The sequence below is a fragment of the Amblyomma americanum genome, chromosome 3 (assembly GCF_052857255.1).
Source record: "Amblyomma americanum isolate KBUSLIRL-KWMA chromosome 3, ASM5285725v1, whole genome shotgun sequence".
In the NCBI taxonomy this organism is placed as follows: Eukaryota; Metazoa; Arthropoda; class Arachnida; order Ixodida; family Ixodidae; genus Amblyomma; species Amblyomma americanum.
In genome coordinates, this window is record NC_135499.1 from 77,802,678 (window position 1) to 77,853,637 (window position 50,960).

Here is a 50,960-nt window from a genome sequence, read left to right on the forward strand (position 1 = left end):
ATTTCAGTTTCGCGAACATGCGCAGTGAGCCAAGTTTCTGTTAACGGGGTGATTTTTAACAACAAATATATAACCACAAATGCCCATCAAGGGAAATCTTTTTCCTTAGAGTGTAGCCCAGCTTGTCTGCAGCTCTCTCCGCAGGAATCAGGCAGTGAACCATACCTGTTTTAGCAATTAACCGATGAGAATTTGCTGTGGTGCCATGACTCTAACAGCGGGCGTTCTGTGCAGACTTTTGTTGAAGTCCGTAAAAGGATTAAAAACTAAAGTAAGAGGCCCGGCACTAACAGAAATACCAGACAGCCGTTGAAGAATTTGGCTCAATGGCTGCCAATTACTTCAGTTTCATCACATGCATTGGTTGACAAGTGTAAGCACCTTGTACAATGAATCCACTGTTCGCAATATATGAAATTCATTGACTTTATTGACGACACCAAGGACTCGGTGTACCTCAATGCTGTTCTATCCGTTCCAGGGAGCCGGCTTGCATGGAAGCGGATATTCGCCATTATTAGGCAGCAGGCGCGGCATGCACCGGCACGTTCCAGGAGAGCATGGTGTTCCAACTGGCTGTCCTAGACGACACTAAATAGAAAAATATTGAGACGCGTTATACAAAGTAGAAAGAGTGACCACGTGATCACCTTATATGGACCTCTTCGCTGAGTTAGAACCCTGTTATGTGTTGTTGAGAATTGAATATTTTGATCGGTAAATTAAACTCACTTCCTGACAATTTAGTAGGTGACCTTTTGGTTCATGAAATGATCGCAGAAAGGCTTTTCACATAGTCTCCACCGATGCACTCTCTTACGAAACTGCTACTCCAGAGCAGGATGTGCTCGTCGATGGCACTGATAATAATGGCAGCCGTAATAAAAGAGGAAACTTCGAAAATGATTTCTTGGAGTCTATTCGTTATTTATAGCTATGCAAATAATTTATTCCGCGCCTTACATCTGTGGTGCAACCGGCTTCGCTGCCATCGAGCTGTGAGCTAGTGCAAGCGCGGCATTATGTTTCCTGAAGACGCGATGGTTTTTCGTGAGTTGTACAGCGCAGGCATCTAATCATAGGCAGCCGTAGTCAATACAAAATTGGGCTCGTAAGAGACGAGACCCCATCTCGCTTTCCCGGACGTCTAGCAGACGTATCCTTCGGACTGTATGTTCGGAAAGAGTATCCGCTGAATTATATGCAGGCGCGACATGTGTATCTGTTTTTTGAAGTGGAGCCCTTGGGCACCCGTTCCCGTGCTGAGCAGCGTGCCTTGCCGTCGTTGGCGCAATCGAGCGCGGAACGCGCGGGATGATGAAAGACGGCGATAGCGAAGAGAGCGCGAGGAGGAACACGGAGGGCCGCCTCCTATGAGTCCTATCAGCTCTACGTGTTCCGTCTGCGGTGGCCTGCGGTTGAAACACCACAGCAGCTACGCTCAAAAATCGCCTTCACGAGAAGCATCGATCAATTTTTAAAGCAAAAGCAGTACTTAACACGGTCTCAACTAAGAATGTTGTGTGAAGCCTCGGATTAGTTCGGATTAGTTCAGTAAGCTCGAGTTAGTTCGGAGTAGCGTCGCGCAAGCTGCAGGCGATGGGTGGAAGCTCTGGTAAGTTCGGAGGAGTTTTGTGCCAGCTGTAGCAAACTGGATGTCGTGTTGTGTTAGGTTTATTGGCGCATAAGCAACTAAGGGTACCACGCGCCAAGCTCAAGGTACAAGAAATTGTTTTCTGTAGATTTGAACAAAGGTATAAAAATATGGCAGTGTAGAAAGCCGAAGTCGTGTTGAAATCTGGGTCAGTTGGTACATGTTCAGGAGTAAAACTAGTCATAAGACGGGACACAGCGAAGAGACGAGGCACACACACGACGACTGGACTAGCAACTGTGCTTGTTAGAAGAAAACAGACTCCCAGGAAAAGTGGCAAAGTTTTCCAGCTCAGTTAACAACAATCTACATCAAAAGATAAGCTGTAATCTAACGCTGTTGCGAAAGGAAGCTAAGTTCCTTCTGCAAGAAGTAGATAGAAGGACTGCTGATACAATCATCCCCTTGAATACTATTGAGGAGCGCTTCGAGGATTTCGCGCTCAACTTTTCCCTTGCCTCTGCCGACAATACTAACGTTGAAAAATAGCGGGTAGCAACCGCATTCCCGGCAATGTCGAGGCAAGTCAGCGCCGTCAATAGGGGACAGAGAGTTGTGGTGTTCTCTTAGTCTGTCATTAATACATTGGCCTGTTTGTCCAGTGTACACTTTCTCGCAGGTCAACGGAAGTTTGTAAACAACACCTGTGGCGCAGTTGACGTAGCGGTTTTCATGTTGCGTCGAACAAACCGGCCGATAAGTCCTGCCACGTGCAACACGTGAGCACAGGCGTGAAAGCTTGCAGGGAGCTGAAAACACAACATTGACTCCCTGCTTTCCGGCGACCTTTGTGATGGTGTGCGCGACTTTATGCACATAAGGCATGACTTCAAAATTTCTCTTTTTTACTATCTTTGGGTAAACCCTTTTGACGTCTCGAACCTTTATCTTTTGCAGGAGCGTTTCGGCCACTGCCCTCAAAAGTTCGTTTGGAAAACCGGCCGCCTCCAAACGTTCATACTGGTTATCGAAGCTAGTCTTCATGCTGCGGTGGCAACTCTTTTGCAGTGCATTACGGAACCAGTTAGTAGCAATCCCCCTCTTGACAATCTTGGAATCAGCTGACGAGTACGGTGATAAGGACTTCTTAGTTCTAGGCATGAAGCACCAGCAAACATGGCCATCGTCACGAAATGTTAATTGAAGTTCTAAAAATATAATCGAGTGGTTAGCGGGTAGTTCATATGTAAAACTGAGGGCACTCGAGTAAGCTTTAAAAGCTGTCAAAATCTGGTTCACAACCACATGCAATGAGTCACTGGGTGAAAAATTGAAAAGAATCAGGAAATCATCAACATATCTAAAAATTCTGCACACATGTTTGTCAAAAAAACGCCTCAAAACGTGTTGTCAAACTTTGCTAAAAATATATGGCACAGTACTGGTGCTACGCTTGCCCCAAAACAGATTCCTTTTTTCTGGACGTACATGCCATCCTTAAAAACAACAACTGTGGAAGAAAGATAAATCGTTAATAGCTCAAGGAACGTATCCACAGAAACGCCACAAGCATTTTGAAAGGCGACTTGACCCTGCTGTTCAATCAGCTCACGCACCGCAACAAATAGATCACCATGGGGGATGCTGTAAAACAAGTCCTCAATGTCAATGAAAAACGCACTGTTGGCTCCAGGGATGCCTTTGTCCAGAACTTCAATCACTGCAGCCGCGCTCGCAACACAGTAAGGGTCCTGAACAGTGATGTACTGTAGATGTCTCTGCAAATACTGGCCCACTAACTTCTGCCACGTGCCTGCCTCTGTCACAATGGCTCTCAAAGGGCAGTCAGCCTTGTGCGTTTTTGCAGAGAAAAACACGCGGAGGCGATTGCCTTTGCAATTCTTCACCCTTTGAGACAGGCTGTCCAGGTTGTTGGTCAACAGAAGTCTCACAGCTGCGGACTTCAATTTCGAGAAGTTGCGCTTCGCAGGCTGGAAGTTCCTGTCAATGGCCGCCAAGGCCTTCTCACCAAACGCGCCCGTGGGAAGCACCACAAAACCGCCTTCTTTATCCGCCTGAAGAAGTGTCAACTCGTTTTCTGTGAAGTAGTCCACAACTCTTAAAACGTTATTTTGTTCTGCCTAGTATTGAGAGCAAAACATGATTCACAAATGGGTAATATTAATAGTTTCAAAAGAGGCTGGGTAACCTCATCAGCTGTCCTTGGCTGGGCAAGAACTGGAGTCCCCCAACTAATCAAAATAAGAAAAAACCTCAGCCCTTTCCTCAGGAATGAGAAAGTGGCTGAGGTGCATCAGTATAAGCATTGGATCATGTTTTACATCAATTTAAGAACAGCAAGTTTTGTTAAAAATTTAACAACGCAGGACATGTCCACAATTGCATTTTCACCTAAGATCAGTGATGGGTGAAAAGGAACGCATTGGTTATAAAACGGAGAAAAGAACTTTTACACAAGCTTCTCCAGTTTAGAACATGAAATTAAAATGTGACTCACTGTAACTTCATCTCCACACGTAAAAACTGGTTTATCTTCTTTTGCTAGCAGAAAGTTTTGTGTAATGGTGCGTGTGGCCAATACGAAGAGGGCAGATAATGACTTCCTTGAAACAATCTGGTGCACACATGATTTACATTCATCTAGAACTGCTTTTATTAAGTGTAGCTCGTTATTTACTTCAATTTTTCCTTGCATTACAATTTAGTGATTTCGTGCAATCTTTATGGGGCATATTTACATTCATTATTTGCTTGCCACAATCTTGAGCAGCGCACAAATCTGCTCTTTCGTTCCCTTTAATGCCGACATGACTTGATACCCATCAGAGTCTTATGTTTTTTCCTTCAGATATGGCTGTTGTAATGTTGTCTATGAGGTCGCCAAGCAGCAGAATTATTGCATTTCTAGAATGAAGGGCTTTGAGCACACTTAGCGAGTCTGCGTAAATAAAACTGTTGGCGAGATTCTCATTCACTATTTTTTCTATGGGTACACAGACAGCGTAACATTCCGCAGTGAAGATTTCGGAAGCATACTGTAGAAGACTTACTGTTTGATTCCAGTTCCCCTGTACTACTGCGCTTGCAACGTAAGCAACTGTTTTTAACCCATCTATATACCAGCTGTGAAATTACTCTACATTTACTCAAATGTGAGGTCTTGTTCTATTATATGTTCTTACGGAAATTGTTTTTTACGGAAGGGTGTAAGAGTGAAATCACAGATTTCGGGAAAATTGTACCATGGCGGAAGTGGACCTCTCCTTCGAGCAAAGCATGACACTGTGTATAGTGTTCCAAATTTATGTCACACCTCTTAAAATCGCAAGAGCAGTGGACGGGCAGCTTGCGGCTAATTGTTCAACAGTACTCTATATAGAAACTCTGCAGCGATGGGGTAACAAATATGTTTGTGCAGTGAACGCATTTTTAGAATGTGCGAGAATGTGAGCACGGCTCTTCTGTCTTTAAGTGACGGTTCGTTGGTATCAACATAAAGGCTGTTTATAGGTGACGTTCTGTAACCACTAGCTGAAAGGCATAAACCTAAATTGTGCACTGGATCGAGTCGTTTCAAGTACGATGGCCTTGTTGAACCATACACTATTGTGCCATAGTCTAAGCAGGATTGTAACACAGAGCGGTTAATTTTTAGAAGGCTTGCCCTGTCAGAACCTCATTGTTTTTGTGACAGGACTTTGAGTATGCTCAGTGATGGGAAGTGCTCTTTTTTTAGTCATTAATATGAGTCAGGAAAGTGAGATTTTTGTCAAATGTTATACATAAAAATTTGTGTTTATTTAATACGGGTAACTCGGTTTCTTTCAGATGTAAGGTCGGATCTGCCTGTAATCCTCGTTTGAATGAGAAAATAATGGCTACTGTTTTTTGTACAGAAAATCGGCAGCTATTTCTGTCTGTCCATGATGCCAGTTTGTTTATTGTTAATTGTGTTTGTCTTTCGCATGTTGATATGTTGGAGAATGTGCAAGCTATCTGGACATCGTCAACATAAAGTGAATGCATAATTGACATCGGTATTATTTTGCTAAGAGAATTCATTTTTACAATAAAGACAATTGTGCTTAAAATACTCCCTTGAGGTACTCCATTTTCTTGAACAAATTTCCTTTAAAGGGTTGAGCCTAGGCACACATTAAATGAACGGTTAGACAAAAAGTCTTTAAGGGAGTTAAGCATTCTGCCACGGATGCCGAGCTTAGCTAAATCCCGAAGAATCCGGAACCTCCAGGTTGCATCATTTGCTTTTTCTAAATCGAACAAAACTGCGAACTATAACTGCTAGGAGAAGTTGGGGGTTTACTAGGTGTAAGAAAAGGTATAATAATCGCTTTTTTGCAGGGCTCAGGTATTTTCCCTGATATCCAAACTGTGTTAAAGAATCTCAAAAGTGCTTCTACGGCAGGCTTAAAAATGTGTGCGAGCATTTTATAGTGTATTTGGTCGGGTCCAGGGGCAATTTTTTTCGTCAGACACTACTCTACTTATTTCTTGAAGAGTAATTAAATTGTTGTATTGTTCATTTCCACCCCCGTTATCGAAGTCTGTTTTCGGTTATATTTTTGTGTTTTATAACTGATCGCGTATATTGTGATGAACTGGAAACCGCAGCGAAGTATTCATCAAAAATGTCTGTCTGTTCTCTTATGCTTGTTTCTGTGCCAGGTGTTGTCAGAAGAGGAATTGTGAACGGTGAGAAGTTGCCGTTAATTTTTCGAACCTGCTCCCACATTTTTTCAGATGTGATTGTACTCTTTATAGAAGAAACATAACTCTACCAGGAAGCTTTCTCAGCAATACGAGGGACATACGGAGCTCTAAATTAGCTCTTGCCTTTTTTAAAACTTACGAGATTCTCCTGTGTCGGATACCTGCGAAATTTGCCCCAAGCTCCATTTTGTACTTTCTTTGCTGCCTTACAGTCTTCTGTCCACGACACTTCGTGGTTTTGTCTGACCACTCCAGAAGACTGCGGTATAGCTAACTCTGCTGCAGTTAAGATACAATTGAACTTTTCGTTTATCCCGTAGATGCTGAAATTTTATAAAACCTATATGTTGTATAGCGGCTTTTGCTCTAAAAAGTTGCCAGTCTGCTAGATGCAGCTTGCAGCGTTGCGGTTTTGTTGATACTATTTTCGGTGGAGTTGCTAAAGTGATCAATATATGGAGGTGATCGGTACCATATGGGTTGTCAATGACATCCCATTTAAAATCATTAAAAACAGATGGTGAAGTAAACGACAAATCTAAACAGGTCAATTTCTCCGAAGTAGGTGAGCAGTATGTGGCCTTTTTTTCGTATTTAAAAGGCAGGCATTATTTGTGAGGATAAAATCTTCAATTATTTGGCCCCTAGAGTCACAGCGCTCGCTTCCCCGAAAAGGGGAGTGAGCGTCCAAATCCCCAACTACTAGACATGGTTTTAGCAGTTCATCGATGAGTTCTTTTAGATCATGGACTGTTAATGTAAAATGTGGAGGAATTTATACAGAAAAAACTGGAATTGTTTTATAGCTTACGAAGCTGACCACAACGGCTTCAAGTCTTGCTTTGATTTTGATTTCTCGAACATGGACGCCGCTTTGAATGACAATCGCGACACCTCCACAGAGTCTGTTTGCCTGCTTGCGATCGCGTCTAAAAATTTTATAATGTTTCAGGATATTAAGGTGTTGTGGACCAAGATTGGTTTCCTGGAGATATAAAGCTACGGGCAACACTGACCATTAGATACCTCTTATGTCAGAGTAATTCCTCAACAGTCCTCTACAGTTCCACTGAACTAAAAAAGCCATGTTTATGTTTTGGGGGTGAGAACGCTGAGGCGTTTACTTATGTTCTGGGCCCGTTATGAGGGCTGTCTTTTTCGCTCAACAGAGCTGTTCCACCCCTGCAAAGCGGACGGACTTGGAGTTATGTCCATCACCTCGCCAGAGGTGCCGGTGGACAGCGAAGCCGCGGTTGTGATAGTTTCAGGCCTCCACCGACTGGGGCAAGTCCAGCGGGATGCCGACCCATGGACCGGAGCTCCCTGCTTTGGCAATGGCAGGGCAGATTTGGCTGACCCTGCCTGGGGCGTGGATGGCCCTGCCATAGGCTTGGTGGTAGCGGCTTCTGCAGGTGCCGGGGTGCTGTGTGGAGCGACGCCCTTGCGCACCCCATCAGCGAAGTTGGGTTTTACTGTGAAATAGAATGTGTTGGTAAGGGCAAAGCGCTTCCTCGCTTCTATGAATGAAATGTTCTCCTTGGCGTTCTCGGTGATTATCTCTTTTTCTTTTTGCCAGGACGGACACGCCCTAAAGAACGCAGCATCGTCTCTTTCGCCGTTTGCGCAGTGTAGTGCTGCGTCACATTCTTCAAGTAGATGGCCCTTGGAAGCGCATTTCGCACAGGTTTTGCGGCCTTGGAAAATCTGTGAGCCGTGCCCTAATTTCTGACAATTCAAGGATTTCGACGGTTCGGAATGTTTTGCCTGAGATTTAGTTTAAGTTATCCGAATTCGATGGTTTCAGGTAGTGTACTTGTGTTGATTGTGAGGACAAGGTGTTTAAATCTATTTCCTTGTTGTCCTTGCGGATTTTAATTCTGTACACATCTCTGACATTTTGGTCGCTGAGACCTTCTGGCATTTCTTTTTCGGTCATATGTATAAAATCGTTTTCTGAGATGACACCACGGACGGTGTTGAGGGTTCTGTGTGCTGTTATGGAGACTGGGACGTATCCAATTGATAGAATGTCTGAGATTTCGATGTTTTGGATGTGGTCATGGATTTCTAGCAATAAGTCGCCACTGGCCATTTTCTATAGTTATATCCGGGGCCTAAGGCATCTGTTAGGCACTTTGATAGCAGAAAAAGGAATAGGATCCTTGCCTGCTTTCCTTCTACTGCACTATGTATGACAACAAACTTTGGGAAGCTTGTTTTCTTTTTTTGGGGAAAAAGTCTCTTGCTTCGTTTTGCCCTCTTTTAAGAGAGCGATCAGGTTTGTAATAGACGGGAGCCATAAAAAATTAAGTTTTTCGGTCATGATGCCAGCCACCCACGACGGAGCCCAACAAGAGGACGTGACAGGAACTTTCAAGCAAGTCTTGCCCACGCCAGCTGTACATCTGAACTATTACGAAATATGACGAAACCCAGGGCAGTTTGCCACACAAAGTTAACCTTAGCCGCCACGATAAAAGGAAAACCTGACCTGAGAACAGAATAGAATTTAGGAGAGTTGCGAGAAAGAAAATAGGAAAGTTAAATATGAAGGGGAGGACAGGAAACGGTGACTGGCTATTTCCTCCGGTCGGGTCAGGCCGGAGGTGCCGCCTACAGGAAGCTGGGGCAAAAGTGGTGTGTTGCCACCGCCGAGGGACCTTAAAGGTCCAAACGCTTGGCATAGGCTCGACCACCACGATCCCCTTTTCCCCGGACACGGCGATGCCACGCACGGCTAGGCGAGGGTGCTCGGGTCCCTGGTGATGCACTGCTCACCATCATCCTCGGGAATTCGTGGTGTCGCCACTCACCATCGTCTGCAAGCTGCAGACGCCCCTCTGCGGGGAGTATCAAATTTTGGAAGGTCACGTAAATTCGGAGTAGCGTTGCGCCAGCTGGAACCAGTGAAGGAGGACGTCGCGACACCTGCCGCCGAGTGCAGAGGAAGCGAGAAGATGAACAGCGACAAACGCCGCAGCGTGCAGATGCAGATGACAGAAAAAAAAGAAGAGGCGCAGTTTGAACGCATGCTTTATCGCGTGTACTTGGTTTACTGCGTTAAAATCCTGCCATTTTTCTCTGTCTCGTTCGAATGCTACAGGGCATCGTCTTGTTTTCCTACGTCGTCAGATTAAACTCGACAATAATTCCTCGACAGACGCGCATCTTTGCAATGCTTTTGACAAGAAGTGCAAGGCGCTGCAGAGCAAAGACTTCCATGCTGCGACAAATATCTGCGAAAATGTCCTTCAAATATTGCCAAATATCTGCAGAATTCCGTGTTTTTAAGTGCTTTGGAGTCTAAAGGAGGTAGGTAAGTCATAAAGCTTAAGGCCATGAAGCGTAACACAACTCTGCCTGCGCGTAAATAACAAAGACGCCTTTAAAGCTTCGCTAAATATTAGGCATGGGTACACTGAAGGATCGCAGAGAATGACAGAACACAAATCATTGCCAAATACGACTGCGTTCGGCGTTGCAAATAGATGGAGTTATGAAGGCGAGGCGTTAAAATTATGAAGTAGAATTACGATTAGTTAAGAGAGGTTATGAGAGCGATATTGAGACAAGCTCATAAGGCGAAAAATAAATGGAGCACAAATTATGTCCGGCAGCTGCTCAGCAAAAATGAAAATAAATATACTCCATATGTTTAGAGGAAGCATGCAAGACTTTCAGAGGAAGAAAACTCTCTCACAGAAAGTAACTGCGTGTTTAATAACATTCGTATGTTTTGACAAGCTTGCAAAAATGAGGAGATAGGTAATATGGTTAGACTGTTTAAGTCCTCTTGAGGTGTAGAACAGTGCTGGCGTATAGAGCACAACAACAAAACTGAAATCGCTCCTCAAACTAAGTCCTCAAGGCAGTGCTGGTGCCAATTATCATGATGTTGTGATTAATTGTTTAATTCGTGATTGATCCCGTTGCTCCTGGTAGCCTCCTGCAATGTCACACTAGCAGACATGAATGGATTAACAGCGACGTTGTGACCATCGGTCGACGCCTTTCGCCTCAGGGCCTGCTTCTGAAGAACATTTGGCACGGCGTTTCTCAGTTGTATCTCACAAATATTGCTTCCGGGCTAATATTTCGGACGGCGCAACGACATATAGCCTAAATTCAAGTTCCGCAAAGTAGCGTGTAGTTCTGAAATTTTTTCACAAGGTGGAGCTCTCTTCCAGCCTGCCGTAGTAATTGCATTGCACACCGCGCACATTTTTCACGCAACGCCGCAGTGGTCCTGGGAGGAAATAATCCACCTATCCGTACGAAATGAGGCGCCAGCAGAAGGTAGACAAACATTTTTGTCCTGAAATTTCACTTGATTTTAGTTCTAGTGCATGAAAATCCTCTTCTCCGCACAACAGCTCCACTGCCATATGGCAAGAATTTTTTCACGTTGTAGTCTTCACTAGCTTGTTCGTCTGCATTCGCGCACGCACATGTTCTGGTATAAGTTCCGCGTCTAAATGGAGCATTGCTTTTATCTACGAACGCACCACATTCACCGTCTATTATTTGCTGCACTCAAGACGCTTGCCACTGCGCGACGAATTCTCTGGGTATAACATTTCTTGTGTAATTTCGTTATTTTCGCCAATGATTTCAGGCATCGGAAAAAAGCAAGGCGTTTAGAATTCCTTCTCCACCGCTCGGGATGGTATCGGTTCTGTTCGCGAAGCATGCATCTATTTTTTTGCGGTCTTCATAGTTTACAAAGTGCGATATTTCAGCTAGGGTTTGCAAAGTCCTGGAGGCGGTACCGGCTTCTACACAGAAGGAAGCTAATTTGTCCTGGTTTTGCACATCTTACAGCCCTGTACTCCGACGTCCAATCAACATATTTCTCGCCATTTAACCAACAGCAATTTCTATTCGTTTCCTGGAATGGATTGAAAGATTGGTTATGAATAGCATCTATTTTGATTTGATTTGATTTATGAATATTTAACGCCCCAAAGCCACTAAGGCTATGAGAGACGGCGTAGTGAAGGGCTCCGGAAATTTCAACCACCTGGGGTTCTTTAACGTGCACTGACACCGCACAGTACACGGGCCTCTAGAATTTCGCCTCCATCGAAATTCGGCCGCCGAGGCCGGGATTGAACCCGCTTCTTTCGGGCCAGTAGCCGAGCGCCATAACCACTCAGCCACCGCGGCGGCTAGCATCTGTTTTGTTTGGGTTAATTTACATTTAAATACAAGAACTTTTCCCGCATAAGTTGTGGGCACACACTTACCAGTCTTGGGCAAGTTAATCTTTCGCCGAGATCAACTCGTGGCACTGAACTGAAAATGCAGAAATTGTAATTCAAGTGTTCCAAAGGGTATTTTTAGCAAGAAAACTTGCATACATATGCTCAGACTTCAACTTTTGAATCGAAATGTACTTTTAACTGACACTTTTTTGTTGCCCATTACACGAACTTGTATATCACAATAATTTGATGTTTGTTTGTTTTTTCAAAACGTTCGAGAGAAATAGTTGCACGCAGACATCGCTCCACAGTTTGTGAGCCTTCCCAGACGAAAGATGACATTGGCATATCAGCAATTATCGCACAAATACACACCGCAAAGGAAGCCTCCAAAGCGACACGAATTTTGCACTCTTCTTTTATCATAGCCACCGTTTCTTTGCTGTTTACCAAAAAACCGCGATCGTGATGCGACGAAGATACAAGTCTACTGAAAAATGATTCTCGCTCATCTCAAACGAAAGAAGCGCAGTAGCATGGCGTTCTTACCAGGGGCTAGAAGCTTCGTAAAGGTAACCCACCGTGTGAATCATCATTATCAGCAGTGACTACGCCTACTGCAGGGCATAGGCCTCTTCCTTGTCTCTCCGATTAACCCTATCTTTTGCCAGCTGCGTCTACTATATCCGCGCCAACGTCTTAATCTCACCCGCTCACCTAACTTTCTGTCGCCCCCTGCTACGCTTGCTTTCTCTTAGAACTTTGTACATTACCTATGGCAATCTCCTTCTCTAAAATTCTACCGGTATGCTGAGGCTCTTGCGCTTCACTTTGTTATCTCTCTTGTGGTTTTTGAACGGGTGACGTATATTGTGCTTGGGCTCGTTAAATTCAACTGTGGGGTAGCAAACATGGGCGACGTACTGCTGTTCTCGAGAAACCTAGAGGAGCTCTTGATTCACCCCAGCACTCTGCAACAGTGAATGCCGGTCGCGGCTATGACAGCCAATCATCGCTAATTACAATTGGGTGAAATAGAGATAAATCTCCGCAGTTCCAATATCGAGCATGGCATAGTTCGGCCAAACGAACCGAGACACCGGGCCATCCTGCAGACAACACGGCCAACGGGTTTCTGGAGCCTGCAGCGCTTATCGATCTTGGCTAGCTTTTAACGCGATTTCATCCCGAACTACCACGACAAGTAGAGGGCCTGCAAAAATTGAGAAAATGATGTTCCGTTTGCACAGTTAAGCCTAATCCGTATTAGGTGCTATAGCAATTCGGCTTTCCATTCAGTTAAGGTATTCAGACCCATTGTTCACGGATGACAGTTATTCGGGTAGCGATAATGGGTTAATGTAAAATTATGGGACAGCTTTTTCCTATCGCTTCCCGTGTTATGTGATACGATGCAAATAAACTTCAATTCAATCAATTTATGTCCAATTAATCTTTTTCTTCTTTACGTTCATAGGCCCCTGGACGTCCTTATACCGCATCATGTGCAGTGGCGAAGCTGTTCAGCGATGCGCCACCGCTCTGCTATGGCAAGCGCTGCCATCGCTTTGACTTGGGTTTCTTGTGTTGGGCTGTGACCCAGTCTGGGTTTGCAGAGCAGCCTCTCCTGATTAATTGAGCTGTCACCTGTCACGGTCACAAGGTTTTTATACATACATAAATATACCGGGGCAGGTAGCCCTCAGGCTAGTGGGCAGGTGATAAGCCTGCCACAAAGCATGCCTCAGAGAGAGACGTAGACAGACAAACGAACACACAACAGCTAAAGGCGGGAAAAGGCGACAATGGCTGGCGAGAGGCACCCTGTCGACATGAGCAGACATGGTGCAAGAAGCGCTTCTACCGCTGTCAAGGGCCGTCAGCAAGCGCGCAGGTATTGCGGCTCCCCACCTCCACCGGCCTTTCACCTCGCAAACAAACGTAGGTGAGTACGGTGTCGGTGCCGTTTTCTTGAGCAGCACTAATGAAAACTTTCTTTTTAGCATTTGCTAGCCAAACCCTCATGTGCAAGAAAGAAATTATTTTGTGACAACTAAAGAGCGCCACGCAATTGCATTTACATTTTAATGTTTTACATGTACCTCGATGGCGCACAGTTTACTATTCAGGCAGATAAAAAGACCTGTCATGGTTGGCATGGTTTCAAAACCCAGCTGGCGCGGTGCTCCACGAGGAAAAACATCCTACAGAAATATAAATACTTGGTAGAATACAAGAAAAGCACCTAGCATACAGTAGCGAATGCCCTATCTCGAGCCGTACTACCCAAAGGCGGATAGCCAACACCGTAGTTTCTGGCACTGACAACGCAAGAGGATTCATGGCCCAATTTGCTGTTACACTGACTTCTATTGGTTGCTTAACTCAGCGGCTACCAGTATAATCGCATTAGCATGTCTCAGTGGTTATGGCGCTCGGCTGCTGACCCGAAAGTCGCGCGTTCGATCCCGGCCGCGGCAGTCGTATTTCGATGGAGGCAAAACTCTAGAGGTCCGTGTATTATGCGATATAAGTGCACGTTAAAGAACCCTCTTCACTGCGGCGTCACTCATAGCCTGAGTAACTCTGGGATGTTAAACCTCCTAAATCATAAATAAAATCATGTGTCTCGGTAGTGCCAGCACTACCAAGATCATGGAGTCTATCGATAGAAGCCTGCTACCAACATAGATGGCTGTGCGCCATATTCGGTACTTTCAAGCGAAAGAGGCTCAGAAAGTTCTACCTGGTGTCACGACACGCGCCTTGTGAGCCATAGAAACCGAACAAAAACAAATTCTGTCTTGACGTGGCCGAAGATGACGAAAGATGTCCTAAGCTACGTCCTCACTAGCCGGACTCCCGCAGCCAGGCTGGTGAAACCACCGGGCCTCATGGAAACCGTGGAGAGCCGATTTCCGCGGAAGATCGCAGCCGGCGACTCGAGTGCACTCTACCACTTACATGCACTATGATAGCCAATGGTAATCGCTACCTGCTCGTCGTCACCCACTGCTTCTCAAAACCGGTAAACATATATACTTTGTAAACTGGCCTATTCTGGCATCAGATGCTATAAACGCTCACCCACTTCGGTCTCCAGCTCAGTCAATCCACTCAATCAAAAATTATTTCCGGGCACGCTATTTGTTGCACGGGAAAGAACTGGCCTTTTCATGACAAAGCAGTAGCTCTCGCTCGGCGCACTGTCAATTTATGCACTCGATCGTTGGCTCATTCATTTGTCGCCGCCATTTTTGTACATCAATGCGAGCACGGCCAAGTTCCCGGGCTCCAAAATAAATCGTATTTTCCGCAAGTGTATGGCATGCTTGCGGCGAACAGGGGACAGCTGGCTAAATAACAAGAAACAAGGTGCGCATGACATCCCGCTTCTAGTGGAAGTAGATATCTTCCGCATGTTTTAATGCGGGAGGGTTAATACACCCCTGTCGGAAAAAACTGTCCGGTGTCACTGGCGTTGGTGACCGTTAGAAGTCGGAGCAACCGGCCGCTCCGGCCTTCTTGGTGGGCCACCTAGGTCACTTGACCTTGTGAGTAATCACAACTTGCCCACTGATACGTGAGCGAAGTCATGACCATGACCTGTGGCTGTTAGATTAGTGATTGGTCGCGAGAGGTTGCTCCGCAAGAGCAACGTGGGTCTCGCACGCTTCAACAGTGTCAGCTCCTGCCATCACAAGGCAGTGGCGTATCGCTTAACTGTTGCACCACTGCGCCAGGAGGCGTGTGAGGACTCCGACCAATCAATGAATGTAAACTCGAGAATTCCGATTTACATATCCATGGGCAATAATCCAGTCAGACTATGGCGTCATCGCCTTCAAGAGGAGCTTCAGTGTTCCCTCCGGAGTTTTTTCTTTCTGCCGGGAAGCTTTCACCGCTCGGCTGGTAGAAGACGCCACGATCATAGGACTGATCTCTTGATCTTCGCCTGTCGTCTGGCTCCCAGTCGATTTTGCTGTGTTGTGTCCTCAGCTCCGTATCTTGCACCGTGCTCTACGCTTTATAGCTTTCAGGCGCTCATCGCAATACATTTATGGCCGACGATCCTCAAGTTTCCATAACAGACCGCGCCAACAGCAATCCCAAGACGAGGCTCATCGTGTTAACGGCGCCACAAGGACGGGCACGCTCTTCTCGAGAAAATAGCTTTTGTAACAAGGACGATGGTAAATCCGTAAACTCGCTTTGTAGCAGAAATTATCCATCGTTTTTTGCGATCTGCGATTCCCGATTGAGCGTCGTTTCCTCAACAATCTGGATTACCGGCAAAAATTATACCAGGCCAGAGATCTCTAACTTGAACATCTACCCCTCGTAGCACTGCGGCCAGTAAAACAAGAGCGGGCGAGCCCTTGTGTTCCCAGTCTGCGACAAAACGCTGTGCTGCGCATATCCAGTGAGTAATACAAGGAAAGCATTTCAAGTCTGCCTCGAGCAGTCATGGAGCAGCACTTATTTACCTGCGATGCGTAATTGCCGGTTGTATGATCTCCTTCGTAACAAGCACGATGATCGAAAACTGGGCCGGTCAACGTGGACCGCTTAAAACATACCAAGAGCGCTCACCAACCACATAGCCGCACGTGGCCCATCCGTTTCTTTCTTGGTTTTTAAATATTTTTCCAGCGCGAAAAGACGCACTTATATAATGCTGAGAAAAACTGCTTTTATATAGGATCACGGATCACGAACAGTGGATGTGCAAATTTATTCGCAATGAATCGAATGCGCTGTTATAGTTTTCAATAGTTCTCGAAAAACAGGCACAAAGAGCAGCGCGCAACGTAGTTGTTTTCGACGGCTGTTTCAAAAAAATTGGAAAGGGCACCTAAGATCTGCAGTAAGGGTATGGTGGGGCAGCTTAAATAGACTAATGCCCATATATTAGGAAATGGTCATTCTCTGCTTAACATTCATAGACCACTGGAAATCCTGATACCACTCATGGTGCAGTGGTGCTGCGGTCAAGCGAAGCGCCACTGCCCTACAATGGCAGGTGCTGCAGGCAGTGGGGCTTGTTGGACCTAGGTCTGTCTTCCCGAGGTTTGTCTTCCAGGTTTGTCGCGCAATAAATCAACAATTTAACTGCGGCCTGCAATGGCGGTCAGCTTGCTTACAATATGGTGGGCAGGTTGTGATCATGCACCAAGGTTACGTGACATAAGTGGCGGACCTTACTTCCTTTTCAGAGATTTTTCGCTCACAGGAAGAAATGAAGTGGCTCTAACGCCGTCTCTTCGCCTCTTTAGTTTTTTCCTGATTTATGACCTTATAATGAAACCACTGTTTCTTTTTTAATGATGGTGACGGAAGTGGAGGCTGTTGAACTTCAGTCCAGTCGGTCAGACGCTGCCGCCCAGAAGAAACGTCTTAGCGTCCAGAATGACGCAAGCAGCCAGGCCACTGTGGTGTACTCGGCCACCAGCGGTGACTCTTCGGCTGACGAGGGCTTCATCAGAGTCCTAAGTAAGAAGGCCAAACGGACACTGCTCAGAGGTGAGGACTCGTCGTCATAGTGTACGTCCACGATCACAGCGGAGCGAGGATCATCGGCACATACTGTCCTATTTGTTCCAGAGACTCCCACCGACAATCTCAGCCACATGAATAGGCAAGCCACGTCTGCGTTCCTGGAGGCTCGCGTCCCGGGAGCAATTCAATATGTGAGGGTGAATCGTTTTAGGAATGTCGTCGGCATTGATGTCATGGACCGGAACGTGCTTGAGAGTTTGAGCAACATCACAACGCTCGGCGGCATGAGCGTTCGTTCCCGTGTACTTCTAATCAGTGGCACTACGGCAGGCGTCATTTACGACGTCGACGTGGTCATCCGCGACTCTGATCTGCCGATCATGATTCAGCCAGCTACCGACGGTGTAGCCATACTTCATGCTCAACGTCTTGGTAGGACAAAGTGCATCAAGTTGACCTTGCAAGGGGACTGCATTCCAACGTACATGAAGGCTGTACACTTTCGGCATGCAGTAAGGCCGTTCGTTCCGAATCCTCTCCAGTGCCGGAAATGCATGAAGATAGGACACGTGAGTAGTGTCTACAATTTCCCCACCGCTTGCCCACGGTCTACTCAGCCACACACAGGCGATTCTTGCCAGCCAACAGTCCTTACGTGTGCCAATTGCCTCGGCCCTCATGACGTTGCCTCAAAAGATTGTCCTCGCCTGAAAAGGGAAATGGCGATACTCAAACAAACGAAGAGACATTTCCACACAAAGAGGAGCTGCCGCTACGGCGCGACGATGTCGTCGCCCTCGTAACAGACCTTCAAAAAAAGTAGCGAGCATTGGAAAGGATCGTCCAAGAATTTCCGAAACTTGCCCTCCCCTTCCGCATAATACTTTAAGGACTGGGAGCAAGATGACTGGCGAGACACAGACGGTTGTTGCTGACGGGCCTTGGCCATCCCTGCCTGAGCTGCGCACACCCGCAGTGACCAAGCATGTATTGCGTTCTCAGAGTCCAGAGCCCATTGCTAATCAAGCACAAGACACAACTCCAGTCCATGACCGGGTCCGGCAAGTGATTTGGCCATCGCTCCCGAAGCACTGCAAATCCTCAATGATAGAAGAGTCACTACGCATCCAGCGAGTTGAGCCTACTGCTGGTCGGGTAGTAGGTCTGAAACCGGACCAGGTTGCAGAAGAGGAAGTGATTGCAATGATGAAGCCAATCGTGAATGCCATGCATGTGCTGCTTTCCAGCATGCACATTCCAGCTGCACAGAATGCACTGCAAATGCCGGATTTGTTGAATCCAGTGCCTGCAGCTGCCAATACCTGGCACAAAGCATCCTTCAGCCTCATCCTTCCGAGAAGAAGCCCGATGCTTACGTTGTAATCAACATTATCAGCCGTAACGGCAAGCAGGTTTTCTTGACACTGAGACGTGTGCGCTGCTTTGTGATGAAGGGCCCTCGATATGCTCTACTTAGGTCGGAGAAGTCGGCAGCCCTCAAGGTGTGCAGGCTACAGCTGCGGTGGCTTGTGACCTACAGTGCTTGTGTTAATACCTGTCGTGGTTGCTACGTGCCGTATTTCGCTACTTATTCTTTTATGCCCCTCTCATAACTCTCCATCACTGCAGGGCAGCCAACTGGAACAGTTCGCTGGTTAACTTCCCTGCCTTTCCTCTACCAGTTCTCTCTCTCTCTCTTTCGCTCACGACACCGTGGCCGACGATGAACCTGGATTTCTGCAGAGTGGCAGCCTTAACGCCTTCACGTTAAAAGAGGGCCGCCCTGATGCAGCAAATGGATTGTGCGGGAAGGAGAGCTCAGCACCTCGACGAGGTTAATTTTGGGCGGTGCAGTTTATAATATTTACGCTCGCGGCCTCCAAGACTGGGTGACATGAAAAAGTTATTTCACGTTTAGCAAACACTGCCTTCATTTCTGCTATTGGATACATTGCTTAAACTCTGTCCTGAACAGAAATTTGTGGATATTTTTGTTGCTGTCTCCATCAATAGCCAAAAGGTAAAGTTCCTCTTAGTATGACATGATGGTCATTCAGTGAATGCTGCAACATAATGTAATCTGTCACCTAGTGGAGACCACTGTTTAGTGTTTTGACACCCACAAGTTTAATTCTCTGCCTTACGGTGCCGGCGCTAACGGTACACTGCTGCCCATTAAAGTTGTTTTGCACAAATATTCGAACACCTAGCGCATAATACCAAAGAGGGTCGATTTGTATTCGACTCGGTTTTGAATTGTACCAAGTTATTCGGCTTCGAAAAAGTACTAAACGCACGCCCCGCGTTTTTACATTCATTTTGAAATCAATTTCTTCAATACGAGGAAGGAATCTGTGATCGCCGTTCGGAAGCAGTGAATGGCGGTGCTGCGTAGCTTCAGAGATCCGAGCTGGGATACGTGTCGTGACACCACCGTAGTTTGTTTACGAAAACGGCCAGTAATAGGGAAATCTGAATTCAATTTTTCTTCCTTTCGAAGCTTATGTAACATCTGTTTTTATTGTAACTGGTATCTTGGTCACTACAGCTCGGTAAACCGTTGACACATGCCCGCTTCTATTTTTCGCGAAGTACTCTCTGAAAAATATTTACACGAACACTAACTTACATTAAGTGTTCGCAATGCGAGAGCATTAAAATCTTTTTATGCCTTTGCCAGAAGTGACGTCTCTTCTTCTCTGGTGACGTTGCTTTCCTCCGGCCAAACAGACAATTTTATCACCAACGGCGAACTTTTTTCCTGTGAGCCTTCTAAAGGTATGGCATTAAAATATACGTGGCAGGCTACATATTTCAATCAACATTACAAAGAGAATGAAGGTTTGTGCACAGATAAAACAGGGGATGGAATTCACGACGTGCGGCGCAAAATACAGCCAGTCCAACCAAAAGCGATCTCGTGCAAGCGGCGGCGCCTATTTCTCAGTCATCTTCCTAGGCGGGATCAGGCGCTGCCGTCATGGTTCGCTACAATTGCCCCGAGAACGAAGAGGAGTCACCCTGGCGACCTATGGTGAGGGCACGAGGAGCGGGTGAGGGCAAGAGGAGCTGGTGGTAGTAGCTGTTCAGGCGGCTGACGTGGGCAGTTTCTCGGCCGTGATGGCGAATGTCCGAAGAGGGGTTGAGCGGCTCTACGATGTAATTGACAGGCGACGTTTGCTGGACGGCATGATAAAGGCCGTGGTATTCTGCGCTAAATTTTAAAGACATGCCAGTGGTGTGCCTGGAACCCAGAGCCAAGCGTGCGATCCAGCCGGAAAACATGGTGCCTTTGATCTTCATCGTGGCGATGCTTTTGGCGGCCTTGAAATTGCCAGGTAAAAGAATGCGCCAACTGGCAACATTCCTCTGCATGCTTTGCGACTTCTGAGAGGGGTGTCCATTCGGAGGTGTCACAAGTATTATGTAAGGTGGTGCCCATCATGGACGACGGCTCACGCCCAAACAGCAGGAAGAAAGAGATAAAGCGGTGGTGGACTGTGCTGCGGTGTTGTACGCATACGTATCGAAAGGTAGGATAGCGTCTAAAATGCTGTGACCTGCTACGACGCCCATGGTGAGCATGTCTCCAAAGTACGAATGGAGCGCCTGGTCAGCCAGTTAGAGGGTGGGAGACAAAGGTGGTCCAGTGCACGATGCGACATCCGGAAAGCAGAGCTTTAATGACGTGGGAAAAGGAAGGCGCGACCACTGCTACTTAGCAGCGCGTGGTGAAGAACAACATGATGCAGCAGGAACAGAGCAACTTCGCGGGCAGTAGCAGCAGGAAGAGCGGCTATCTCGGCACACCGGTTGGCGTGGTCGGCGCAGACGATAATCCAACGGTTCCCAAAGCCCGTGCAGGGAAGCGTGCCGTACAGGTCAACGCCAATACGATTGAAAGGACGCGTCAGGCAAGGGAGTCGCTGCCAGAGGCTGGTCACACGGCGAGCGGATGTCTTCCCCCACAGACAGGCTATGGAAGATCGGACGCATTTTCGAACATAGTAGTACCGTATTTGTCAAAAGTAACCGAGCTACGGGGTGCTGCTTCTTAGCCGGGTAGCGGCGCACTTGGGGCAGCTCTTAAGCTGTAAATCTGGGTGAGGTAAGAGGACCGTTTCTCCTCATCTGTCCACGCATTTCGGCTTTAAGGACACCGTAACGGCTCCGCTACAAGGCTAAGAAGTGAAACACCGCTGCTCGGCTAGTTTTGACAAAGGGGGCACAAGCCACATCAATAGTAACCCTAATAAATTCTTTTAAATGTTTCCAGCACACCAGTATGTGCACACTGAAGGTCGGAGCGGTAAGAGGCGAAAATTTCAGATCACAAATGGCGGGGAATTGGTACTTGGTGGCTAAAATTTCGAGAAGGTACAACGTTTGGAGAAGAAACGGCGTCGATCAGGGACGGAAGCCACGGGTCTTTCCGCTACTCTTCAGGCCTACCAGCGATAGCAACAGACGAGAAGACGGGATCTGCCACAGAGAAACAGGCAGCGTCGCTGGGAAGAGGAAACCGAGACTAAGCATCGCCATTCATGAGCTTGCGGCCAGATCGGTCGATGACGCAGAGGTAAAACACCTGAAGGCCAAGAGCGCATCGATCAAGGCGACCGGTTGGATATTTACTAGACGACAGCCAGCAGAGCGCGTGGTAATCCGTGATGACATCAAATTGGCGGCCGTGCAGATAAAGTTGGAATTTCGTTAGCACCCATACAATAGCTTAACATTCATTCTCTGCAGCGAATCCTCTATTTTAACGCGCCAGCGTTAAGGGCCCCGTGTCGCAGAAAAAGCCGGTGTCGTCGGCGTCGGCGGCGTTGGCCGTGAGCAAAAAATCTCTCTTCCTCCTCCTCCTCCTAGCAATGTACGCCACTGGCCCAACAGGTAGCGCGCGACGGCAGCGCCTCCCGCTCCCCTCGTTCGGGCGCAACGGGGCCGTGCGGGCACGCATGAATGAAGTCTTGTCCGGGCCGCCGGCGGGTGCACACGAAGCCGGCCGGCGTCTCTCGCCCAGCCCCTTTGTTTCGCCGCAACGGCGTTCACGAAGCCCTCGCCGCCGCTGCGTGCGCCCTACTTCGGCCCTTCCATGGATTACACAGCAGACCCTCACCACCATCCTTGAACGGATTACCACTGTGCGGTGTTGTGCTCGCGCTCCCTTCCTGGTGTTGAGTTCGGCGAATTTGGACAAGGGGAGGATTCCCTGAAAACCACCGCAAAGGTGACTGAGCCCTCTGGAAGAAACGTGGCTGCAGGAATGTCGGAAGCAGCGACGATAATGGCGTCCCCACGTGTTCGAACAGGTCATCAGACGATGAAGTACAAGATCAGTGTTGTCCTCTTCGAGTGTTGGCCTCCGAATCGAGCAACAGCAGGAGTGGGTCGCGCTCGTGTGACGTGGCCCAGCAAACAGGCTTCGGGGTAGCGGCTAAGTACCTGGCGGTGTTGCGCTAGCTTCCTAAATTCTCCTTCTTTTTGTCTGTGCCTGCTTGCTCCTGTTCTGGGGTGATCGGGCGCAGGACGAGAGCTTAATGTCTACTTCTTCTCCCGGCCAAGGGTTTTCCCCTTGGTCAGCATCTCTTCCTCGAGACCAGCTCCCAATTGATCTCTTTTTCCGAAGTGGTGTTTCGAGCATTCCGGTCGCTTTAGTGCCTTCCGATGGGGGCGCTATCCGACTGAACAACCCGGAGGCAGTGCAGGCGGCCCTTCAGTCCACATCGAAGCACTTTATGCACATTACCGATGTCCGGCAGTCCGTCAGGGGTGGTACATTGTGCAGGTCGCCGGATAAAGACTGTATTGAAGACCTGCTAAAGCGTACGACCTTCGCCAACCACCCGGTGAGCGCATTCATTCCGCCTCATCTGGCATGTTTCAAGGGCTTGGTCCGAGGGGTCGACTCTCGATTGAGCCCTGCGGAAAGGCTTGAGAACCTCTTGCCTGCAGGAGTGATTGCTGTCCATCGATGCAGCAGGATGGTTGACGGAGTAAAAATTCCTACAGAGTTCGTCATTGCCACATTTGCAGGAATATTTTGCCCGTCAGAGATTAAGCTGTGGCCATTGGTTTTTCGAGTTGATGTATTTAACTCTCGGCCCCTTCAGTGTCCGAACTGCTGGCGATTTGGCCACAGCGGCAAAGCCTGCAAATCGGCCTTACGATGCTGTGCCTGTGGGGAACGTCATTGCAGAGAGGAATGTCCTGAACAGCAAGAGAAATGTTGTTTGCGTAGCGGTGCTCACCCTGCTGATTTTACCTGACTGTCCTGCACGAGCACAAGAAGTTCAGGTGCTCGAGGTTATAGACAAGCGCAGATGCACGCGGAGAGAGGCTTTTGCCACAGTCAAGGAGAGAGCCTCAGGCTACTCTAGTGTGACCGCCAAATGCCCACCCACAATGGATTCTAGTTGGTCCCAGGCTATTACAGCGGCAGTTGAGAAAGCAAATGCATTGGATCGCATTATAGAAACCGTGTCCAGGTGCATTTCGCAGCTCATAGCTGCTCAGATGACCAGTCTTCTGGAGGCGTCCACCACTCCGCTCTTGTCTTCTTTGGCTTCGGAAGCTACCCCTCCTCCTGTATTAATCGATTACGCACCACAGGGCCAAAAACAACGTGAGCAACAAAAGAACTCTCAGGCCTCTCCTTCGACCAGCGTTATGGACGCATCCTCTATGGACTGTATGGATATGGAGTCTGATCTCCGCGCCCAGAAACGAAGTGGGTCTCCTCTGAATATTGCAGGCCCATCTTGCCCCCAGTCAAAGACAAAGAAAATAACGCAAGTCAAAGTACTAAGACCAAGATTCTAGAGAAGGCAGTCGCGGCTGCCCCACTCCCGCCAAGATAGGGTTCTTTAGTGTACTACAGTGGAATTGTCGATCTATTTTCTCAGCTTCAACAATTTAAAATGCCTATGCAATCAGCTTCTACCAGATTTAGTTGCTTTACACGAAACATGGCTAACTTCAAATTTCAATTATCATTTCAAGAATTACCGTCCGTTCCGGCTTGCCCGGTCATCACGAGGGAGAGGGTTGTTAGTGCTCATCTCTACAAAGTTTTGCCACAGGGCATGCATTTCTTTTCCAATATGCGCACAATGAACGTGAAAACCTTGCGGTTGACCTCAGCGTCCCAGGTGAACAGCCCTTTACGGTAGCTAACGAATATTTCCCGTCTGGTGTGCGTGACACTCGTACCCTTGACTCACTCATGTCTAGTAGCCGATCTCAGGTTCTATTACTTGGAGACTTCAATTCGCACCATGTGACGTGGGGGTTTAAAACAGACAGCTTTGGTTCTGGACTATTTGATTGGGCTTCTGACAACAATTTGATCTGCAACTTTTCCGGATTGCCTACGTTTGTTCGGAGCCAATGCCGCTCGGCCTTGGATTTAAGTTTTTCCTACCCAGGAGCCTCTGTTATGTCTTGGGCGCCTGTTTACAATGCAACAAACAGTGATCATCTATCGATTAGTTTCAAGTTTGTGTGTAAATTAACTCTTCCTGAGCGACATCAGCGCACGTTAATAAATTACAGTTGCTTTAAAGACACGCTAAAATCAGCTCCAAATCACTTCACACTTGCGCTCGGACAAGTGCCGAAAGCAAGGCTGCACATCTATGTTCAGTACTGGACCACGCAAGGCAAAAGTCTGAATTTTGGGTTAACAGAACCAAGGGTGCAATCGCGAACAGTTGGTGGAATGCTGAGTGCACGCGTGCATATAGACGACGGAAAACAGCTTGGAAGAAACTTCTATCAATCAATTCCCAAAAAACTGGCTGGATTATAAGTATGTTGCAGCAATATTTAAGCGCACCGTCGCCCGTACAAATGAGGAGTATAATGCAAATCATTACGATTTTTTTCACAATCAGGAAATAAACGAGCTTTGTTTAATTTCATGAGGCGCAACAAGGTGATTCCACCGGCTGCCAACATTCAATCCCACGTTCCGTCCCCTGCTGACATCGCAAATGCCTTAGAGGATATTGCGAGTGGCTTAGAGCTTCGCTTTACATCTGCCTTACCTTCTCCTACTATATTTACATGCACCTCAAGTGATTTCATTGAGGTCTCTATGCCTGAGCTGTCGCAAATTGTTCTGCGCTTATCCCCAGCGGCTCCTGGCTCCGATAAGGTCACTTCATCTATGATCAAAATTTTGTTCAATGAATCTCCTGCAGACCTGTTGGCTCTAGCTAACCATTCTATTAAAGGTCCTTGGATTCCGCATGAGTGGCGTCTTGCTGAAATAGTTAGACTGCTTAAAAAGCAAGGGGAGGGCTTAACTTTAGACAATATACGCCCTATTTCCTTAACATCGAACCTAGTGAAATTGGCGGAAAGAGCCCTTCTCAGCCGTGTCATGTCATTCATATCAGAAAATGCTATATTTAATCCATGTCAAATTGGTTTCAGGCCGGGTTGTTCAATTTGGTGTGCTCATACTGACCTAGAGAGTCGTATTAAATTAGCTCGCAATAGAAAACAGTTTGCTGCGCTTGTCACCTTGGATGTCAGTAAAGCATACGACAGCGTTGAGCACTCAACTCTGTTACTAAGAATACAAGAACTGAACTTCCCAAGCTATTTTGTAGCCTGGATTTTTGCGTTTTTGGAATATAGAGAATTTTACTGCTGCCAAAACTGTGTTTCCTCAAGGAGATTTCCACAGACAAGAGGTGTACCGCAAGGATCAGTTCTCTCACCTGTTCTTTTTAACATTTCTCTAAGCTCAATTCCATGCATTCAAGATGTGAAAACTTATGTGTAAGCCGACGATATAGCATTTTTTGCAACAGCAGGTGACATTCACACTCTTTATCGAACCCTGCAAAATTACCTCAATGTTCTTGACAACTGGTTAGGAAGAATTCATCTGTCCCTTAATGTGAAGAAATGCGCATTGTTAGTATTTCCAGTTTCGGTTCCTGTAAATATCTTCGTTGTCTATAGAAATAACATAATACCTCAAGTTCAGACGGTGAAGTATCTCGGAGTAATATACGACTCTACTCTTTCCTGGCGGCAACACATTGAGGAACTTTCTTCAAAAGGAGTGCAAAAGGGAATGCAAAGCTGCAGCCCTTCCCGCTTCTTCAGGGTCTGTTGCAGGACCACCTAACGTCCTTTCCCTCTCAAGTTCTTATAGCTACCGATGCCTCGCAGGATCGCGAGAAGGCAGGTTTGGGAGTTTTTTCGCCTTCACTGGATTGGTCTTTTTCTCTCTGTCTTCCTGACTTCCCTCCCATTTTTCTGGCTGAATTATTAGCAGTAATCTTAGCCTTACGAAAATTAGAAACTACTGTTTCCCAGGTTGTGGTTATAACAGACTCTCTATCCATTTGCTCTTCCTTATCGTCGCCCACTGAGTCTAGGGCATTACGCCTCTTTAAGTTGCTGATTCCGCTCCATCTAAATTCGGTAAGGTTGCTTTGGGTACCAGGTCACATGGCTTTTCACTTAAATAAGGTTGCAGATTCCTTAGCAAGAGCCTCTTTCTGCGGCCCATTTGTTCCTGTCCTGCCAACGTGTGCATATACAGATGCGGTGAGGTTTCGCAGCTACACAATGTTTCAGGAATTTGCTGCCTCGGCTCTTACATCATCTCCCGAATATCAGCATCATCGGCATCCTTGGAGTAGCAAAGAATGGCGCTCACGCAGACTAGAGGTCTCTTTCACGCGCTTGCGTTGCCGGGTTCCCCTTCTAAATTTCTACCTTCACAGATCTGGCCTGGCGGCTTCCCCACTGTACCCTTTTTGTGCCGCACCTGAGACAATAGATCACTTGCAACTTCCGTTTCATCAACTGGGGCTTGCCTGTGTCCTCCGAGGTTGTTCTTTCCATTGGCGCCTCTTTGCTTGGACGAAGCGACAGGAGTCTGCGCACCGCTGTGCAAATGTTTCTTCAAGAAACGCAGCGCCTCCCATTCTAATTTATTCTTCCCGCTCTCAGTCAGTGCGACATTGAAACATTACAGGCATTGAATACTATTATGCACATTAAGCCATTGTCACGTCTTCGATCTCCAAGTTAACAGGACCCCTGTCCTTCCGTCTTCCAATCTATCAGGCTACATCCTATTACCACTCCTTTTCCTGTCAGAACTTTCCTGTATCAAGCAATTAACCGCCTATGTCTTGGCCACTCCCCCGTAGTGGGTATGTGCCAGCAACGTCTGAGGCCTTCCTTCCTTCCTTCTTCGGTCACGCTGGGGTTGAACAATTGCCCGAGAGCTGCGCCTTCGATAGAGGTTCCACGTTCCGGTCATCAGACGACGAAGTACAAGATCAGTGTTGTCCTCTTCAGTCACGCTGAGGTTGAACAATTGCCCGAGGGCTGCGCCTTCGACAGAGGTTCCGCGTTCCGGTCGTCAGTGCAAGATCTTTCAACCCCTGCTGGGACGCAGCCCGCATTCCTGTGTCACGCAGGTGCCTTCCTGTTCCACATGGGCGCAGTGCGGACCCAAGTGCGCGCCCACTTGGGGGCCGCGTGGACGACAACGTGACCGGGTCCTGTTCCCTTTCCCTCGACCGAGCTGCGAGAGAACATCAAGACCGCCCTGCCGTGGGTGGTACCATCAGTGCCATCTTGTGATTGGACATAATTCTTCAAACTGTATTCCCCAGCTTGGGATCTGGGGAATACGAAGAGTATTTAACGAGCTGCTGGTCTTGAGAGATACCAGAGACTCCCGACTGCTAAGAAGCTCTCTTTACTGAGAAGCACTCTCTGTTGGCCTTAGTTGGACATTATGTAAATAGTCTTTGTATAAAGTTTTCCAAATTTTCTTCCTCCGATCGTCCTCATCTCTTCTGCGGCCCAGCCACGCTACCTGAATCCCAACAGCGGTGATCGCGTGTGTCTGCTGCTCGGACATCTCCTTTTGGACTCTGGACAAACGGTGACTTTTTCGCATGTACCTCGTGTACCTTCTCCTCCTTCCCGCCTCAATGGCAGTTCTCTCCTTCAAGGCTTCCTAATTCCGTCTTCTCCTTGCATCACCGGCACCTTTTTGTCGCACGCCATCTTGTCCCCTAATTTCATAATTTCCACTTCCCTCCTGTGTGGCTTTTGCGCGCGGGTGGTCTGCTTTTCGGCGCGTTTTCCGGGGGTTCTCGTTGTTGCGTGCGTGCCCAGGGGTTGGCCGCAGTTGTCGGCACACACGGAGTGCATGGGCGCGTGCCTCGCTAAGGGCGGTAGTCTGCGATGTCGTGTTCATGACTCGTTCCTTCCTCCGGACTCGTCCGCTTCGGCCGCCGCCGCTTCGCCCCATCGGGCGCCCTGCTGCACTAGCCGTCCCGGTCCTCGCGCCGCGCTCTATTCGCCCGGGACTGACCCAACTCCTCTTACCACGCTTTTTGCGCCACCTTCCTACCTCGCCTTCTGGCTACCCAATTTCACTGCGTTCAACCTCATTGCCCGCTAAACGCCCATGTCGTAATTCTCAATTTTCGCGCCTTCAAGGCATTTCTTGCGGGTGTTTTCACCTCGCCCCATTCGGCGCGCCACTACGGCCCGCTAATCTCGTCCGTTCCTTCTTTTCGCGTGCCTGGTGGCTGCTCTTATCTTTTATGCGCCTTTTTGTCGCATTAACATTTAATTTCACGCCCACTCCTGAAAGGTATTCTCTCAACGAGCGATGGGGCTGTCGGCAGAAATTGTGGGTTGCTCTCGCGGTGGCGTGTGCTTCCAGGGGTTGGCCGTAGTCGGGCTACACGGGGTGTTTGAGCACGCTCTGCGTTATCTATGGGCGGTAGTCTGCGTAGTCGTGTTCATTGGGTGGACGCCCTGGACTTGTCCGCTTCTGCCGCTACAGCTTCACCCCATCGGGCGCCTCGTTTCCCTTGCCCTCCCGCTCTCTTCGCCGTCGGGCGTTTTCGCTCGCGCCCCCTTTTCGCCTAGAGCCGAATACCCGTCTCTTCCCGAGCATCCTATGCCCTCAGACACTTCGCTGCATAAAGACAGTCCCTGTATAGCAGACCTGCCACCTATGTCCCTCCTCAGCAGACCAATGTCCCTAAGGTGCGGTGTTGTTGTGGCGTCGCGCTAAGTTACTTTTGACATCGCCACCTCCAGTCCCCACCACTTGTCTTGCCCACCAAGTGACTTAGAGCGCCCACATCGTGCGTGCCGTGTTGCCCATCTCGGACCCCCTCATTCCTTTCCTCACCGCCCTTATTCACAATCAATACCCCCGGGTGCTGTGCAGTGTTCCCCTAGAAGGTAGCCAAATACCACACGCGTAACCGCAAACCTCCAGCCAACCAAGCCAACAAGCACGTGGTGAGCGGCGAACAACGCAGCGCACATCCAAAGCGCGTTCACCAGCTTGAGGCTTTCTGCCCGTTCGTTCGGCGCGGAAGCTATGCTGGCGTTCGTGGCATCGGGTTTGTCGAGAATGATGTGCCGACGAACTACGACTGCGACTTCAGTCCCGCGCGTTTCGGCAAGGCGCCTGGCAGCGCTTCTAAGTGGTTTGCCGCTCCGCGCGTCCGTTTCACCGTACGTAGCAGAGCGATTTGTCTGCCGGCAAGGCGTGGCGCCAAACGGGCGATGGCGTTCCGTGGACTCCATCGCAGTGCTGCAACACGCTGTCGTGTTCCGCTCTTAAAGGCGAAGCTTAAGCGTCCTCCGATTTTTTTACGATGCCTGCCTAGTACGGCCGATCCGACCGTCAAACATCCTCTCCTATCCTCCTTTCCAGCTCTGCCCAGTCGGCTAGCCTTCGAGCCTGCTATACGTCTGTGAGGGAGAGTGCCATCTGAGTGGCGCCTGAGGACGGAAAGAGGACGAAGACAATTTTTTACGCGTTCTTTCTTTCTTCGTGAGGCGGCGCTCAGCTTCCCTCATAGTAATGAGGCTGCCTGTCAGGCATTGACGCGTCACCGTGATGCGTGACCGTGGAGCTGCTCACCCTGGAGCGAGCCGCTGCAGGCGCTGGTTTTAGAAGGAGCCACAGAGAGTGTGGTGCAGCGGCGTTGGCATTGTAACGAAATGCGGTGGCGACTTGTTCGAATCATGTTTTTCTTTTAGCTACAATGCTGAAAAATTCCGGGAGAGATGCTGAAACTGCTTGACAGAAATATGAAATCAGAAGGTAAAAGTAATTAGTAATACGTTTTACTCTATTGATTTGCGATTCAATCATGTTGAGTAAGGTAAATGGGAGAATGAAATATAGAAGTAAAGATATATCTCCCCGAGAAGGCATTTTTCGAAACTGCCAAGTAACAGCAGCTTTCAAGCCGTAGCTGTACTTTTTTTAGGCTAAGCTGTCATCGTTATGACTAGATAAAGATTTTTTTTGTGCGTGGCGAACTGCAGCTACGATTGTTCTAAGAAGCAAAAAGAACTCCAGTCGCAAATGCACGGCGCAGCAGCTGATGCCGAAGCATTTCGGACGTTCTACCTGGTCTTGACTACAACCAGGCGCTAATAAAACGTTTCAAAACTAAAAAAAGCGCCTGAAGGAAAGGGGGCACATAAACTCTAAATCAAGTCCGCTTGAGCACGTCTTCAGGCGCAGTCATCGTAAAGGCTGAACCACAAGGCAGCTTTTCTTCAGCGCAGCATCAGTGTTTATTCTACCGTCGCTGTCGCTTCAGGTCACAGGCGACGGCAATCAAACACACAAGGGCGTACGAACTGGTTGTCCAGACGGGCGTGAGGTGTGTTTTTGTTTCGTTCACTGTTATGTTCCACTCGCTCACGAGATGCTTTGTGCTGCTCGAGCGAGCAAATGTGGTTGCGCTGCGGTGCATATTTGTCATGTCTGTAAATAAGTCTAAATACAAGCAAATACACAAATTCTAGAAATGCAACTGCCTTTATACAGAGTTGTAACGTATATAGCATCAGACACATGCAAAGTATTGTATATGCTATTGCTGCAAAGAGTTGTAAATATTGTTACGACGAAGTGACAGCGGATGACGAAGTCGCCTCTCGCGTGAAAGGACGAACTAAGAAGAGGTTATTGCAGCTCTCTGTTCAAGTTGGTGCTCCCTGCCAATAACTCTTCATTCTAACCCCCAACACTTGTAAATAAATGTAAATAGTATTTCCCCGGAACATCCTCGGTGGAGGTGCGGCAAGACGGAACTACGTAGCGGACGATACCTACCACGGCAGACAATGACGGAAGCATCCCCCCCAAGATTCGGCAGCATCGGTGTCCTCCGTCGTCCTTACTCAACCTCGTGATCCTGGACCCTTCTCTGGGGACGCCAACGTCGAGACTTGGCTTAGCAGCTATGAACGGTGCAGCGCTAACAACCGCTGGGACCTAACTTTAATGCTGGCGAACATAGATTTTACCTTAAGGGCACGGCGTTCAAGTGGTATGATAACAACGCAGATACACTGACCATTTGGGCTGTCTGCAAGCAGAAGCTTATCGACCTTTTCGGCAAACCACTCGGCCGGCAGCTTGCCGCTAAAAGAGATCGCCGTAATCCACGGAGTCCTACGTCTCTTGTATAGAAGATGTGTTGTCTCTGTGCTACACAGTGGATACAAAGATGAGCGAGGCTGACAAAGTCGCACATGTGCACAAGGGCATCGCGGACGACGCCTTCAATCTGCTCATCTACAATAACTGCAACAAGATCGCCGACATCACAAAAGAATGCCGCCGCTTCGAGGACGCCAAAAGCCGACGGATCACCCATCATATCGCACGCCGGCCCAACGCGGCTGCGTCTTCCTCCTGCCAAGATCTTTGTTCTCGGAGCCAGCCGACCTCACCTGAGAACGTGACCCGTATTGTGCGCCATGAGCTTGAATTAATTGGTCCTGCTCCCTTAGCAACTCCTGTGGCCGACCAGCCGTTGACCCTTCCTCTTATTCAAGCTGTCGTGCGACAGGAAATTTCTTAATTGGGTTTAAACTCAGTCGCCACTTTTCACCCCCCCCCCCCCCCCCCAAGTACCCGAAGCTTATCATCTTTATCCTGTCCGGCCTGTTTACGCCACTCCTCGACCACGCAATCCCTCCGAGTGGCGTATGCCTGACGACAGGCCCATATGTTTCAATTGTTCCCGTGTAGGCCACTTCGGCCGCCATTGCCGTAGTCGATGGTAATCCTCCTAGCGGACCCATTCCTCGATTCCCCCTTCTCGCCCCGACGCTGCCCGCTCAAGCTCTTTCTCGCAATCCTCGGACCAATCAAGCCCCACCACCGAGATCTCGCCGCCCGGCTTCAGCCGCTCACCATCCCCACAGCGCCGCCAGTCTCGTTCGCCGCAACGGCCACGCGCCATCTCTTCTAGCCCCTACGCACGATCACAGGCGGAAAACTAGCTTCTGCAGCGTCTAGAGGTGATTCTGCAGTGACGACCTGGCCCCAAAATCCTCGTTTAGTTCTTCGTTCCCCGCGGAATTTACTGACCATACAAGTCTACGTAGCTGCCGTCTCTGCTCTGGTTGACACGGGCGCCCACATTTCTGTGATGATTTCCGACCTACGTCACCGCCTGCGCAAAGTACTGACGCCTGCTCCTACAGCCGTTGTTCGGGTAGCCGATGGCACAACGTCCCCAGCTCTCGGCCTGTGTGCTGCTCGTGTGACGATTTCTGATCTCCAAACTACCGTGCTCTTTACCGTTCTCAATCACTGCCCTCATGAAATCATACTAGGCTTTGATTTCTTTGTGAGCACGCAGCCTTATTGACTGTGCTAAGAGTGTTGTTGAGCTGGACCTACAATATATGTAAATACTTGTAAACAATATATAACATATATATGTAAATAAATGCACGTGAACGTCCCTTTCTTTTCTACAAACGAGCTTAAAATTTCCCATAATTCGCACAAAGCTAAAATCAGCAGCCGTGCTTGCCATAATTAACCGGTGCCTTTTTGGTGCTGCTGCTAGCGACCGTGTCAGTGTCGCGGACCACATCATTTATCCACGCAAAACAATTTTATTTAATCATGGGGCCACGAAACGAACAAACGCAACAACTTACAATGCTGTGTTCCTCTGGCAAGGACAAGAATCCTCAAGTGATAGGCGGAACGAACGCCTGAGCCCCCCTCTGCAGACGGCTAGCAAAGCTGCGGCTCCAGCCGATGCTCGTTGGAAAAAGCGCTGCGCCGCGGATGAATCAAGAGCTACGCAAGAAGGGGTACAAAGAATAAATCTGACAGACGCGTGGTGTAAGTCTGTAGTATAGGAGTAGGACAGATAACGCCAGCACCGCGCGACCGTTGGCAAGCATGACCCGAGCAGTCCAACCATCTGGGTAGCGCCGCAGCGCGGCAACTAACTGAAATGAGGCGCACCGGCTGCTCCCATTGCGAAGCGGGCGATGCGGCTGGCATTGTAAAAATAGAGGAGGTGCTGTTGTCTGTAACGGAATGGTTGCATTCAGTATTTGTGGGCACGGGACTAGCATACACGACTACGTATTCCTCAAATCCATCATTACGCTGAGCCAAGACAGTTCCGAGGCCAACGCCACTCGCAGCCTTATGTACCTGGGTAGGGGCTGTTGGTTCATAGTGTCGGAGTATTGGCGGCAAGGTGCACAGATGGCACAGGGTAGTGAATGCTTCGTCGCAATCGGCCGACTAGCCAGTCATGTCGTTGGTTCCTCCAAGTATGTTCATCAGGGGCGCAATGATCGACGCGTAAATGCGTACGAAGTTCCGAAAATAGGAACACAGAACTATTAAGCTTCGAGGTTGCTTGAGCGAAACCTGTTTAGGATACTGCACCACAGTATGGATGTTGGCTGGATCAGGAGAACGCATTTCTTGGAGATGATGTGCCCCAAGATGGTCAACTTCCGGGCTCCGGAGCGGCAGTTCTTGAAATTCAGCTGCAAGCCAGCGTCAGTCACACAAGTCAAAACCTACTCTAAGCTTGCGAGGTGTGTGGCAAAATTGGCGGAAACGACAGCAATATCATCCAAGCAGCAGAGGCAGGTCTGCCACTTGAACTTCCGCAAGATGTTATCCATCATCCTTTCTAATGTGGAGTGTGCGCTGCACAGTCCGAACGGCATCACGTTGAAATAGTAGAGGCCATCGGATGTAACAAATGCGGTCTTCTCTCTGTCAGGTGCAGCCATCGGTATTTGCCAGTAGAGAGAACGTAGTCAAGGGACGGTAAGTATTCAGTGCCTTCGAGGCAATCAAGAGCGCCGTCGATGCGGGGAAGAGGTTAATTGCCCTTGCTGGTAATTTTGTTGAGCCGGCGGTAACCGACAGAAAATTGGATTGAAGCATCTTTCTTCTTTACAAGTACCACCGGCGAAGACCGAGGCCTGTCAGATGGACGGATGACGCCACGTTGGAGCATGTCCTCAACCTCTTCACTGATCATGCGGCGCACTGCTGTCGACATACTATATGGCCGCTGTCGAAAAGGTGAGTGAGCACCGGTCGCAACGCGATGAGCGACGGTGGACGTCGATGGAAGCGCGTCGTCGATGGTGGCCCAGAGGAGGGCGTCGGGCAACTGATCAAGTACCGAGTCGGAATAAAGAGCGTTTATGGAGAAACTGCGGAGGGTCTTGGGAGCCTCCAGGTCAGAGAGACAGTGGGCAGGTTGAATTGAACAAATAGACTCACCACGTAGCAGGGTAAGCTTGCACGAAGACGAATTGCAGATGAGCATCTTCGTGAGTCCTCCGTAAACATCGAGAACAGCGGACGGCAGCGGCAGGTGTTTCCGGTGCACAAAGGAAGAACATGGCTTAAATAAAACAGTGACGGCTAGCGTGGCAGGACACGAGAGGGACACAAGCGCTGAAGCCTCCGGTGCGATGTCGACGTCTTCAATGACAGTGAGGTTCTTCGGACACACGAAATGGGGGTCGCCGGCCATTTCGTCACAGAATGCAGGAAATTCTACCTAAGCGCTGGCGCAATCTATTACGGCATCATTATTTTACAGGAAATCAAACGCGAAAATCACGTTGTGGGAGCAAGACAGCAGGGTCAAACACTCGACGCTGTACAAAATATCTTCAATGACGGCCCGCGCTGTGCATGCGACCAAGGTTTGATCCTCTCTTCAGTAGCAATGCTAAGCGATAAACCAGAAAATGACGTCGTCACTTTGCGTAAGCGACGGCACAGTCTCGTGAATCACTGACACAGCAGCAGCCGTGTCGACAAGCACGTGTACAGGCAGATCCTCGATAGACACCACTAGGATGTTAGTGAGGGGACGATAAGACTTTGAGCTGTTCGAAGAGCACCCATTTTCCTTACTTCAGGAAATGCGGAACTTAGTTTCCCTCGTCAGCTAATCTAGGGCGACGGCGCAGAGATTACAGTGAACGGCGACGCGCGGACGGGGAACGACGGCCCATATACGGACGCTGGTCGTTGGCATATGCATCCGGAGGGGAGCAGGACGAAGCAGCTGAGGTGAGCAGGCAGAAGGGACAACAGCTGGAGGGGCGATCATGCGTCGAAGACAGAGGCGAGCCGCATGTCTGGGGAAACCACACAAAAACATTTATTGCGATTGTCCGGTGTGGCCAAGAGTTGTAAGGTGGCGAAGAGGGAAGAGGGGGGATGAAGCGGAGCCGGTGGTTGATCCGGTGCTGGGCGCCGTACAGGCGGCTGGCTGGGTGGAAATGGCACAGGCGGAGTCTGCGCAGCCATGGCGGCGTACGTCAAGGGCACCTCCGCAGGAGGGGATTGGCTTAACATGCCGCGGTGCCGGCGTACGTCAAAGGAGGGACGGAACGAACTTCAGGTAGAGTAGGAAGAGCTTTGGCGACTTGTTCTCGGATGACTTGCTGAAGCGAAGGCACAAGTGGAGAGGCAGCGGCAGGACTCGGGCGAACGAGAGAGAGCTGACGCGCAACTTCTTCCCGAACAAACTCCTTGATCTAGGGCAGCAGTGGCGACTGTTCTGAGTCAGACGTGAAAGCAGCCGGAGGCTCCAGGCGCGAGAGTGGATAGTGAATGAGAATACAGCGCTTGCGTAGGTCGTCGTAGCTCTCGCATTGGGCAATGGCGTCGCAAATGGTTGCTGGATTATTGTACAGAAGAATCGGGAATGCGTCGTAGTTAATGCCCTTAAAAGTGTGGCCGATGTTGGCACGCTCGGACATCAAAGCATCCACACGCGTGCACAGGTTCACAACATCATCGATATAACTGGTGAAATTCTACCAGGCAGCTGCGCTCTAGCATGCAGGCGTTGCTCAGCGAGCAGCTTGTGCACCTCAGGCCGGCCGAAGACGTCAGTGAAACTCCGCTTGTAGGCGGACCACGATCTGATGTCAGCTTCGTGGTCCTGAAACCACAGATTCGCGGCGTCCGTAAGATATAAGTTGACGTTGTGTAGTTTAACTAGAGGCTATTAATCTATTAGTTGCGGGTGCTGACCGGCTCGTATGAGGCCAACCAGTCCTTGGTTTTATGGTCTCCGGTACTGCTCATTACAGCAGAGTCTTACTGGCACGAAGCTTCAGCGCAGACAACTGTAAGCGGCGATGCAGCTGGACTAGGGCCGGAATCTTCAGGCAAGGTCGCGATCAGGAGCCTACAGTTTCGAAGCTCCATGGCGTCAGCAAATCCGCACCTCCAGTAAGTGAAAGGGGGCTTCTACAGAATTAAAACTGGGGATGGAATTCACGGCGGGCGACGCAAAACGGCAGGCAACAAAAATTCAGGCAGTTAAATGGAAGCGATCTCGTGCAGCGCAGCGGCGCTTCGTCATTCTTAGTCATCTTCACTAGGTGGGTGGCATCAGACGCGCCTATCATGGTTCGGTACAAAAGAATCAAAGTGCATCGCGGCAACGTTCACAGTTAAGTGACCGCTGGTAGACTTAAGCTGATTAGATTGCGCAATACAGTTGTCTGTTGATAGTACAGGTGCCCCAAAAGTAATACGGAGCACGCGAGCGGTGGCCGAAATGAAAAAAAAAACTGCATGCCAGCGCGCTCTATCAGCAGATGCGCCGCTAAGAGCGAGGGGGCGTCGGCACATCCGGCTGACCCATCTCGACAACTTGATGCTCGCGTTATCGCCGCCACGGGCGAAGCTATGCTGCTACCGTCACTGCTCGCCAGGGGCGATTTCAATAACGCATGCAAGGCTTTGCCGTTCGTCCGGGCCATGCATAAATGTTTGCCGTCGGCCCCATGCGCCTTATGCTTCATCAGGAATTTTATCATCTTTGCGTGACAGCCGAAGCTTGCGCTTCACTTGGTGGCGAGTTTGTGTGCTGACGAGTACAAACTCTCGTGTAACACTTTCCTAAATGCGGTGTAAATTTGGCTTTGCTCTAGGGAACGCATGAAAAAAAAACAATGGCATGCAGGTGCTGTCTGATAAAAATAGTTTCTCAAAACATAGCAAGTGGGCTAATAACTCCAGACCAACTTCTTCAAGACAAATTAGACAGTTTTAGTTGACCGGAGCGACGGTTCCGCTCCGCTCACGGTAGCACGGTAAGCGGTAGCGGAGCGCTGACACCGAAATACTTTTTAGTTGCGCGTGAAACGAATTTTCCTTGGCGGATGGATGGATGGATACGGCTGAACCCTTTACATCGGGCGGTGGCTCAAGCCACCTAGCCATGCGGAGGAGACTCTCGTAGCGCCCTCTGTGTAACTCAACTGGAAGCACTACATTTGATAAATTAAATAGGGTCATTATTTCTTTTAATATCGTAAAACATACTTTATTGTACCATTTTATATGCAGTTAAAAATAATTTAGGCAGCAGAAATGTATTTAACATATATCAATGCACTTCGACAGTCAGGTCTCCTCGATATCCAGAGCAAGCCAACAGAATTTCTAGCCAAGGTTGTACTAGATTTTTCCGACGTTGATGTTGATTTCACGAGCCACTGTACGTATGCACGTACATATTCTATATCTGCTACATCTACAAAGACGATGTCAAAGCTGAATTAGCACCGCTGGCGGAAATAGACGACGACGAACTCTGCGTGCTTGCCTAGCTGGGGCAGCCATCTTGCTCCGCTGCCGGGAACGTATCGCTAGGCTCGCTCCGCTAGGGTCGTCAGCGAGCGGAACGGGAGGTGTGCTCCGGTATCCCGCTCAGGGCCAAGCGGGCTGCGCATGCGCAGTTGTTTTCCCGCTGGGCTGTCTGAGCGGAGCGGGACGGCGCTCCGGTCAACTAAAACTGTCTATTGACTTTCTTACACTAGAGAACAAGAAGTTAAACGAATAAATGTAGGGATGTGTGGCAGGAAGGAAACAGTAAAAAAAAAGCCTCTAAAAGGGCCGTTTTATGCAAACTCAACAGTTTCATAACCGGTAAAGCCCCCCCCCCCCCCCCCCCCCCGCAGGTTGACGACAGGCCAAGTGCCAAAAAAGAGATTCTTATAAGCACCGCAGCGGTGGCCTATAGTCGTTTGAGCATCCGCCTCGCATTCGGGGGGTGCGGGGTTCGATCCCCAGCGCCGCTTGGTACCCACCAGTGATACGGTACAAGCTTTCCCCTGCCTGGTGCTCGGCTTCTTTCGGATGAAATGCTTGGGAAATGGGTCTTTAACCCCACCTTGAGTAGAACAAACAACTTTGTGCTATGGCGCTCTTTGGCCACAGATGCTCTTGCTACATAAAAATCCATTATCATCAGACTCGTAGAAGGAGTCGACGTCGCTTTCGGAGGTTGTCCCATATATTCTTACAGCCTCCCAACCAGACATCATCTGGACCCGTTCTGAGGCTGATAGGAAATAGATTGCTTTCCAACGTTCACCAAACGACCTCACTTTTCAAATCGGCGTCCTTTGGCGTCCACTCCAGCAGCAGCACAGCCCGTTCTTCCAGCAAGACATTCATGACTCGCGCAATGTAGAGGGCACTATAGTCTTGATGCTGGAAGACTACATCATCGTTAAAAAGGCCGTCCGAGTCATATGGGATAAGATGGTGGTCGAGAACGTCGCAGGAGCTGGCTTCGTTCATGCTATCGCCTTGATAATCGATGAGAAGGCTAGGCGCCTTTTACAAGACACGCCCACACGCACATATGTATTACCGAACGTTGCGGAAATCCCCATTTGACGAAAAATGCCGCCCCGAGTTCCATTGGAAGGTAGGCGCGAAATTGTTCTGTGCGCGCAGGGTGTACCGCAACGGGAAATATGCAGCAGGACTGGAAGGTTGATGACTGCAGTTAATCGTACAATATAAGCTTACAGGGATGAAGGCGGCCGCCTTGGTGATGCTCCCCGTCCAGGTCGCGAGCGGTGCACTTCGGCTGAGGCTGACCAACTGATCGTCGCTGCAGTTGTTGCGGATCCTTTTCAAAGTACAAAAGAAATTCGAGATGCCCTCGGCCTAGACATCAGTCTGAGCACCATTCGAAACTGTCTCCAGGAAGCCGGATTAAGTGGATGTGTGGCGGCGCAGAAACCGTATTTGACGGCAAGACAAAAAGAACAGCGCTTTGCATTGGCTCGCGCCCATGAGCAGTGGACTGTGGACGACTGGCGACAATTGATCTTCACAGATGAGTCAACATTCTCTTCAAGATGGGACCAGCAGCGGCGTGTTTGGCGTCCATGCAATTGCAGGTATGTCCGAGTAAGACTAATTTGTGTGAAGTAAAGAGCACAGCGGTCTAAAAGCACAGCAAGCCATGTGCGCGTATAAGTAGAGAAATGAAAATTTTTCTTCGCTAGTCTTCTTGCAGCAGTCATTTAAGTTTTATGAGCCAAAAAGGGTTTTTTTTTACCCCTGGCCTGACAATCAAGGTTTTGAGTTGAGTTAGTCTTTTTAAATATATATTGCGTAGGAGCTGATCAACGCATTATTTTTTCGCACATAGGTACCTACCCGACTTCACGACGCATGTAGTCAGCAGTGGTCGTTGTGCCGTGAACGTCTGGGGATCTGTCAGTGCAGAAGGCCTCGGCCCCCTTATTAGACTGCCATCAAAGTTTAACGGAGCCAGCTACTGCGACGTCCTGGACCACCATCTCATCCCGTACGCGTTGGACGGGCCACTTATAGATGGAATATTCCTCCTGCGGCAAGACTACAGCCCCGTCCTAAGTGCGCGAGTTGTGAAAGCCTTGCTTGAGGAACGGGCTGTGCAGCTATTGGAGTGGACTCCAAAAGGCGCCGATATGAACATCATTGAGAACGTTTGGGGAACTTTTAAAAATAATCTGTCGCGTATGAATCACAGCACGCGTCCAGATGACCTCTGGGAGGCAGTCAAGACGGAGTGGGACAACCTCCGAGAGCAACCCGAATACGTCGACTCTTTATACGAGTTCCCACCTCGGCGCATGGCCGATATCATCAGCGTGAGCGGGAGCTTTACCCGGCATTAAAGTTTAAGTTCGCATAAAAAGTGCCTATGAAAGTTTTTTTTTTAAATCGACTCCACCCTGATGCCCTTTTCTTCTTACATGTTCGCAAAATATAGCCGATCGCGGACGACTGAATAAGCGACAACTTCGTGTTCTGTTTATTTTTTTCCTCCAGTGTAAGAAAACAAATCTGTGCTGTGGGAAGTGATCCGTATTTAGCTCAACTGCTATACTCTTGAGGCCCTATCTTTATAATGAAGATAACGAAGACAACACATGCATGCTATACTGTTTTCATACGCGCCAAGAAAAAGTTGACCACACTTGCCAAAGCGATGGACGAGCATTTGTATTCTATAGCGCGCGCAAACCCGCAGAACACATCATGAGCTAGTTCGTTATTCATCCCAATAAAAACAGTGCAAACTTCACGCAGAAAGGGAAGACGATCAGTTGTTAGCTCAGCGTGTCGTCTTTCCGTTCTGCGTCCTTCGTGAAGTTTTCATTGCCACAAACTCGCTGCGAAGCGAAGAGCGAGCCGCGGCGGTACCCGCAGGCCGAATATGGTGGCATTCCTAAAAAAGCAAAAAGCGCAAGCTGCCAACCTTTCTACACGGCGCGAACAAACAGCAAACCCATGCATCATGTATTGAAATCGCCCCTGGCGAGCAGTGACGGTAGCAGCATAGCTTCGCCCGTGGCGGCGATAACGCGAACATCAAGTTGTCGAGATGGGTCAGCCGGATGTGCCGACGTACTCTCGCTCTTTACTGCGCATCTGCTGATAGAGCACGCTGGCATGCAGTTTTTTTTCCATTTCGGCCGCCGCTCGCGTGCTCCGTATTACTTTTGGGGCACCTGTAGTACTTCTATTATTTGTTGAAAAACTGCCTATGTGTCAGCAGAGGAAGTACTCTTACTTGTCTAGCGTAACATTCTGCGCAGCGGTCTGTCTATAAAAAAAATGTCAATTTATTTGGATAATTAGGACAATTGCGGATATATGCGCTAGCATGATGTGTTTCGGTACTGCGCTGCTCTCCTAGGCTAAGGCGGTTGTTGGTGCGTTAGAGCACAATCTTCGTAATGACCAAATCATGTCAACTGTCCGTTCGAGCTTCGACCTACTAGTTGGAACAAGAAGTGAACTCAGTATATTGACTAAATGTTCGGTTCCTTGCACCAGGGGTGCACCGTCAGAGACAGTTTGTTGGTTTAAGGGCTCCTTGAGGCTGAGGTGCCCCTTCGGTGACCTAGGAAGGGGGGGGGGGTGTTGATGACGACTTGCAACGGCGGGAAGTGACAAGAAAGTGAACTGAAGTTTAGATATGGGAGATTTACAAAACGTACAGCATATTACATGGAGTGCCGAAAACGACACCACTGACTAACAGGGAAATCTTCTCTCCTCGGCATAGCCGAAGATGCTAAGCATCTAAACCTAGCCATGAACGGTGCATTGGGCTCCCGTGCTCAGTTTTGGACCTTCGGGAGTCCATCTTGCATCCAGGAAACATCGAATAGCAGCAACACTCAACACGATTGGCTGCTTGCAGCATGCTGCCCCTTCAACTTTGGATTTTTGATTCGAGCTTCCCACCCTTCAACTTTTATAGTGCACGCAAAACCCTCGGTTAAGGTAGAAAACAAACTGGATGGACCCTGTAGTCCCTTTCTGCACGGGGCAATGTGGCGCCTTCCGAGAACACCCTCAGTTGTGACCCCTCGTGCGGTTTCCATGCTTTGCACATTGCAGTAGTCGGCAAAGGTAACTGTCTTGCAATCTCTCCTTTGGGGGTGGGGGGGGGGGGTGTCTTTTGGGATCTTCGGTTTGCATACACAAAGGAAATTGCTCTAGCTTTCTGACGAACCGTCCACAGCCTGTCACACGGTGGTGTCTTTCTTCTCGACGGCTGCTGGTGTTTGACAATCCAGAGCCCACGTTATTACTGCGACTGAGCTCTGCGTATAACGCCATCGTCTCACGCGCCTCATGCTGACTCATCGACCTCTACACCAGGCTACCACCTCGGCTTCTTCCGTTTACCTACTGTGCTAGCATCATTCGAATCACATTCTACTCCTAACCGCTGCTGCTCATTCCGCTTAGCTCGGTGTGCTTAAGGGTGGTGGCGCCTAATTAGCGCCGTAGGACCGCGGGTGGTCACCGCCGGCTACACCTTGGCAAGTAAGCCACCCGCTACACACAGAGCATTGTGGCGTAGTGGCACAAGGCAGGTGCTATGGCAGGTGTTGCCGTCGGTGGGACTGAGTTTGCTTGATTTGGCTTGAGCCCCAAGTTGCTGTTCTCGAGCAGCTCTACCGATGAAATAGGCTGCCGCCTGACACATTGGGCAGGTGAGCAGCCTGCCACAGGATTGGCTTCAAACAAACAAACACACAATGACCAAATGCGGGGAATGGCCAACATAAGTGCTCGCGCAATAAAAGGCAGTACACTGAGGCGAGCATTCCACTACACTAGGTGTCTGACAAGTTGAGAATTTTTATGTCGGATGCCTCAAGTCTACGGTCTCAATCAGTATAGTTAAATGTTGCTTGAATGACCCAACGCATCGTTTTTATTTCTAAATTTCTATTTATGTCATACGCAGCATCTACCATAGCGAACGTACCCTTAATTGAATCCTACCAAGATAAAAAAAAATTTAGTTCTGGTTCCATCACTGATAATACAGGCTTGTCATGGTGCGGATATTGTGAAAATGCAGTTTTGCTGCGTGCAAAGTTAGGGAACAATATTTCATTATGAGAACACATCTCAGAAACCATATATAATTACGTTCATGCCTCTAACTGCCGAACTAACTGCGCCAAGCATAAGACATAATGAATTGGTGTGCTTACTTTGATGATACCACCAAAACGAAAATGACGCACACACGCAGTGTATTCCGCTTCATCGCAAGGAATTCGCCTGTAAGGAATAATAATCCTTATAATCGCAGTGAGTTGCTACCCATGGGGGTAGAGTCCTGATATTTATATTCAACAATTGCACGCCGTATCAATTTTTGCCATCTGTGTTGAATTTTGATTTGGTGCAGTGGCGCGAAAACTATCCCGCAGCGAAGTTTTTTTATACGTCCGTACGACAAAATTTAATACAATCAGAACATTGCCGCAGGTTCTGATGACAGCCTAATTATCCTCAGCATTATACTGCCTTGCATGCTTCGCAATTAGCATAATTATAGATTTTAAATTGGCAATATAAAGCGTATTCAGCATGCAACGCTTTAAAGTGCAACTGGAAAGGCTTTTATCAAAGATTTGAAAAGCAAAAGACTGATTGATAGTGAATCATTCACAATCTTTTAATGTAGAAAAAAAAATGACTACAGACCGGGATTTTGTTCCACCTACGAATACGCGCACTTGTCTTACTTTTTTTCTTTTGGCAGCTGGCTCCCCCGCCACGTCACGAAACACCACTGTCTTTGAGCGAATGTCATTCCGTTTCCCGCAAAGGTAATGACAGCTCCTCACTGCTGTCGTCACGCAGTGCACAAGACGTTGCATGGCAGGATTCGCGCGAGAGACCGGCATTGTACGTCTCCGCGAAGCGTGTTTATGACATTGTTTGTTATCAGTTAATGGCGCGGTTTTTAGCATATTTACTTTGCATCGACGCACATTGGCCATTATTAAGATATTTAAAACGCATTTTATAGTTACGCTTTGACAAAAAATTTTATGGACATTTAATAAATTTAAAGTTGAGAATGATATTATTCGGAGCTCTGGTAGTTTTTCCAGCCCTGAGCTCTAAGCTAACTTATCTATTGAACTCTACATATCAAAGACAGATGCACGTTAAGTTTTCAGGAGACGTAAAATACCGCAAAAATAAATCATCAAATCAAAAACTCTAACTTTACAAGGGCATAAACAGCGGTGTGAAAATAAAGGTAATTTAATGAACCAAAGAGATAAATGCTATGATTGTCATAAGCCTGAGTACGCCACTTCAGGGCAAAGGTCTCATGTCTCTCCAATTAACCTTGTCCTGTGTATCTGCGGCCACCATATCTCCGCAAACTTCTTAATCTCATCCGCCAACATTTCTGCCCACCCCTGCTACGCTACCCTTCTTTTGGCATAAGCCTGTTACGTTTAAGGACCATCGGCTATCTTGCATTCGGATATCGTGCACTACCCAGGCCCATTTCTTCCTCTTGAATTCGACTTGTGTTTGGTTCCTGACCCACTCTGTCCTCTTCCTGTTTCCCCATGCAGCATAGGTAGTTGGTTCAATATTGGAAACGTATTGGTAAAGGTCGGTTCCACAAAGGGTCAAAGTCAAGCCATTCATTTGCAATATTGGGCCGATCAACTGTTCTGTTGGATCTTAATGTTACACCTATCACCCACACCCTCGTTGCGCCGTCTTTAACTTGGGCTGACCCGTTTTTGTTGGCCTCCACGTTTCCGCCCCATAGGTAAGCACCGGTAAGATAAGCTTTCATACTTTGATCTTGAGGGATGTTGGTAAACTGCCATTTATGAACTCAGAGATGCTGCGCAAATGCGCTTCACCCCATTCTTATTCTTCTTGCTATATCACTCTCGTGGTCCGGATCTGCGGCCACTACCTGCCCTAATTACACGCATTTCCTTGCCACCTGTAGCTCTTCGCTAGCAATTTTAAGCTGTTGTTTCCTTGCGTGACTGTTGAACATTACTATGGTTTTCTCTGACCTTCTAACTCATTAAACATGTTTTTGAAGATCATCTCCTAAGTGACTTAGCAAGGAAACGTCTTCAGCGAATCGCAGATTACTCTATTAGCTCTTATCCCCGACTGTTCCCAATCCAGGTCTCTGAATACCTCATGTAAAAAGCCAATGAATATTATTGGCGAAATCGCATCTCCTTGCCAGACACCTTTTCTTATTGGAATTTTATTGCTGACTTTATGGGGGACTATGGTTGCTGTGTGGCCGCTATAGATATCTTGCAATAAATTCTATGTCCCGTTATGCAATACCTTCATGACTGCTGAGGTTTCGACTGAGTTAAAAACTTTTTCGCAATCTATAAAAGCTATATATATATATATATATATATATATATATATATATATATATATATATATATAGGGGTTCATGATGCTTTCCGCAATTCTTCATAACATAATTGGATATGGTTCATTGTCCAGCCCCCTTAGCGAAAGCCAGGCTGAACATTCGGTTGCTCAAGTCTAAGGTTGTTCCGACTCTATTAGTTATTAGCTTAGTTTAATACCTTATAGGCAATGGACAGTAAGATGATCGGTCTGTAATTTTTCGTGTCTTTGACGTCTAGCTTCGTTTGGATTGAGATGATGTTAGCGTCAGAGTGTAAATTTTTTACAAGAGCCCAAACACAACCACAGAAATACAAAACATTTCCCACATGGAAGTTTCAGTACGGAACTGCACAGTGAGAAATGCTAGTGCTACAGTGATTGTAGGAATTACACCCTAGTTGTTGCATTTCTGTTGAGCCTGACTGTTTGAATATTGGCGGACAGGGGAATGTGCTCGTCTCAAAATATTATGTTATTAAGCGAGAAGACAAATTCAGAGGGTTGGCGCAGAAAATTTTTTAAGGATGACAGTGGACACAGGAGGAGAGGTGAGGATGAGTGAGGGCAAGACGCACGGGTTCAGGGTGAGGGTTTGTCTCAAAGTTGGGTCCTGCCCAGGCCATTGGTTAAGTTTCACGTCCGGCGCGCAGCCGCGTCCAAAACACGAATGTGCGACGGCTAAAAGAGAATTGGTTTGGCTTATGGGGGCTTAACGTCCCAAAGCGAGTCGGTGTATGAGGGAGGCCGTACAGAAGGGTTCTGGAAATTTCGCCCACCTGGGCTTCTTTAACGTGCACTGACATCGCACAGTGCACGGGCCTCTAGAATTTCGCCTCCATCGAAATTGGACATCCGCAGCCGGGATTGAAACCGCGTCTTCGTATCAGCAGCTCAGCGCCATAACCACTGAGCCAACGTGGCGGCCCCTGAAGGAAAATTACAAAGCAAGAACTGTCTAAAGTCTAGCTAGGGTACGAACGCGTTCATTGGACGGCCCTAGTCTTCATCCGTGCCCATGGACGGCACAACTTATACCGCAGGATGTTCACCAAAGGGTCTTCTGCCTCCTTCCCAGCAAAGAAGCAGCCTTCATGTATCTCTCCCTCTCATTACTCGCTCTCACTGCCCCGCACACACTCCTGGCCTCGGAAACTGCTCCAAACGCGGCGAAGAGGGGCCCACGTAGTTCAAATAACAGGATGCTAGGCAACTTCGTGTAGCACCGTGCGGCACCCCGATGAGTCACTGCTCATTGGGAGTACCCATTCTTTCCGCGTTTCTTCGCTAATTGTGTAGGGGTGCCTGTTGTGACTAGGGGTGGCGATTTCTTCACCGTTTCTTTTTATTGCAGCAGATGGCAAAGAATCTCGCTAACTTACCTTCATAGATTTCAAGAACATAGACTCTGAACCGGCCCACAAAATTCGCATAAATGAACGACGTAAAATATAGCCTGCAGAATATTAGGCTAGAAGACTTTAGGTCAATGGACTCATTTACTTAGCGATCATCATATTATAAAATCAGTGCTCTTGCGGAATCTTTTTAACCATGAACATGCTCAACAAGCACAGAGCAGTACTATTTCAGTCAACTCATCACGCTTACAACGGCTGAGGCCATATGGACAATGTTAACCATGCACTTTCAAGCAGCCTTCAGTGTGCTGAACGATGCAGTGTGCATCGTAACCAGTTCTGGATTGAGGTCTCTTTGGTTTCGGAGTCACCAACAGTGCCAAAGATATCGCCCGAAAGGAGGTCTTTGTTAGCGGTTTGTGATTCGAAGAGCCCCAGTACGATGTAAGTAGATGAAGTTCCTTTTCAATTCCATTTGTTGATTAAGCCACGCGATACGACGTTAACCATCTTGGTTGTAGAATAAAACTTACACTCGCCAAAAATTGCTTTAAAGCATGACATTTCGGAACCCCTAATACAAGGTAAAAGAAGAGCGGCCCCTGCGAGAGAATACTAGAAAAAGACGCTACACTGTCATTCCGAACACCTTTCGAAGCAGCCGATCTGTGCCGTCTCCTGAGATTCTGTATGTAGAGCACATATTTTGCATTCAGCAAAGAGTACTACAAGCAAGTCTTTGGCACGGCTATGGGCACGTCGGTGTCCGTAACCTGTGCCAACCTGGCGCTGGAGTCCATTGAATTTTAAGCCCTTCAATCGTTCTATATTCGTCCGAAGCTTATCTTGCGGCATGCGGACGATTGATTTTGTGTAATTCACCGCAAGGACGCCAAACCATTTCTAAAGCATATCAACACAAATCAACCAACAGTTCAATTAACCAAAAAAAGAAGCCGCCGAAGGGACTGCTTTTTTTGATGTCCTCGTTCTCCGAACTCACGAAAGGCTTGTCACTAACGTTTTCCGGAAGCCCACGCACACCGAAAAAGTATCTGGATTTTGAATGTACCTACTCCATTGGCCACGAACGTTCCGTCGCGTCCGTCCTATTCAACCGGGCAAGTCATCTTTGCTCCAGTTCCGGTCTGCGCTTTTACGAGCTGAAAAAAGTCCATGTCGACCTGGAAAACAACGGCTTCGCAAGAAAACTTCTGCAAACCGAACGAAGAGCGTTTCTCTCTGCGGCCTGCAGAGCCTCCGTTCGCCGTACACCTGAAGCGCACGACCGTTCATTACGCCTGGGAGACAAATGAGGCTCTGGCGCGAATACCTGCGAAACACTACGTGCACATCAAGCACGTACCTTGCAGCTAGCTGAAACAACAACTCGGTCACGTAGAAGATGGTCTGGAGCGCCGACGTTACCCCGGAGTTGTGTGTAAGAACCCTAGCAAAAACCAGAAACCTTCATACATTGGCGATTCAGGCGAGTTTAAAAGATTAAGAGAGCGCGAGAACAACGTGAAACAATGTCGTACGTCTTCCAACGCCCTTGCAGAGAATGCACAAATGCCGCAGCACACCACTGGCTGTAAAAAGCTCAGAATACTGGACATAAAGGTGTGTATCGAATAGATTGCTTTTGGCATCGTTTCACATACAGGCTATCAATAATGTTATTAACAAGAAGAAGCTTAACCTCACGTATAACATCGCACTCTCAGTGCTTTGTCAAGTACGTATATAAGACCCAGCTCATTGTGTCCATCCTCATTGTGAACTAGGGTCCTCTAGGGATTGCGAAACATCATGCTTTAACACAATTTTTAGCGACTGTATGTTTTATCTACCACTTAGCTTCCCCCTCGCCATGCAAGATTCTGTGAACCATTTACTATGTTAACCATCCTGGTTAGCTCTACAGGTGAACAGATTGCACCGAAAAGAGGTGGACACAAATTAGTGACCCACACGAAGAAGAGTTTTTCTTTCAACTGCAATAATTCTATGCATTCTGTGTAACTTTCTCTTCCAGCCGTGATGCTGCGAACGGGTAAAGGGCGATTAGTGATTAGACTATTATTTTCAGTTGCTTCTAATCCACAGAATCACCATCGCAACACATATCACCTCACTACGGAATGGCAAGCTATGGTACGTGCCTCTGATTAACTTTATTCATGAATACCAAGGCTATGTCAAATTAACGAAAACATCTTTACTCCATCAAATTTTTATTCTCTGAATTCAATTCACTTCCTCGGGGCGCAACGTTTCGAATGAGCTCAAGGCCAGAAATCTACCATCTACATAAGCTCAGTTTTGTCATTCGAGAACAGTAGAATGGTCACAAAGCCTCTTTCGGGCTATATTTATTTTATTGTACAATGCTGCAGGCCGTAAATGCTTTAGATTGTCGACGCAACACTGAAAAGAACCGTCATTAAGCAGAGATTATAACTGAGAAGGCGGAAGGCCTTTTGTCCAAAGAAACTCGCAGAATTTAGATGAGCAATTGTAAAGCCATCCCTTCTCCAGCGGAAGAAATTCTACCCGTAAGCGCCATCGAGACCATTATGAAACCTTGGATATTTTACTTAGTATAAAGGATAGACCACCTAGTGCTCCTATTCGATTACTGACGATTGAGCATTGTGAGAAATTGACCAAGACGATACTCCGGAAATTTTTGACGGCAAGGATCTAAAGAACTGCTATTGGCAGTTGGAGTGGACAGGAAAGATCAGGAGAATGTGTTGAACAAGCTGACGGGGTTCATGCAGCTGCAGGGAATGACATTTGGAATTTTTACCGCACCTGAAACGTTTCAACGAGTCGCACGGAAAGTCTAGGAAACTGCTCTGTTTCTTATAGTCGATGTCGTCTTCACCGTCAACTTTGCCAAAAGCCTAAAGTTAAGAGAAGGCCTCTTCTGGTGGAGGTAACTGCCGACCATCGCGCAGTCTGCCACAGTGCATGGAAAGTTGAGACACAGTAAGAAACATTAGAAAGTCTTCAACCATCTTGCAGTCCCATGTGATCAATGTAAAGACAGAGACCACAAGTGTAGCAATGTCTGTCTACCGCAAACATAAGTTGGAGCCACACTGTCGAGGCATTCCTGTTGTCAGAAGAATCGGTGCTCGCAAGAACGATGTTTTTTGGCCTGTCCACAGTAGTTGCTGAACCGTGGCATCAGTGCCAGGCCCTGCACAGGGGGGTGACTTGTCAGGAGTTGGTAAACTTTCGCTGCTCAATTAGTACCGAACCGCCGGGCCACTCCGAGCCGCAGGCATCTCAGGGAGACCTCCTCCGCCTGAGTGAGATTTGCGGGGAAAAGATTACGTGCACTGGCTAACGAGGGCACATGAATGCTACCTGAAAGACAGACACCTTCTAAACTTCAGTTCCGGGCATTCCAAGCTCATAAATAACGATGTACTCCAACCGTCTCGCCGGTTCCGCCTTGCAAAATCATATATTCATGCTCTGAGCGAAAACCTTGAGGCACAAATATCAAGACAGGCAGCCGCAGGCTCGCCAAACGTCGTTTTCTCCCAGTCATCTGGAAAGCTATTTAGATGGACAGATGACAGTGCCTCTTCCACCGCCGCGGGAATGGATGACAAAACGAAAAAATTTCCTGTTGTATTCGTGCGGCGTTCATAAGAGGACTTAAGGCTCGTCGAAAAGAAACATAGTCAAGGTTCTGTCTCCGATCTCTTCCCACTCTGCAGGCTATGCCATGTGACTCAAAGGAAGTCGGAAAACGCGGACTCCGTCACCCACACTTCCAGAATAGGAGCCCAAGTGAAGTTTGCGTTTGGTCATTCCGATTTTGTTTATATTACTCTCTTGAGGTGTTGACATTCGCAGATAGGCCACATGGTGCGCTGCGTGAATGCTCACCTCAGTGAGCGAAGAAAAATTGGCAGTGGCGTAGCTCGGCTATGCCAGGATATACATAGCGAAAGGTACGTTTACCTGGCCGAGGCTGTTTTTCGAAAACTCGAATAGTGTGATCAGTCACACGACGAGCCTTCAGTTCCTTTTATGTTGGTTCCCGTTAACTGACGCCTTCCATAGGCTCCACCTCGGCGGCTATGCGCCGTCTATTACGCTTGGCAGTCTGGCATTTCCGTTTGGCAAGGCGT

At 48.2% G+C, this 50,960-nt stretch overlaps 1 long non-coding RNA gene across 1 annotated transcript; it reads right to left on the reverse strand.

The window, feature by feature from the left end:
* Positions 1 to 460: 460 nt before the first annotated feature.
* LOC144123084 (uncharacterized) lies at positions 461 to 43,332 on the reverse strand. Its single transcript, XR_013313000.1, has 3 exons — positions 43,222 to 43,332; positions 11,593 to 11,641; positions 461 to 591 (listed from the first exon to the last, which is right to left on the reverse strand). It is a non-coding gene; the product is annotated as an uncharacterized LOC144123084 (long non-coding RNA).
* Between the last annotated feature and the right edge of the window lie 7,628 nt (positions 43,333 to 50,960).